Source organism: Diabrotica undecimpunctata, chromosome 2, assembly GCF_040954645.1.
Source record: "Diabrotica undecimpunctata isolate CICGRU chromosome 2, icDiaUnde3, whole genome shotgun sequence".
NCBI lineage: Eukaryota > Metazoa > Arthropoda > Insecta > Coleoptera > Chrysomelidae > Diabrotica > Diabrotica undecimpunctata.
Window position 1 is genome coordinate 88,963,414 of NC_092804.1, and position 72,089 is coordinate 89,035,502.

At 32.6% G+C, this 72,089-nt stretch overlaps 2 protein-coding genes across 2 annotated transcripts; one reads left to right on the forward strand and one right to left on the reverse strand.

Annotated features, from left to right (window-relative positions):
• Positions 1-33,923: 33,923 nt before the first annotated feature.
• Positions 33,924-35,909, forward strand: LOC140433777 (uncharacterized). The gene has a single exon (XM_072521754.1). The coding sequence runs from the start codon at positions 33,924-33,926 to the stop codon at positions 35,907-35,909; it is 1,986 nt and encodes a 661-aa protein (XP_072377855.1).
• Positions 35,910-36,677: 768 nt separating this feature from the next.
• On the reverse strand, positions 36,678-38,201 carry LOC140433778 (matrix metalloproteinase-16-like). The gene has a single exon (XM_072521755.1). It carries the CDS (start codon positions 38,199-38,201, stop codon positions 36,678-36,680), a length of 1,524 nt encoding a protein of 507 aa, XP_072377856.1.
• Between the last annotated feature and the right edge of the window lie 33,888 nt (positions 38,202-72,089).

Genomic DNA, 72,089 nt, shown 5'->3' on the forward strand with positions numbered 1-72,089 from the left:
AAATTGGCTCTTCTTGGTTAATTAACTGTGAATCAAAATTTACTTTTGATCGGGCGTTTGAAGTGGTGCGAAGGTGGCAGTTAGCGAAAGAAAATCCAATTAATGCATAGAATTTCCTTCACTTCAAGAAGTTAAATATTCTAAGTATAACCATAAAAATTTAATTAACGGTGTTTTCGGAAACTCGGGAAGTTGAAGTGAGATTTCTAGCACGGAATTGATTAGTTATCTGGTAAATAATAATTTTTTTATATTATAAAAACTAACTTTTGTTCCCACATCCTTAAGGTATTCAGAATGACTTTGGGTCACGAATTCAAGCATAATATGGCCGCTTACAATCATTCTGGCATGAATCTGATTAAAATTTTGAATTTTTTCGTATATCTCTAACATCTATTACAATTTCCACAGATATTTTAATGAACATTAGAGTATTTTATCTATATCCTATTATTCAGATTAATTATTTCATATTTTAATACAGTATTTTGTTCAAGGCCATTATATTTTTACTCTATGTGAAGCAAGGTCACGCTACATCCGATTGGATGGGTTTTTTTTATCTACCATAATTATCTTTTTGCTCCGGTTTCTTATGCTGAAAGAAACTTTCCTCATTTCTTCTTTGATTTCTTTTTATCAATGTTGAGATTAGAAGTAACGGGGAATTGTTTTCAGCCACCTACCATGGAATTATAAATTTCCCTCAGAACATCCGAGGAAGAGTACCACTTCAACTCTATTAGAATCAGGGTCATTGGGACAAGCCAGGGGGGGTATTGTCTACTCCACCCTCATTTTTTTTCCCTAGCCTGCACCTAGAGGTAGGGCAGGACCGTAATCATTGGAACTGAGCCAATTAGCACCAGCTCCGTGCTAATTTCGGACCTCAAGGAGGACTTCGCTGGGACACCGAAGCCATTCGGGAGTATTCTTCCAGACAACTGTTTCACCTAGGAGGACAGTTGGTTTTTGATTCAGAACTATATATATATATATATATATATATATATATATATATATATATATATATATATATCTTGTTTCACCAGTTCTAGTTTTTTTATAACATATATATATATATATATATATATATATATATATATATATATATATATATATATATATTAATTAATATAACTCCCCTTGATGTAAGGTATCGGTAAGTTTGAGCTCAAATTCTACCCAGAGATTATCTTCCATTGTTTTTTTGTATTAACCATTTATTTCATTATTAACTTTAATTATTTCATTATTTGTTTACTTAACTAATTTTTTTTTATATTTCATCTTGCGTTATTAACTCCGGTTATTATCCCTTCAGGATAATAGACCGTTTCAATTGTTTAACTTGGCTTGTTCCCATTTATATATATTACTTATTTATTATATTTGAATTTAGAGTTGTTTAACAATATTGTTGGTCATATTGTAGGTAAGTTTGATATATTTACTTGGCTATACGTTCTTCCAACGTTAGCATTATTTTGTTTAAGGTTGTTTTTTTAACCTAGATGTAGGTTGTACACTCTATATCAGAGTTATTCTGTCTAGTTTTCAACTTTTTATTATAGTTGTTTTCAACATTTTTTTTTAAATATTATATTGTGAAATTTTCATATACTTTTTGGTAACTTAGAGATTGTCAGAATCTAAGAAGTTATATTTAATAAACTTGAATTTGTTTTGCATATAATTTTTTTTTATTAATATTTCCTTACCTTTTTACATTTACAGCATTTTTGTTTATTACATCAACTTTAATTAATATTAGCAGTATACGATACCTGGAAGAGTGACCGTTACTCTTTTTAGAGTAGTATCCCTCTTCTGGTGCCCTCAATTTGTTTTCTTTGTTTATTTTTTATTATATCTATTTATTTTTCATATCTTCTTTTCTATCCATCATACATATTTTCCTGATTTACTGTCTTTAAAAGGCATGCAAATTGGCCGTATCCATCCTTGAGTTTCTAGTGGTCATTCTCTTGCCTACATTGCTAGCCTAGCTACATTACGTTCAATTTTTTTTCATACTTCTTTACTTAATTGTTATCTATTTTACTTCTATCAATTTTATCCCATATATATAGACCACTCTTCTTATACCTCTCTCCTCCTACACACCCAGTATTTTGCTACAAAGTCTTTATTATATAGAATACACTGTAACGATGTTATTTACATTTACAATACACAACATTACGGATAATTGTCTGCGACCTGCGAATTAAAATATCGAACACCCCCGTCGTTAATTGGTTTCGTCTTTCGTCTTTTTCGGTGTGCACGATAATTTAAGTCTACTCAGTTCGGGCGACAAACATCGAATCCCTCGGCTCAGGAGGAATGTGTGTTCTCGTCTACATATCTCCTGTCCCCCTTCGCCTCTGAATCCCGTCTCCCTTATAGCGACTTAAGCATATTGTTTAAGTGGTTCCTTGCAGTGGCGTAACTAATGAATAAAACTATGCTAAATACTTATAGTAAGAAATATTCCTACAGATATATATATATACATATATATATATATATATATATATATATAGATATATATATATATATATATATATATATATATATACATATATATATATATATACATATATATATATATATATATATATATATACATATATATACATATATATATATATATATATATATATATATATATATACATCTAGCGGTTAATGTAAGCTCCGTTCTAAAACGGTATTATACTAACTCCAGTAAAATATACACCGTGTATACTATTATCTGAGTAGCGCTTTATGTAGACTCCGACCAACATGTAGGATTAAGTGGACTCCACAACAGGATAAACCATTTTTGGGATCCGTATTTACCATTTTGTGTACATTTCTAAACTCCTGCGATGTTGCCAATAATTGTATTAGTAGTAGATTTTCAAATTTTACAGCAGGTACACTTTGGAACTTGAAATTTATTTAAATATCCATCAATTTAGTCATGGAGGAATGTCAGGACTATTTGGCTAATGAAGTTAAATATAAATTGTTAACCGACACATAACTTTATTTTACTTTTTACTTTTTAGTTTTAATAAACAAGGCGGTAATTTATATTACTTGCTTTATATATTTTCAAAAATAAGAAAGTGTCTATTATAAACTTGGAAAAGTTAAGTTTCCATTTTTATTAATTAGTATTTTTTATTAAAATGCATTGGCACTGAAACATTTACTCCATAAATGTACGTACATCGGATAGAGTAATCGTGTAACAGTTTATGAAAGTAGAAGCCCCTTCGGTAGGATTATAATGTTTGTTACCCTATTAATTAAAGAAAACTCTGTACAACAGGAAGGTCTTTGTAATTTTTCGATTACTGCAGTACTGTACTGTACATTACTTACTGTACTGACATACAATATTTGTTTCATAGCGTAGTTGAATTTAAACTACAATAATTTATAAATCAATCTTTAATGACATAATTTTTTACTGTCTAATTTCAATAGATATGTCGATTTTTAATTAAAATATTTAATGCATTAAAGTCGCGTAGAGATTTTCACTAAACATTTAATTTTAAAGCTATTATTATAAAAGTCCAAAAAAAGTATAAAAGTCTAGGGAATTTAATATCCCACTATAGATTTGTTTTATAGATTATCGTAAAGCGTTCGACAGAGTCAAATGGATACACTTATGACTGATACTAAAAGATTTAGGTGTACAACACCTAATTTTGCTTATAACTGAACTGTTCGAACACACTACTGGACCATTTAAACTAATATTAAAAGAAGATTGAACTTCAAATGGTAGATTAAGTAACGAAATATAAGTATCTGGGAAAAATTTCTCAAACGATATTAATATTGAAAGAAACTTTAAAGAGCATCTGACACAGCGTGCTAAACCGTAAGGCGCCTAAACCAAACAATATGGATATTCTAGATTAAGATTATCTAGATTAAGAAGAAAAGCTGAAGAAAAAAACAGTAGCGGTTAGCCTAAATAAAGAAAGGCAAAAACCGTATGAAAAACATGTCATAGTATGGACATCGTACGCGGCGATGCCTCTGCCGTCTGCCTATATCGGAAACTTTTACTACCGTTTGACTATTTGTGTACGATTTTGTGTAAGGTTAAGTGGCACACCACAAAAAGTGTTTTTATTTTCTCTTTTGTTTAACAATTAAAATGTATTGCTATACTTTTAGCTGTTCCAAAACAACAAAGGATAATAAACATAAATTATGAGGTACAAAATTCTATTATTTTCTATGCGCAAGTTATTATAGACACATAGGCTATCACACAGTTAAAAACTATGAAACCTATGAAAAAAATACAGTAGACTATGACTACATTTGTTTCTTAGCACTATAGTAAGAACAAGATAAAAATCTAAATACCTACATAATTATATTAACGAGAAGTTATTAAAACTTTTGTTAGTTATCAGTAAGAGAAAGCTCATTTCAGAATATATTATGAAAAATGTTGTTGGTATTACAATATCAGGTACATTTATATAATGATAGGAATACAAAAATAAAAAAACAACTTACTTTTTCAAAACAACAATCAATCACTTCATTTTATCACGAAAAATTTAAAAAATTGCAATGTAATTGAACTCATTTTGTGAGATATAGCACTCTTATGCGCTTTAGGAGCACAACTATCAGCTAAATGTTCTTCATGTGGGAGTCCTGAGTAATAGAACTCCAACATGGTTCTCCTGTAAATTGTCAAACTTAGTCTTAGATAACAACGACAACCTTCTTAGTATTTATGTACAAGATACCGTCCACAATTATGTGATTATGTGTATGTGCCAATATTCTTTTAAAAGAGATTAATAAAATTCGTGGGTAGACACCGCGACATCGGTATGTCCCGTAGCGATAAATTTACCATTTTATTGTAATTAGCATTTAAAAATGAAATTTTCATCTTTCATACAAACATCGATAGTTTTTAGCTTTGGATGTATTTGGGTCACACCGTCCTGTAGCAGATTTAGTGTAAAAAGTTTTATTTTACGCACAATTAGCACATTGGCTCTGGAAATGACCTATAAATATACATTATTAATTATTTCCAATCAAGATTTTTAAGCAGCTCTGCACCATTGGTTCATTTTTGTTGCTTTTTTTATTTGCCCTTTCTTTTTATCGTCATCATTACATAGCGCTACAACACTGGGTGAGTCTTGTGGGAAATATTAATTTTTTGAGATATCCGATTTTGTGTCCGATCTATCTTAGTCAATAAAATTAATTCTCCTGGACTTATAAGAGCTTTCTTCATTCAGTATCTGTTCTTAATCTATACGGATTTGTAGCAGTATAGTAATAAGACCTTATCTGTTTTAGTCATTCTTCATAATTCGCATCACTATATTAAAATAGGTCTGAAGTTTGTAATATGCTCTTTATTCCTTCAGTGGCTTTATTATTAACTGTGATTATTGATCCAATATATTTAAAGTCTTCCATACTTTAAAAAACGTAGTTGTTGACTTTAATGTTTTATCTAGATTTATTGAATTGGTCTCTTCTGTGTATTTGCTTGTATTTGGTTTTCACCTCGTTGATTTTAAGTGAAACTTTTTTCATGCTCTCTGGACTTTGTTGAAGATGTCGTTTACGAACGGGAGAGAGATTCTTATGAAATCTATATCATAAGCATTATGCTAGGAGCTGCTTTGTACCTTGGACCGTTAATGGATTACATGTTAAAAGGACGTTATTTCTATTTTGGTAAGCTGTTCGTTCATTTTTTATTTATTTGAATCGAGAATCTGTATTTTATTAGATCTCTGGTTTATTTATTTATATCTCTGGTGTTTTGTTTCCTGTATCGTTATTACAAGGAGTTTGCTGGATACCGAAATAGGGAATCCGGTGGTACGTACATGATCTTTTGATTACCAACATTAGAAAATTTGTCTTGAAAATCGTGATGATTTTACTAGAAAATATAATGTTGTTTAATAATAATGAAGTTGTTTCGCTTTGCCTTCTCCATCGAGGTCGCAGTGAGACTGCTACCGTTATACCTTCTGGTATTTAATATTTTGCCGGTCAAGCAACAATTCCAAGAGTTATTAACTTGGTACTGATATCTCTGCTCCCCGATTTTAGCAAGCCATTAAAACTGCTACATTCATGCTTTCTATTATCCAACGACTAGCCAGTCCAGGACTATATGCATTATTATGGTACTGATATTGCTGCTGCCCCTTATAAGTATATATAATATGCAAGGAAGGTTTTGGAAATTTAATAGGTTTTTTGTGTGTTAGAATATAATTTCTCCAAGAAAGTAAAGATTATATCTATCCCCTATCCGGATTTAATCCATCGATTAATTATTAGAATACTATAGAGTAATGCTATTATCAGCAAAAAAACGGTATAATAGTCAGTAACGAGAAAACCAGATAAATGTTCATTAAAAGACAAAAGAGACGATGTAGAATAGGGCATATAACGTATCAATAGACCCATATAATTTTGAAAGGTTTGAAAGTTTAAATCCAGAAGTGTAATACAAACTACTAAAATCAGGATAGATAAAACAATGTAATTAAAACTCACAAGAAAAGCCCCAGAAATGTTTTACGACCGGGAACTAATGCTAAGGTCAAACAGGAATATAAAGATTGGATTTAATTTTTTTGCTTAAAACTTAGCATTGCCAGCTTGTATTCTGTTATTCTCTTTTGTAGTGTTTTTGTTAAAAGTGCTCTTAAATCCCAAATATTTAGACTGATGAACCATTTCAAAGTTGTACTCTTCTTCTTCTTCTTAAAGTGCCTATCCGTTCCGGATGTTGGCAATCATCACGGCTATCTTTACTTTGTTTATTGCAGCGCGGAACAGTTCAGTGGTAGACGTGTTATACCACTTTCGTAAATTTTGAAGCCAGGAAATGCGTCTTCTTCCCGGTCCTCTCTTACCATTTACTTTCCCTTGGAGAATCAGCTGGAGAAGGCCGTAACGTTCTTGATTTCTCGTTACATGTCCTAGATATTCTAACTTTTTAGTTTTAACGGTCATGAGAATTTTACATTCTTTCCCCATTCTACGCAGGACCTCCACATTAGTAACTCTGTCAACCCAGGATATACGTAAGATGCGCCTAAAACACCACATTTCGAAAGCTTCTAGCCGATTCATAGATGCAACAGTCAGTGTCCATGCTTCCATTCCGTAGAGCAGAACTGTGAATATGTAGCAGTTCAATAGACGGCATTTTGTTTTTAATGATATGTCTCGACTGTTGAAAATGGTTCTCATTCGAACAAATGCTGCTTTTGCTTTTATTATTCACTGTTTAATTTCTGTTGAGTGGTCCCATTGGCTATTTAAATTGGTGCCTAGATATGTATATTGCTCGACTCTTTCGATATTCTGTTGGTTGATTGTAAGTTGAGCGTTTAGTATTGGTTTTTTACTAATTGTCATAAATTTGGTTTTCTTTATGTTAAGAGCTAGTCCGTATCTGTTGCTGACTTCTGTTATGCGATTTGTTAATATCTGTAAGTCATTCAGATTATCGGCAAAAACTATAGTGTCATCTGCATATCTAATGATATTCAACCATTCACCGTTTATTAGTATTCCTTTCGCACAACCGTCTAAAGCTTCCTTAAATACCCATTCAGAATAAATATTGAACAACAATGGAGACAAAATACAGCCCTGTCGTACTCCACGTTCAATTGCAATTTTATCAGTTAACTGGTCTTCTATTTTGATTTTGGCCGTTTGATTGTAGTAAATGTTTCTGATAATTCTAAGATCTTTGTTGTCAATTTCAATTTCTTGCATTAGAGTCATTAATTTGTCATGTTTTACTCTGTCAAATGCCTTCTGGTAATCTATAAAGCATACGTATATATCACAATTCATATCCCTGCATCTCTGAAATGGCACCTGTACAGCAAAAAGGGCCTCCCGTGTTCCCAGAACATCACGAAATCCGAATTGTGTTCTTGTTAGTTGTTCCTCACATTTTGTATATATTCTTTTGTGAATGACCTTTAGAAATGTTTTAAGTAAATGGCTCATAAGGCTTATAATTCTATAGTCTTCGCACTTTCTCGCATTGGGTTTTTTTGGAAGATTTATAAAAGTTGACACTAACCACTCTTGGGGAACCAAGCCCGTATCATATATACTGTTAAATATATTTGTCAACCATTTTATGCCATCATAGTCCATAAGTTTTAAGAATTCTGAGTGAAAATTATCAGGGCCTACTGCTTTACCATCTTTGGTGCTTTTGATGGCATATTTTACTTCTTCGACTGTAAATGGTGGTCCAGATTCGCAATTGGTGTTTGTTGTATAGTCGCCTCGTATTTCGGTGAGACTGTGTAAAAATATATTTATCTGTAATAAAAGCAGGCAATACAAATTAAAATAAAAGTACTTTACCAGGAGTAGTTATTAACTGCGAAATTATCAATGACTGAGATGTATAATAATACAAAGTTTTAATATTCTCTTCGATATTTACATTTAGATGAGCCTGGTAAAATATGTACAGTCGCTCAGATAAAGTTATCATCGATGCATTCTTTGCGTAAGATAAACAATATTTGCATGAGCGACCGAAACCATAAAGTAAGTTACCCCAATAAATTTTGTTTCGACCGTCCAGTGGTTTACACTTGGGTAGGTAGTATAATATTTTATATTATTTTAAACTTTATTTTTAAACGAAATATTGTTTATTTGGATGAAACCTGGTATGGTACTCATGATACCGTGAAAAAAAGTTGGACGAATAATAACAAAAAGTGTTCTAATTCAGTACCGCCCAATAAAGGACAGAATTATAATTTTATACTGCGGTGTAGAAAATGGATGCATCGACGATTTATTATTAATATCTGCAAAAAAAATGACGTGAATCTAGATTATCATGAGGATATGGAGGGTGGAGGGATTTTTTGTGAATCATGGATTGAAAAATCTCTTCTTCCAGAATTATATATATATATATATATATATATATATATATATATATATATATATATATATTGTGACGATTGGGGTTTATAGAAAATAATTTATAAGTTATATACTACATAATATTAGATATAAAAAAGTATTTGATTATTTTAAGAAGTTATATACTAGAGAATTTAATAAAAATATATTTATGTGAGGGCATTTTAATAAATTAGCATATAATAATTGTAAAAAGTTGTATTTTAGTAATTGTAATTTGTAGATATTTTTAAGTGAGCCATGTGACTAGGCAACACACTATACCCTCCATTCCTAAGTGTCATTTTAAGAATTTTACGAATATAAGTGGGGTTATATTGTTTGAAATGTGTATTTTATTAAATTAGAGTGTTAGTTACTAATTTGAATGTTTATTCTGATCTGAAAAGCCTAAATGTCAACAAAATTATTAATAGAAAAGAATGGAATTCTCTGGATCTCCGGAGATGGCCATGTTTGCGAAATGGTTTGTTCCAGAAAATTCAGACATGTATTAAATAGAACTAAATAGAACATGATTTCTTATCAGATGGTTCTGGAACATCCAAAAGATATAAATACCCGTGATTTGGATTCAAGATGGCAGTTTTTAGTAAGTCAGTCAGTCAGAGAAGTTTTTAGTCAGAAGTCAGGCCAGTTCATTATGAAAGTTAATAGACACATTTAGTTAGTGAATAGTGAAGTAAATTGTTCAGAATTTTCAAGAAGTCAGTCAGAAAAGTTTAGTAAGAAATATGAAAGTTAGTTGGAGTCAGTGAATCAGGTACAAATAGTCAAATTGTTTAATATAGTGAGTTAAATGAAGATTAAAAATTATGCATATAATTTAATGCACATTTATAATTATACACAAATAATTATTGAAGATTAAAAAAAGTATATTGGAAGAAATGAAATTATATTATGGTTGGAGATTAGTATAAATCAACTTATAATAATTGGATATTGGTATATTAAAAAGAAGAATAAATATAAATGGTGTTTACTTGGTGGTGTATAAATGCTGTTGAAGAAAACTATATCTTAAATTGGTAGAAGCTGATAATTGGAAAAAGAAATTTCACAAAAACAAGGATAACCGAAGTACGAAGACATTCAGTGGTGATTAGAATATATATAATGGAAAACAGTTCATTTAGGCATTCAGTGAAAGAAAGGTACAAAATTTTGTTAATATAATTTAGTTAATGTCATAACAATTTCAATTTTGAAGATAGTTTGTTTAAATTTTACATTGTCTATAGAATTTAATTAGTTTTATAAGAGTATCAATTTAAAGATAGTTTATTTTAAATTTACATTGGCTAGGTTAGTTATATATGTGTGTTCCATAATAGTTATAATAAAGATAATTTAAAAAAGTACTTACAAACTAATTCTTTGAGAACCGCGATAAAAACCCTATATTATTAAAATTACTCATTGCTCATCATTCAAACAAAAAACACATCATAACAATATATATATATATATATATACATATATATATATATATATATATATATATATATATATATATATATATATATATATATATGTAAAATCGAGAAAAATATTGGTTTGTTTAAAAATATTTCAAAATTCAATAACATTAAAATAATTCAGATAAGTAGGATAATATCCAACAAACATTTCGAAGAAGGAGAGTTATTAATTTCTTGAATTACCTGTACTAAACAAAATGTAAGCTTTGCATAAATTATTTCTTTGTTATACTTGAGTGACCCGCATAATTTTAAGTGAAATCCCAAAGACAATTGAAATACATTAATGCAGTGATTAAAGACAATAGAAGGGATTATAGAAAGAGGTTTTTGTTAGTTTTTAAGAATTATAGAAAAATATTATTTGTAAATAAGTTTTAGGAAATTTATAATTATAGGTAAAAATTTGTTTGTTATCGAAATGAAAAAATGGGGGAATTGTGACGAGTTTTGATTGGCGGAGATTGAAAAAGGTGGGATAAGTATGTAGGAAAAAGTTTAGCGAGATTGAGCAGAGAGAAGAGAGGATCAGTTGGTTTTCCAAATCTGTAAGAGGAACAGTGATTGTTCTCTGGCGGTTCCTGGAATGTAGCAAGCAGTAGTGTTTGAATGTTAGTGAGTTTTTGTGGAGTTAGTGTATCTGACAGAAGCTGAAGCAGCAAAATATTGTAAGTCATATTTCTCTACTTATATTCCAAGAGTCACTGTTCAGGCCAACGAGAGATTCAGTTTATCGTAAAGAGAAGATATTCCAAGAGTCATATTTCACTCGGGGCAACGAGAGATTCAGTTTATCGAGAGGAGAAAGGCTATCATAATTTGAATGATTGTTGCTTTTGAAGGAGATCATTAAGGACGATATACTTGCAACAATCTGTTGTAAGATTGCTGATTACATAGGGAGCGGTTGAGAGGAGATAATACAGTCTACAAGGAACAAGGATTTGGGACCACTCATCATCAGAGAGAGATATTTTTGTTTTCTGCAGTTTTTTTTCTTTTATTGATAACACAATTTTTACACGTAATTTAGAAAGGATATAAATATTTTTATTAGGAGAGTTAGAATAGTTTGGGATTTTGAGTTTTCAATTAATATTGTTTGTACCATAAATTTTGATTGTTCACGTACGGAGAACAAAATTTTGAGAATCCTTATATGAGATTTGTTTATTGAAAACTTTTGAGTGTGAATTATTTCATTATTTTTATTTCAATATATAGTGTTAGATCATATGTGTTTTTTATTATTCCGGTATTCTCTGGACCTTACCTTTCACATGTAATAGCATAGATATTGAAGCACGAATTTAACCCTGAGATAAAAGAATTAAGAATTGTGAGAGAGTCATAATCATATCATTTAAATAATTTTAATTAATCAAAAAAATTAATTAGCTAATTATTGCTTGGCGCACCAAGACTTTAAATATCACAATAATATATATATATATATATATATATATATATATATATATATATATATATATATATATATATATATTAAACTTAGAGCTAAGATTAATATTATTATAAAAATTAATATTAAACTCACCAGTCTTCCGGGTTGAACCGCGTCGATATCCATTTTGCCGAGCTTTCGACATCCTCTCTGATGTCTTCTTCAGGGCTTCCGAGGTCTCAGTCTCCCGAGCCCCCAGACACTACTACACTCACTAGTCACTTCTAGTTCACTCACTAGTTCACTACTACGACTGGGACCAGGGGACGGTTTATTTATACCGTCGATGGTGACGTGGCCTAGGTGGGGGTTAGGGTGGGGATTGGCGCGAGAGTTGGCGCGAACATTTTTGACAGTGGGATTTTGATTCGAAGATGGAGGGGGCGATGTTTTGTTTATGAGAGGTCTCCATGTAGAAGGTAACCGTATGGCGTCATCTCTTTTATTAAGGCAATTTGGTCTTATTTCTATTTCTATGGCTTCTCGGATAATTCTTGGTTTATAAAAGCGGATGGGGACTATGGTTCTGGAGTTTTCGAAATCAATTTTGTGACCTGTATGAAGATGGTGTTGAGCGAGAGCTGAAATTGAATCGGAATTGCGAACAGAAATGGAATGTTCATAAATCCTATTTTGAATTCTACGATTTGTTTGGCCTATATAGGATCGGGGACAGTCTGCACAAGGAATTTCATAAACTCCGTGATGTTCATTTGGAATATTGTCTTTGATTGATCGGACAAGAGATGAAAGTTTTTGTTGGGGGGTAAATAGTGTTTTTATTCCTCTTGGTTTAAGAATTTTGTCGATTTTATCAGTGACACCTTTGATGTAAGGAAGAAACGCTTTCGTATGATAAGGGTCTGAGTCTTTGGATCGAGATTGAGTGGGAGATTGATGTCTGTGGATGCTCCTATTGATGCGATTTTCGCGGTAGCCGAACTAGTGAGTGAACTAGAAGTGACTAGTGAGTGTAGTAGTGTCTGGGGGCTCGGGAGACTGAGACCTCGGAAGCCCTGAAGAAGACATCAGAGAGGATGTCGAAAGCTCGGCAAAATGGATATCGACGAGGTTCAACCCGGAAGACTGGTGAGTTTAATATTAATTTTTATAATAATATTAATCTTAGCTCTAAGTTTAACTGTACTAACCGCGGAAATCTTTCCGAACATATATATATATATATATATATATATATATATATATATATATATATAAACAACACAATTTATTAGGGTTGCAGTCAGAAAATTGGCCGGGATGTTAATGAAACACTCTTATGACTTTTTGTCTAGCTTTCGGAATGGTTTTATTCCTTTTTCAAGACACTGTAATAAGAAAAAAATGTAAATATTCAGTGCAACTTACTAGTCGTTGAGATTATTTATAAAATAGTCGAGCGTCAATTTTAATGCTTACAGTTATCAATATGATGGAAATGAAGTATAAAAAAAGTTCAACTCAGGAACCATAGATGTAAACGTTTAATGATTTTTTGAAAAAAAAACAGAAGTTAGTTTTTATAAAACTCACAAAGAACGGAAGTACATAAAAATATGTAAAAAAACAGTAAACTTTATAATTTTACTAAAATACTTTTGAAATGTGGCACCCGTGGTGTGATAATAATTCTGCAGCTGAAGAGCCAGTGGAACCCTGTAATCAATTGGAATATTTTTACAAAGCCGTGTAGTAAAATGTAAGCGACATTTTCAATACCTCTCTGATGATACCATCCAAACATATGCTGAAACATGTTTATGAAGGATTGTGTTCTAAATTGTCTAAATCAGAAGCAATTGTAGAAACGTATTTATCAGAGTGTCCAAAGCAATCTGCTACAAGACTATAGGAGAAACATCTTCTAGACAGAGGAGAAAGGATTGTGCAAATTCACACAAATAAAACCGCACCTAAAGAAACCTATAATCAGAACAATATACAAAATGGATGCGGCTAATATTTTTTCAACTATTGAAAGCCTTCGAAGTGAACTGGTTCGAAAGGATATTCTCTTATCTTCAGCAACAACACTTCGATTATTTCATAAAGCCAATAATTTTAAGTACAAAACTTTAGACAAGCGCCATAATGGAAAGTACTAGAATAATTATTTCTTTAAGAAACATTTCTATCAGATAGATAACTTAGTGTCAAAAAATGAAACGAAACGTTGTTTATTTAGATGAGACCTAGTGTGATACTCATGACAGGACAGAGAATTATAATTTTACACTGCGGTTGAGAAAATATATGGATCGATGATGTATTATTAATATCTGCAAAAAAATATTACAACGCGTCTCTGGGTTATCATGAGGATATGGAAAGTTTAATTTTTGAATCATGGTTTGAAGAACCTCTTCTTCCGAGATTACCTAAATATAGTGTGATTATCATGGACAATGTATCATATTATTCAAGATTAATGAGAAAATTTCAAATATTACCTGAAACAAATTACAAATTCAAGAATTTTTATTTAAGAAAGATTTGTACTTTGAGGCATCATATAGTAAAAAGCAATTGTTGGAGGTTGTTTACAGTAGACAGTACCAGAAGGAATATGTTGTTAATAACTGTACTCGCAGTAATGGGCATACCGTGCTTGGTGTGCCCAGTATTACAATTTACAATCGTACTTCCTCCTTACTATTGTAAATTGAACCCAATAGAGTTAATATGGACACAACTTAAAGGAAATAGAAGAAGAAGAAACGTGGCTCCTAAATTTTTGTCTACTGCTCTCCAGTTAATTAGAAGAGAAGTCACAAAGATCACAGCAACCAACTGGACAAGTGTAATCAAACATGTAATCGGAGTGGAAAATGACTATGTTAAATATTTACTAGCATTAACCAAATTAACTATAAATATAGAAGATACAACTGATACTAGTGATAACAGTGATTCTGAGTAGATTAGTAAGTTCTTCTTCTAAATCAAAGTACAGGTTAGGTTATTAGAAAATACCTGCTAGATATATAAAAAAAGATGTTCATACAAGTTTTAGACTTCTTACCCATTTTTAAATTATTGAGGTACTAAGTCTTCTCTCACACGGTGTCAAACCAAAGTTGTTAATAGAATACCCTGTATATAATTTAAAAAATGAATTCTCTATTTTTTTTATTACGATAACTAAGTTATCAGGGATAAAATGTGATCATAAGTTTTAAAACTTATGAGCAGTTGTGTTATTAAAACGTTTGTATACTTAAATACTTGTACATAAAACATTTGTTTAATTGTATGTGATAATTACTTTTATTAACAATTTTTTATAGGTATTGTTATTTTACAATAAGTTCTATTTAGCCGAGTCGATTAGTGTTATCTCTTCCTAGATATATCACAGAAGTTAACAACACCAATATTTTTTATTTAAACTTTATAGAAAATGAAACTTTTTCTTAAATAAAATTAAATAAAAATAAAAACTTTTATTTAATTAAAAATTAGATATCTACGCTACTGTTCAATAAAGTAGTGACCACCCTGACATTGTTGCCATTTTCTAGTATTTTACCCGTTCTGGTTCCTGTAAATTTTCTCACGAAATTACGTGTCGACCATAATACCAGTGTTACTCCGTGTTACTCCGTTACTATAAACCGAAGTTTTTTCCACGTATTTAATCCAAATATCTCTTTTATGCTCTATTCCCAGTACTATGTTTCCCTGATTATCTGTCAGGGATCCAGTGTTCTTGTGTTTATATAAGCCTGCCGCTTCTTTAATCTTTTTATGGAGGTTAAATGAATCATGTTTTTGTTGTAATGACTCTATCGCTGTACACTTCGAGCTAAACCAATTTTCTTTTGCTATTTTAATAGCCCTTTTTATTTCGTTATTTATGTTGTTGTAGTAATTCTTATTATCTTTAGCATTTCTTCTGTCTTCCATCATACATAGAATCTCCTCCGTCATCCATTCCTTTTTATTTGTTCTTTCAGGTTTTAAGTATTTCTCTGTTATTTCTTGACTTACTTGTGCAAATTTTCTAGTTCTACATCTGTGTTAACTGTTTCTGTACGGGCCCATGGTTTTTCTGTACGAGCCCACGTTTTTTCTTTTTGGCGTTTTTGTACCTTTTCCTTTACTGTTTTATTTTTCAGTTGGTTAATATCGTACTTCATAATTAATGGTATTTGAACTTTCTTTAAACTAAGTTTCATTTTGGCGATAAGTGGATTGTGGTCCGAATTTATGTCGGATCCCGGGTACGCTTTAACAGATGTTATAAGTTTCTGAATCTAAAGTTGTACTGGCCTATTAAAATATTATGTCCTATTCTGTTTCGTAGTGCTCTTCTTATGATATCCATATATATATTTTTTATTATCGTTGATTTGGAGGACCCTTTTCTGCGCTTTTCCTATTGAATCTATTAATATTTTTTTGTAACTAATAATTATACTCGCTACTATATTAAACTCATCGTCGAAAGTCCGTATATTCTGAGGACCTTGATTATTAAACTGTGAGATTTTCTGTATTAGCTTTCCGGGCGATGCTCTCCAAAACAATCGTAAACACGATTGAAGATACGGCATCTTCCTGTTTGAGGTAACTGTACATTTGAAAGTAAGTTGACAGTTATTTCCTTGGGTATGCCTAGTTCTTCCATAGCATTTTAGTTCTTCTTCTTCTTCAAGTGCCATCTTCGTTCCGAAGGTTGGCGATCATCAGGGCTATACGTATTTTCGAAACTGCTGACCGAAACAATTCGTTGCTGCTACAGCTATACCATTCCCGTAGATTCTTTAGCCAGGAGTTTCGTCTTCTTCCTATGGACCTTTTTCCTGCTATTTTCCCTTGCATAATTATTCGAAGCAGTTCATATCTTTCGCCTCTTGTAATGTGTCCCAAGTATTGCAGTTTTCGTTTTTTGATCGTAAATATGACTTCCTTTTCTTTATTCATTCTTCTCAAGACCTCGACATTTGTGACTCTCTCGGTCCATGATATTCTCAGGATTCTGCGATACATCCACAGTTCAAATGCCTCTAATTTTTTGGTATCAATCTTTTTCAACGTCCATGACTCCATTCCGTAGAACAACACAGAAAGTACGTACCATCTTATCAGGCGAAGTTTCATTTTAAGGCTCAAATCTCTTCCGCAGAACACTCTCTTCATTTTAGTGAATATTTTCTATTCTTTTTTATTCTTGAAGGCTTTTTCTATTCTTATTTTATTCTTTTCTTGTTCTTATATTTTAGTTACAATCTTATAATTATATCATATGTTTGTTTAAAATCTATAAATAACTAGCTTAATGTTTTTTTATTCCCATTTCATTTCCCATAACATTTTTCATTAAGTATATAATGTTCCTAACTTCACATTAATCTTTCCTGATTTCACATTTGTGGTTGCTGCATGTCAAAGAAGACACCATTTTCCATAGCGGGTGCTATGATTCCAATGGGGTAAAGTACAACCTACATATTTGTTGCCAAAATTACTTTGCTGCTGTATCGAGTACCGTTTACTGGTATATGAATTTTGTTACGAATTTATCTTGTGTGCTGAACTATATTAAATCTTTTACCGCGAATTGAAAAGCACCTTTATTTATAACATTTATTGTTAACGTTTAGTGGGATATTTTACGTTTATCTAAATAAGTATTTACTATAGTGTATAATAGTTGTAATTTTATTTTACTATTTGTATCTATATAGGTATAATTTATAATATATGAATTGTCTTATATTATACAAAATCATCCTATTTGCGTAAAGTGATATTTATATGGCAATTAGTTGTAAAGTCATTAATCTTTTCTGTCGTATCATATTTTCCTGATAATTTTTGTAGACAAGCGGTTTAGTTTATGTAATATAATATCCCCAATTGGTCTCATAATATTTAGGTTTCAAAACAGCTGTTACCTACGCTAATTCGTTCACCTTTTTTAAAGCACTTTGTCCAGTTTTCTGTGAAATCATATTTTACTTGTAGATTACTCCTTGTTAAATTAATTAATTTCTTAGGTAAGCCTTGTTCTGCCATAGTATTCTATAGTTTTATTCTTATGATTATATCATGTGTTTGTTTAAAATCTATAAATAACTAGTTTAATGTTTTCTCTGTATTCCCAACATTTCTCATTAACTGCTTAATAGTGAATAATTGATCAACGATTTATTAAGTTGTTCTAATTCCACACTATTGGTCTCCTATTTGATAGTTCACCTATCCACTCAATCGTTCCAGGTGTATTAGAAAAAATACTGTATATCCTAATTAGTAATATATAGCTTATATATAGCTTTTACCGCTACAGTTTGTGCAGTACATTTTATCATCACTTTTGTGTATGGGTATACTTTTCAGAAAGTTGGTACTTGCTCTTACTTCTAAATTGACAGATCAGCTGTTTAACCGCCTGTACTGAACTTTCTTCTCCATTTTGCAAATATATATAAAAATTAATAAAAGTCACTCTGAAATACAGTTGATTGAAATATTGGATACCCTATAATATTCAATCAACGGAAATATGTACTAAGATCACGGGGAGAATATTATGGGTTATTTCTGGTTTCGTCATAATTGACAATGGAATTACTAACAGGAAAGTGCTCTCGCTTCCACATGTTGAAATTGATATATAGTACCAATAGATGCTAGTCATATACCATCAGTACTAATAAAATGGAAACTATCAAATTAATAGCAATTTCATTAAAACACACCTGAAAAATATTGACAACAAATTAAAAATCGCTTATGCGTTAAAAAAATTAAAGAATTGTGAATAGAAATAGAGGAGACGTCCATAAAAGCAATAGAGTAGCAAAGCTCACAGCATGAGAATATTGCCTCGTACTTTTATATAGCAATTTGCTATCACATATTTTGAGATATAAAATCTTAAATTTAGATATTAGACATTCTTATTAAATGTATAATCCAATATGTAAGTCTGTTTATGTTTTATATACTTGGAAAACACTGAACAGCCAAATATTTATTATTTTATGTACTAGGTTCTAAAAAAAAGTGTACTCAAAACGAATAAAGATTATCTACCAAGTATTTTATTCCAGTTTAATATGAAAGCATCAGATATAAAATATTATAAAAATTTCATCATAGGGGCAAATTTGAGATAAAAACCAAATGATAGAATATTTAGTGAAATCTAAATATCTTAGAATAGCTGTATCGAGCGAGGATGAGGTTGATGATGAGGAAAAAAAAGACCTATCGCTGGGGAAGTGAGAAAGCAATTTTCAAAAGCAAAGAGCACTTTAATTACAATAAATGAAATATGCGTTACAACCTATCATGATACAAATATATTCGTACCGCAGAAACAAGACAATTAATAAACACGTTAAGAGAATCTTAATAATAACCAAAATTTAAGTTTCAATACACAGAAGAAATAAAAATATACAGAATATACACAGGATAAACAACATTAAAATAGCTGCAAGAAAGAGAAAATAATGAATCAATCATATTAATGTAGAATAGCAGAGGTAAAAGTGTTTGTCATAGCATTGGACAAGTGCCCAATTGAAAAAAGAACACAGTCGTTCAAAAAAGACTGTATTCTAGAAAGAAGATAGAATAGATTATAAAAAATAAAGGCATAAACATGTATTTTCTTACTTTTTTAATATTAAAAATACGTAAATAAAACCTTGAATTAAAATGTGACCTTTGATATCTGTGATAAACTTCATCACTTGAACAATGGCGCTGATGTATGTAGTTGAAATTTTGTACACTTATTTTAACTGTTTATTTTCTTATTATCTATATATGAGTTGTGACCGTTATCACAAACTTATTTATTTTCCACAAAGAGGCTCTTCAATGCCTAAAATTATTACTACACAAATCTGATTCGAAATATCGTCAAAAAGTAATACAGAGCATGTAAAATTTAAATTTTTAATAAAAAGTAAAAGATTAGGCATTACTTATGGGGTTCAAAGAAGGAGCCTTTACGAAGATTGAAGTACTAATAAGACTACCGCAATCGGGCATATCCCGGGTAATGATTACTTAATTAATCGGCTAATTCTTCAGTCACCCCTTTAATATGATTTTGTCAAATTGTGTCTATAACTGTTAAGGGCATATCTAGAGATAAAGAAACTTTATTTTACTTAAACTTATCAGACATATGCGCTAAACACGAATCTGGCGTGTTTCTAGTGCAGAAGACACATATAGGGCCTAACCTAGGGTATTTGGTATTAAGCTGATTGCTGAAAACTATATTATAGATATAGACATGCTATCTTTGTCGTAAAAGAAGCAAAGAAAAACTTAAGGCAAAACCAGTCAGCTGAGAGAACCTTTCAACGATATTGAGCTTGGATTCACCATCTACATATTAAATGAAAAATAATGCAACTACCGACATTGAGGATCTGAGCACAAAGCTAATTACGAAATCTGGAACAAAAACACTACAATGGATTATCCGGATGATGAACAACTATATTCAAATTATGCAGATACCCAAAGTCTATAGACAAGCCAAAGTTGTTACCTTGCTTAAACCTGGCAAAAACTCCAACGACCACAAAAATTATCGGCGAATATATTTATTTTGTCAGCTATTCAATATATTTTTACACAAGATCATTAATATTATTTCATCGATATTAGAAAAAAAACTTAAATTAAAAGACGAAAGTGGCTATAGATAGTAAAGATCATGTACATCACAAATATAAAATCTTACCCAACACAGCAAAGATGGGTACGAAAAATATCGGGTATCAGGGGTGGTATTTTTCAATATAAATGCCGCTTACGACACCTTAAATTACAGGATATATCTCCAAAAACTATATGATATCCCCTTAGATAACTAACACATTTGTATTATCTGCGTATGCCTACACAACAGAATATTTTTCATATCACTCAATGGTATTGTAAGACTAGCAGATGACGAACGGTCTCGCTTGGGGTAGCATAAAGACACCTACACTGTATAACATTTACACAAACGATCAACCCATACCACTAGATACCTGGACTTCTATTATATAGATGATACACCTATTATTGCACAATAAAAATAAACTATGAATCAATTTTCAGCCAAAACCCCTGAAAAACTCATATGTGCTCCTTCAATTTCCCTAACATAGAAGTTTCACAAAACCGAACATCCAGTAATGTCATGAAATCGTTGAACTATAGACTTCCTATAAATTCCTTGAAAATAGTTTGTATCGCACGTGGTCATTCACAGATCATTGTTTAAAACTAAAAGGTAAATTGAGGACCAGAATTAGTATTCTTCGCAAGCTTTTTAGCTAAAAAAGAGGCGCACGTCCTTCCGCCCTACAAATTAACCATTCTTTCTTGTTGTATACACTACTACCCATTTTAACACAAAAATATCTATTGTAGCACTTAACTATATTTATTTTGAGATAACCTTCTATCGAGATATCATATGTACTACACCAATAAGACCAGAACTAAAATAATAAAAAAACTTTATACAAGATATCGCAGAACATTGGATGAAACAAAAGCAGTTTTTATTAATCGGATGCTTACATAAAACGTACAAAGACACATTTACGTAAACAAAATATATTACGCAATTTCTGTAATTAGGAAAACATCGACTTCGGCATTGAACTAATAAAATTATATTAAATAAAAAAATAACGTTTTAAAAATACAGAGAAAATAAAATTTTCTATTCAAGTGACCATTCCATTAAATAATAAGCCCAAGTTCTTTTGTATCTGTATACCTGTTTTTTAAAGAACCAGTTCTGTTCTATTAGTCCGTAGTAATACCAGGTAATCGGATATCCTCTGTTACACAGTGTAATGCTTATGACATTACACTATCTACAAAGAGTAGATAAAAATAAGGAGCCCATATAAACCGTTTAGGGTATATGTTGAAAATATACGGTATAATCGCACAGTTGCCAAACTCTCAGAGCTTACTTAAACCGATAAACCTATGGTTCAAATATACAATAAAGAAGATCTGAACGACCCCTATAATATATACACACGAACTAAACGATATACATTTATTATATAGGGGTACTTATAAGCTCCAAAATTTTTTTATAAATTAATAAACTTTACATGTTGACGAATCGACAGAACCAATATTATGGAATGGTCAAGTGAGCTTCGTATATTGGTGTCCACTTGACCACTGAGCTCACTTGAACCTTAATTTTAACATGGGCGGAGTCCACTTTATGCCGTAGATATATATATATATATATATATATATATATATATATATATATATATATATATATATATATATATATATATATATATATGTATATATATATATATATATATATATATATATATATATAAATATATATATATATATATATATATATATATAAATATATATATATATATATAGGTATATATATATATATAAATATATATATATATATATATATATATATATATATACATCTAGCGGTTAATGTAAGCTCCGTTCTAAAACGGTATTAAACTCCAGGCGAATATACACCGTGTATATTATTATCTGGGTAGCGCTTTATGTGGACTCCGACCAAAACGTCGGATTAAGTGGACTCCGTAATAGGTCAAAATACTTTTGGGATCCGTATACATTTCTTTGCGTACACTACTAAACTCCTCCGATGTTGCCAATAATTTGATTAGTCGTAGATTTTTAAATTTTACAGCAGGTACGTTTTGGATCTTTAAATTTATTTAAATATCAATTAATTTAGTCATCGAGAAATTTCACAAATACGTACTTGGTTATTGTAGTTAAATATTTTATGTTGGTAATTTATATTACTTGCTTTAATTATAGATAAACTGAAATTAGTGTCTATTATAAACTTTGAAAAGGCAAGGGTCCATTTTTATGTACTAGTATGTTTTTTAATGCATTGGCACTGAAACATTTATTATATTATAAATGTACGTTCCGATGTTTCGATTGCTACAGTTTATGACGAATAAAATATTTGTTTTATGAAGTAGTAAAATTTGAATTATAACAATTTATAAATCATTCTTAAAATTCCAATTTTTTACTGTCTAATTTCAGTATTTCGATTTTTAAATGTAGGGAATTCAATATCCTATATACTATATTTTAGATACACATAAACACATAGATACACTTATGGCAGATACTAAAAGAAGAAATATTTCGGTACCTTAGTGTAACTTGATTCTTGGCAACATATCTATTACAATTACATATAATATGTTCGGTCTTATTGTTTTAAATGCTTTGTGCTTGTACAAGCTATCATTATTTCAACTTTAAATAATTGTGTTTTTGTATCTTTCACTGTCAGGCATATCAAAATTTAATATTTAATTTAGAAGTAAATGTATATATAATATTCTTTTTTTTTTGTCATTTGGTTTAAATATAGATCACTTATATTCTTCTTGCTTATTTATTTTTATTCGTAATACTTATTAACGTACTTAATAACGTACCCGTTTTTGCAAAAAGCAACAACGGGTAAAAAAGATATCGGGTATCAGGGGTGGTATTTGTCAATCTAAATGCCACTTACGACATATTAAATTAGAGGACATTTCTCCAAAACTGTATGATATCGCCTTAGATAAAAACATCACGTGTTTTATCCGCGTATATCTACAGAACAGAAAATTTTTCGTATCATTCAATGGTAAGATGAAGAACGCAGATGAATGGTCTCGCTTGGGGTAGCGTAATGGCACCTACACTGTATTACATTTACACAAATGATTAACTGATACCAGTAGATACTAGGACTTTCATGTAGACGATACATTGCACAACCAAAACTTTTGTTGCTGAAGTGAAAAAAAATCTAAATGATGCCTTAAATATAATAAAAATAAACTACGATTTAATTTTAAGCCAAACCCCGAAAAATCTTATGAGTGCTCCTTTAATTTGTCTAAGACAGGCGCTTTCACAAAACTGAATATCTAATCTAATATAAATCTAATATAATCTATAATCAAATAAAAATACCTTTTTTTTTAAACGCATCTACCACGCAGAGGCATTAGCGTATTTAGATTAATGTTACACTTGATACAAATAATGTATATATATTAGTTTACAATTAATAATAATAATATGAATGTGTATTACAATGTATGTTTTAAATCTTATGAAGAAGTTGACAGTCTTTAATATAAGAAATTATTCTTTGGGTATCTGTATTTTCTTCTAGGGCAGTTGGGTATGCTATATTTGAGTCGTTCACTGTTATATTTAGGACACTGTATTAAAAAATGTTTTACCGTTAGAACATGGTTGCACACTTCACAAACTGGTTTATTTTTGCGCTGTAGTAAATAGCCATGAGTAAGTCGTGTCTGGCCGATACGGAGACGGGTGTCATCAGGTGCCACCAATCACGCACCTCGATGTGCATCGCCCTTCCTTCTGGAACTTATAATTAAATTTAATTGGTTGAGAAATGAAAAAGTTTCATATAAAAGTTAATTTATCTTTAAATATGGGACATTTTCGGATCTCAAGTCAGTATGGTTTTACCCGTCTAGGGTAGCTCCCTAGAGCACTTTGCTCGAAGGGCTCTGCGAATTTTCCAAGACTCTGAAGCTGAGTTTTTTTCTTCTTAGAAAACCTGTGTTTTATTTCTACAAAAGTAAGTAAACCATAAAGGCATTGTCAAGACAATGCCACAATAAGGGGGTACCGGCTAACTACGCAATATTGCAACATATTGCGCAATAGTTTGAGACATTAATAAACATGGAAACTTGCACCAAGATGCTATCGACTTTTCATACGTTTATTAATTACACCGGAGACGACACGGGTAAGCATCACATGCTCTCTTCTGTCTTTTACTTTTGGTTTCCAAAGATATGGATGTTTGTTAACTTCGTATAGCCTTAATGGAGTGTTGTTCCAAGTTTGTTGTCATTTTTTAATTATTTTTTGTTTTAAGTATGGTTTGAAATCTTTTTTTACCATTATGTTACTTTCTTCGGACATCAGGTTAGTTGGTGCGTTTTTAGCTAGTTTATCTACAACTTCGTTACCTTCAATTCTGACATGAGAAGGCACCCATAAAAAACGAACTTAGATGTTCTTATTTGAAATGTTTTTAAGTTCTTTTTTAATAAGAAGTAGAAGGGGGTTGTCTTTTTAGAATTGCGAATAATTCAGCCGAAAAGATGGTTGTAATTGACGACAATTTGAAACTAACTGAGATAGGTTTGTTAGACTGATGTCGATAGCCGGAATAGATATTGTCTGTGGCGCAGGGTTGCGGATTGAGGAGGTATCATAAGTTTTTGGAAATTGAAAATTTAATTTGGATAAGTATGAGCGTATACGAAAGTAAAAAGGATGATCAATTTGATGTGTTTGAAAATTTATTTGTAGATCGATCAGCAAAAACGTTATGCAGAACTGGATTATTTCGGTTTCATGACACCGCTGCTGCATATGTTAGGCTTATTGGAAAATATGAATTTTACTACAACGAAATATAAACAATTTATAAAAATTTGATGATTTGAAGGAAAAAAATGTCAAATTAGGCTAGAGCAATAACTGAAACAAAAGAATCAAGTGGGAATAATGTCGAATTAATTTGAAAAATTATAATACCAACATAAAAACAAAAATAAAAGAGGCTCTTTGAGAAAGAAAAATAGACACACTTTATTAAAAGAGTTAAAAGTAAAATGCTAAGAAAAAAAAATGCTTATATAAAATAAAGACCTAAAAGTCCGCCGGAGGGTTTGAAACAGATGTGAAAGAGGACAAAAACCAAATCAAAGAATTGATTGAGATTAAGTACATCCCTAGAGAAGAATGAATAACATATCTCAGATAAATAAACGGAACAACAGAAACTGAGTATACACTTGTAACTCCAGAAATATCATTAAATTAATACTGAAATACAAGAATCCATCACACAGTTAAAAAATAGAACCCCCACGAAAAAATACAGTAGAGTACAACTACTTTTGTACTCTAGCATTATGGTAAGAAGTTAAAAATATAAATACCTACATAATTGTATTACCGAAAAGTTAATAAAAACTTCTGTTCGTTAGCGGCAAGAGAAAGCGTATATCAGAATGTATTATGAAAAATTTTGTTAATAATACAGTATGCAATATAATGACAAGAATACTTTTATATCTTTCCTTATGGCATATTTTTAAAACAAAGCTTCTATACTGGCATTGTATTACTTTTTCTCTCTACAGTAAAATGCAGAGGTGAGCGTCACGGAACTAGCGCCACAAGATGGCGTCGTGAAGGGTAGCTTCATAGAATAGCGGCTCTTGGCATCGATTCACTACTCTTGATCAATTCGTTTTTAGTCATCATATATTTACTCTCAAAATAACTAACAAAATATAGACATTCAATGAGAAGTAAAAATTAAAAGAATAATATGTCACTAAAAGACTTGATTTGTAACGATTATCAAAATTTAATAAAAGTCATAAATGTCATCCGGTTAATAACAACATTAAATCGTTTGTCAATAAAAAATGTGAAGAACAATTGGACAACACATAGTTTGGATTTAGAGGTGGATTGGGAACAAAAGAGGAATTGTGCGCAATGGTGGTACTATTACAAAAATGCAGAGATTATAATGAAAGCGTATTCTTATCTAATATAGATTTTCAAAAGTATTTGACACAGTTCAACCTGGTAAGCCCATACATGCATTAAAACACATAAACCTAGATACCAAGATATTAATTTAATAAAAAATCTACTAAAATCAAACAGCGGTCATGCGGGTGAAAGATGAGACAAATCAAGCAGAAATTCAAAAAGGAGTCAGCCAGAGATGTGTGTTGTGATGTGAAATGTCACCACAATTATTTAATGTGTACTCCCAACTAATATTTTAGGAGACACTATGGGAAAGACGTAATGAATGGAGTGAGCATCATTAATAACAAAAAATTTGCATACTAAACCCCAATTATGACAGAAAATATAGATCATTTACAAATTCTTATATAAATCATTAACAGATAAAGCAAAAAGATAGGACTAAACTAAACAGATAAAAGTCCATGTTTACAAATAAGAAATTGAGTATGGTTATTAGATTGAGATCGTCGAATGTTATGTATGGTCGCAACTGCTCTATGGGGTAGAAGCTTGGACCCTGAAAGCCAAATATGTAAACAAATTAAAGGCATTCGAAATGTGGCTATATAGGCGTATTCTTAAAATTCCTTGGACTGTAAAAGTCTCAAACGAAAAAGCGTTAAGACGAATTGTCTATCTGGACATCGTATCTGGGCCACATAGTTCCAAACGATAAATACTCTCTTCTACGCGTCATCATGCAAGGAAGAGTAGAGGGAAGAAAAGTCTTGGGAAGAAAGACAAAATCTTTAAATCTCAAAAAGAATATCTTAAGTCAAATTTAACACGCTTTCAAGCCTTGTAGTGAAATTTTGTTTCTTAGTACAATACCGGATCCTGGAAAATTTTAAATACATTAAATTAAATCTTTCGTAAATTATAAAGCCTATTCTTAGATTAAAATAACAGACTTCTTAGTATTATGATATGTAGTATTGTGATAATGTATAGGTGTCAGTATTCTTTTAAAAGAGATTTATAGATTGGTATATAAATTTCACGGTCATGTTTCATACGGTTTTATCTGTCATACAAACATTAAAAACCTTAAAAAGTTTCATTTTACATATAATTAGCACGTTGGCTCTGAAAATGACCTATAAATATGCATTGTTAAAAATCGTATAGATTTATCAATTTAAAATGTTTTTTGTCGTCTTGATTATTTATCTCAATTCGTTCCTAATTAAGCACATGTTGTCCACAAGGTACCTCTCTCATTTTTTAATTACTACTTTTTTTACCTTTTTGCCATAGTTTTCTTCATTTTCTTTATTCATATCGATTTCACTCATAACGAATATTGGGTAGTTTATTGTTTCATGAAACTTTCTCCTTATATGTCCGTATCATACAAGTTGTCTAGTTATTATAGCGTATATAATGTCGTATGTTAATTCCATTTTATTTAACAACAAAATACTAAAAACTTTGTTTTCAAAACTTTCACCAAATTAATTGTATCTTATCACTACAGCTATTTCGGTAGAGTGCCTTTCTCAAGTCTCAAGTTTCTCGAATCCATCAATCATCTATTGTATTTCTTATCAAGATTTTGAAGCAGCTGTGCTCCATTAGTCCATTTTTGTTGCTTTTTGTCACTGTTTTTTTTTTCTTTATTGTCATCATTACGTAGCGCTACAACACTGAGTGGGTCTTCGCTAACTACAACTGTTTTCCAAGTTGATCGATTTTCCACGAATCTTCAATGAAATGTTAATTTTCTAAGATATGATTGGATGTTTTCTCTCCATTGTACACTGAGACACCCAAGTGGCATTCTTCTGTGCTAAGTTTCTTCCATACCAGTTTTACAAGTTTGACATCTTGGCGTCTATGCATGTGTCCGATCTACCTTAAGCGATTTATTTTCCTGAACAATATCGTTATAAGAGCTTTCTTTATTCAGTATATGTTCTTATTCTATACGGATTTGTAGTGATATAATAATGAGGTTAAACATTTTTAGAAGAATTATGCTCTGTATTTCTTTAGTGACATTATTATTAACCGTGATTATTGATCTAAGATATTTTCCATTCTTTCGAAATTGAAGTTGTTGACTTTATTATTTTATCTAGATGTATTGAATTGCTCTCTTCTTTTGATTCTTCTTTTGCTTGTATTTGGTTTTCATTTTGTTGATTTTAAGTGAAACATTTTTCGTACTCTCTTCACTTTGTTAATGTCGTTTGCGGACGGGAGAGAGTTTCTTATGAAATCAATATCATTAGCATATGCTAGGAGTGCTTTGTACCTTGGTCCATTAATGGATTGCATCTTAAATATGCGTTATTTCTATTTTAGTAAGCTGTTCATAAATTTTTTGAATATTTAAATCGAGAATCTGTATTTATTCGATCGTTTTATAACACAGTTTCTTGGCGCCTATTTAAATCTCTGTTTTTTTGGTTCGGTTATCATTATTACAAAGATTTTTCGGGATATCGACATAGGGAACTCGGTGGTATGTCTTTATTTAACAACAAAATACTAAAAACTTTGTTTTCAAAACTTTCACCAAATTAATTGTATCTTATCACTACAGCTATTTCGGCAGAGTGCCTTTCTCAAGTCTCAAGTTTCTCGGATCCATCAATCATCTATTGTATTTCTTAGTAGAGAAAATATGGGAATTTCAAATAAAAGATGGCGGCCAGTTGGATGGCTGGTATGTGGCGTTGAGGCCGTAGAAGTAGCCTCTGGGGATGTAGGGGGTGATGTACTTTAAATATAAGTATGAAAGAAGTACACCCTATCGTGATAGGGTTGAAAAAAAGGGTGAGAAGTAGAAAATACGCAATATTGTTGTAATAATATTGTTGCAATGAATAATTTGCTGACAGAGTTGGTTAGGTGGCGTTGGGGCCTGTGTAGATGTACAAGAAAGCCTCCCCTGACGTCAGAGGGGGTGTGTGTTCGAAATGGTAAAGAAGAAGCGGTGAAAAGATAAGTAAAGGAAATTTTATGGTGTTATGTAGATATTTAGTAACAAAATATGATAAATGGGGAAATTAGGCAATGCAGATACGTCGTATATATTGGTCATTAGCAAGCTAAAAAGCAACGATTTAATTTTTTAGTATTAAATAAAATTTCATTTTATTCATATAAAGAAACGAATTTTTGCAATTTAAACCATCAACTAGATACGCCCACTTTCTGATAACGCGTAAAAGTATATACAGTTTTAGAATTAAGAGAAAATGATAATTTCATTTTATTTGAACGAATGTTTTGTAATTTAAAACCATCAACTGAATACACCCACATTCCGATAATACGTTAATGTATATACAGTTTAGAATTCATATAAAGAAACTAAGGTTTTGAAATTTAAACCATCAACCAGATACACCCACAGTCCAATGGTGTGTATTTGCAAATTACTAGTTAAAAGGGGCGTAAAATTCACAAGGGATTTCCGAATTAGCTGCTATTTAAGCAGAAATCGCGGATTGCCATTTCATAGAGTTTCCGTCATTGTGAGTGTGATCAATACAACTAAAAAAGTAAGTATATATTTTTTTAATTAAATATTTGCTACTTGTGTTCAGAAGTCTTTTGTCTTCTTCTTTTATGTTTAATATTATAATTTTACCTTAAAGGCCTGAAATCTACCCAACAACATAGCATTTGCTGGTAAATGCTTTTTTTCAAACCTTCTTGTGTATGTTCTTAAGTTATGAGTTTCGTTTGAGTCCTGGTCCACGTCTACCTGCTATTACAAGCTGTAGAAACTCGTAGGTAATGCTTGAGTCCTGGTCCACGTCTTTTGTCTTCTTCTTTTATGTTTAATCTTATAATTTTTTCCTTAAAGACCTGAGATCTACACAATAGCATAGCATTTGCTGGTAAATGCTTTTTTTCAGACCTTCTTCTGTATATTCTTAAGTTACGAGTTTCGTTTGAGTTTTGGTCCACGTTTATTACATATTCTTAAGTTATGAGTTTCGTTTGAGTCCTGGTCCACGTCTACCTGCTTTTACAAGCTGTAGAAACTCGTAGGTAATGCTTGAGCCTGGTCCACGTCTTTCATCTTCTTCTTTTATGTTTAATTTAATAATTTTACCTTAAAGACCTGAAATCTACACAATAGCATAGCATTTGCTGGTAAATGCTTTTTTCAGACCTTCTTCTGTATATTCTTAAGTTACGAGTTTCGTTTGAGTCTTGGTCCACGTTTATTACATATTCTTAAGTTATGAGTTTCGTTTGAGTCCTGGTCCACGTCTACCTGCTTTTACAAGCTGTAGAAACTCGTAGGTAATACTTGAGCCTGGTCCACGTCTTTCATCTTCTTCTTTTATGTTTAATTTAATAATTTTACCTTAAAGACCTGAAATCTACACAATAGCATAGCATTTGCTGGTAAATGCTTTTTTTCAGACCTTCTTGTGTATACTCTTAAGTTACGAGTTTCGTTCGAGTCCTGGTCCACGTTTATTACATATTCTTAAGTTATGAGTTTCGTTTGAGTCCTGGTCCACGTCTACCTGCTATTACAAGCTGTAGAAACTCGTAGGTAATGCATTCTATTGTATAACTATGATTTTGTAGTTTCTTCTTTTTCATCATCATATTAATGTTTTGTCATATTTTATGTTTTACTGTTACGATTTTACTTTAAAGACTTGAAATCTACACAATAGCATAGTATTTGCTGGTAAATGTTTTTTTATTATTTTAAGCCTTCTTGTGTATATTCTTAAGTTATGAGTTTTGTTTGCATCCTGGTCCACGTTAATCTTCTATTATAAGCTGTAGAAACTTGTACGTATATAACTATGAGTTTGTAGTTTCTGCTTGTTTGCCATTTTAATGTTTTATATTCTTTTATGTTTTACTGTTAGAATTTTAAGTTAGTTTTAGCTTTTTATCATCTTTTATGTTTTACTGTTGCAATTTTACCTCAGACCTGCAAGAGACACAGTAGCGTGGTATTTGTTGGTTTTTTTTGTGTACATTCTTAAGTTATGAGTGTCGTTTGTGTCCTAGTCCACGTCTAGCTTGTATTACGAGCTGTAAAACTCGTATGTAATGTATCCTATTATATATAGCTATGATTTTGTAGCCTCGACCTCGATTTTTTATCTTGTTATTGTCTTTTTTCATCTTTTTTAATGATAGAATCTACACTGTAGCAAATAAACTTATATTTAAAATTATTTCAGATGGATTTAAACAAACTTAACAAAGTTTCTGTTATCCAGAAGGAGGCAAAGCCGATTAGAAAGCTGCAGCAATTGCAAGTTGACAAACCATTTAAAATAGTAAATTCTAAAATTGTCACCACAAAATTTGGACAAACGGTGCTATTAGAACTAGAGGAAACTGTGGTGTTCCTACCGAAGCGGGTTACCGAGGACTATATCCCCTATATAGAACAGTTTAAGACTGAAAAGTACGCTGTCGTCTTCAGAGGCCTGGTGAGCACGGGCAAACCAAATCCAGCAGCGTCATTTGAAATAATTGAAATTTAAGAAAAAAAGAAAACTGTAAGTAGATTTTTTATATTCCAAATTTTGAAAAATGAATTCTGAGGAAATTACTATACTTAGTAGTGAGATAATTAAAAAATTTGATGAAGCTGAAAAACTACTTTTTTTAAAAAAGCGTTGTTCAGATAGAGAAAGAAAAAATTATATAAAGCAAGTTAAAAAACATATATGTTTATGCAATTTAGCTATTAAGGATGGTGATTTAAGTATAGGGACGCTACGAAAACTTCAAACTAATGTAGGGATCCTTAAAAGATTTCTAATTATACTTCAAAATTTAAATTCTGTTGCGGGTGGTGGGTTAAATATTAGACGTAAAAGTAAAGCAAAAGTTGTTTGGAGAAATATAGTATCAATTTTTCAAAGTAGAGTACAAACAGGAATAATTATTAATAAAGAGCATAAAGATATTTTACAGTTTTTTGCTGATGCTTTTAAACTATTTAAAAAAAAAATTGAATTCAACTTAAAAACAATGGGCATACTAAAAGTAAATACTACATTTTGCGGGGAATTTATCAAAAAAGCTGAAGATGTAGAAATTTTAGAAAGAAAATATTTTCAAACTAAAAATGAAATTATTGATGTTATTACCGATTTAAATTATTGGTTTGAAGTTTTTGTTAAAGATGTTGTTTTGAACGATTTATCTGAATTTGCGGAATCTCAAAGTGGTTGGGCACTGAATAAAATTATATCTTTAGAAATAAACATTAATAAATTTGAAATGGCTAAAGGAGCCTCATCGTATATTCAATTGCATCCGAAAGTTGCTAAAAAACGAGCTTGTATTAATGTTAAGAATAACGACCAGGCTTGTTTTGCTTGGGCTATTGTATCAGCATTATATTCAGGTAACGTAAACGCTAACCAAACTAATTCATACCCTCACTACACCAAAGTCCTTAATTTAAAAGGTCTTACATTTCCAGTAACTCTAAATCAAATTCCCCTCTTTGAAAAAAATAATGAAAATATTTCTGTTAACGTTTTCGAGCTAAATGTTAAAGACGAGCATTTCAACTTTTCAGTGCTTCCTGTAAGATTAACTAAACACAAACGAGAAAAACATGTCAATTTGTTGATAGTTCAAAATAAATATTATTTTAATAATGAAGTAGACAACGTCGGACCATGGAGTGGTGGACGTGATGAAGATATAATACATTTTCACTATATTTGGATAAAAGATTTAGGTAAACTTGTCAAATCACAACTTTCTAAACACCATGGAAAAAAATTTATATGTGATAGATGTCTTAATTATTTTTATACAAAAGAAAAGTTGGATGCTCATACCATCTACTGTGAAAAGATAGATGACTGCAAAATAAGTTTCACCAAGGAACCATATGTTAAATTTAAAAATTTTGTTTACAAAGAAAAATTGCCGTTCCTAGTATATGCAGATTTTGAATCACTGCTCGTTCCTCTGCGCGTATCCCACCCAATACCATCAACTACATCAACGTATCCATATGAAAGACACACAGCGTACAGTGCTGGATTATATTTTAAGTGTAATTATGACGATAATTTATCATTTTATAAAAGCCGTGTGGGTATGGATTGTATGTCATGGTTTTCACATGAAATTGATAACTTGGCTCAATTTATTTATTCAAAATTAATAGATATTCAACCCATGAACGTTGAAGTAAGTTTAAAAGATGCTACTGAGAGATGTCACATTTGCAATTGAAAATTTTTGAAAAAGGATCATATTGTAAAAGACCATTGTCATTTGACTGGCAATTTTAGAGGTTTTGCACATAGTGGGTGCAATTTAAATTATAAGAAATCATTTGTGGTTCCAATAGCCTTCCACAATATGAGTGGTTACGACTCACATTTCATAATAAAGGATTTAGCGAAAATGTACCACATTTCCATTTTACCCATCAACAAAGAAAAATATATTAGTTTCACAGTTTACCATAAAAAGACAAATATTAGTTTCCGTTTCATTGATACTTTTAGATTTATGGGGAGTTCATTAGATAGCCTAGTTTCAACTTTGAAGCCAGAAAACTTCGGAATTTTAAGAAAACAATTTCCAAATTTAGATGATGAAACGTTCAAGTTGTTAACTAAAAAAGGAGTGTTCTTTTATGATTATTTAGATAAAATTGAACGGTTGGATGAAACAAAGTTGCCAAATAAAGAAAAATTTTACAATAAACTGAACGATGAGCATATATCAGATTTAAATTATGCTCATGCTAAATTAGTTTGGAAGAAATTTAACATGAAAACTCTTTGGGATTACAGTAATTTATACATGAAGACAGATATACTTCTTTTGGCTGTAGTTTTCGAAACTTTTAGAGACACATGCTACAAGACATATGGGTTAGATCCAGGACACTATTATACCATCCCGGGTTTCACATGGGATGCAATGCTTAAGTATACAGGATGTCACTTGGAAACTATACAAGATGTTGATATGCTTTTATTCTATGAACGAGGTATACGTGGAGGTATCTCACAGTGTTGTAACCGTATGGGGGAGGCTAACAACAAATATATGATGAATTACGATCCAACTAAACCTTCTAAATATCTCATGTATCTTGATGTTAACAATTTATATGGTTGGGCGATGAGTGAACCACTCCCTTATGGAGGTTTCCATTGGGATGATACAAATATCGATGTTATGTCAATACCTGACGATGCAAAAGAGGGATACATTCTTGAAGTTGATCTCTCTTACCCAGAAAACTTACATGACCACCATAAAGATTTACCGTTTTGTGTAGAACATTGCAAACTTCCTGGTTCCAAACAATCTAAACTCTTGTCTACTCTGTACAATAAAACTAACTACGTTATTCACTACAGGAACCTAAAACAGGCTATATCACATGGATTAGTTCTTACTAGAATTCATAAGGTATTGAGATTTAAGCAGATGGCTTGGTTAAAAGGTTACATTGCTCTTAATACACAATTGAGGGCTCAAGCTAAAACAAGCTTTGAGAAAAACTTATACAAACTCATGAATAACGCTGTATTCGGAAAAACTATGGAAAACCAGAGGAAGCATAGGTTGGTGAAATTAGTCAATAAATCGCAGGGGCGAATAGGTGCTCGAAATTTGATTGCTAGCCCGAAGTTTCATAGTCGCGTTATTTTCGATGAATCATTAATGGCAGTAGAATTAAAGAAAACTGAAATTATTTTCAATAAACCATTGTATGTTGGAATGGCAATCTTAGAACTGTCTAAAATCTGCATATATGAATTTCATTATGACTATATGTTACAAAAATTCCCATTAAATCAAAATAAATTGCTTTATATTGATACTGATGGACTGATTTATGAAACTGAATGTAATGATATATATGAGGAAATGATTAAGACTGATATTCATAGATTTGATACAAGCGATTATCCTCCAAAGAATCCTTGGAATATTCCTTTAGTAAACAAAAAAGTGCCTGGTCTAATGAAAGATGAGAATAACTCAAAAATCATGACTCACTTCATAGGTCTTCGTTCAAAGCAATATACATATAAAGTGGCTGGAGAGAAAGATGCTAAAAAGTCAAAAGGGGTTAAGATGAATGTTGTAAAGACTAAAATTAACTTTGATGATTATTTGAATTGTTTAAAACATTTTTGTGAAACTGTCGAATCAAAATCATTTTTTTATGCAACACAGCGTTGTATACAATCCAAATTACATGAAGTTTACAGTATTGAGCAAACTAAAATAGCCTTAAACCCTTTTGATGATAAACGGTACTTACTGCCGAACACTTTTGATACTTTACCATGGGGTCACTATAGTATAACACATAGGTGAATTCATTTTTCAGATTTGGAGATGGAAAGTCTACAAAATTTATGCATAAGCACTATTATCAAAAACACACATGAAATTTCAAAATTTATTAGCAGATCGCCTTTACCATGGGTGTTAACGGAAAAAATAGTTCAAAAATTTAGTAAAATTAAATGGACGCAAATTAAAACTAACCCCGTTCCTTATGAACCTTTTCAAGTTTGTGACTTTGAGAATCATGATCTAGAACTAAATATTTTACCTGCACTTCGTCAGGCAATTATAGATTGTGAGGATTTTGAATCTTTTGCACTTAATGATTACTATTGCTTATGGTTTAGGTATTATAAAATATCAAAATATAATTTGCTACTCTGTCGCACATGTTACAGAGTATTTAAATTAATTTTCTCTGAAAAACAAAAATGTCTAAAAGCTGTATCTGATAATTTTCATGTTAGTTGCTTAGCGTCAGACTTGCATTTAATATTTAGAAAAAAATCATCCTGGTGTCAAAATGGTTTTTGTGAAGTACTCTTTGAACTAAAGGATAGATATGATTGTGAGGAGGATTTACACGGAAATCATAATAAAAGAGTAAGATTCTCCAACATTTAAGATGTTAATAAAATTTAACTTTTTGCTAAAGACGATCTGTATATTTGTATATCTGTAAAATGTAAATAATAAAAAAACTTTCTTGTAAAATAATTATTTACTTTTATTTACCTTTTCCCAATACAAACTCTCATTTAGACATTAATTATTTATAATATAAATTTACTTTAGCTATAAGGATTTCAGTTGTTTTAATAATCCATTATCTGGACAAGTTAACCCTAACATATTCCAATTAAAAGTACCTTTTTCAATGACACTTCTTGTAAATTCATTAAACTTGTAATAAATGTTTTGCTTTAAGAAATATATATGCCCATCAATATAATTAAATGCTGATGTAATATCATTTGGTATTCCTGGAAAAATATCACTAATACGTCCTCTTGAGATAACGCCTTTATCATTAAATTCAATAAATGAGCCATCAAAACAAACAAATTTTTTTCCTGAATTTGTTTGAAATAAACCGGTAATACTTCTTGCGTTATTTACTTCAGGTACCATGTTATCTGTATGAATTCTTAAGCTAGGAAATGCTGCTGCGTATATACGATTCCTACTTACACCAATTAAATCTCCATCGGTACTTTGAAAAACATGTGTTACGTTCGTAATTCCCCTTGGCAAATATCCTATAAATTGTTCAGCATTGGCGGGTATCTTTTTATTATTTAAGTCATATTTCCATATCAGATCCTTACTTACTATATACATTCGGTATGTTGGAAATGATGGAGCGTATGCTAAAAATATTAAATCTGGATATTCTAATTCACATACATTCGTTATGGCATTTTGCATCGATTTATTACTCCTAGCTATTGTGGTTGCCTTACTCCTAGATCTTTCTGTTGTGGTTGTCTTTAAAGTTGGTGAACTGACCCTAGTAACAACAGGTTGAGTTGGAATAGATGCAGATTTAGTTTTAGGTCCATATAACTCTTCTAAGCCGATTTTATCATCTTCAGATATGTTGGTAGGTAAATCTTGATAAAACGGATACATTACAGCTTTCCTATCGCTACTATGTGATAAACCTAAAGCGTGACCAACTTCATGAAGAAGGACAGCAAAGAAATTTGTTCGACCCTCTGCTGTAGAATTCAAACTGAAATCCCATGTTAGATTGCTATTCATATGAATTTCTATGCATCCAGTTACTGGTGGAAAATAAGAATGTGCTAATACACCACTTGTAAATGTATAAGGACATGCGCTGTTACCCTGACAATTATATCGAAAATAGTGCTGCTTTGGAACGACTGTTATAGTTATATCCGGATTTGGATTTGGGACTTGCAGATAAGTAAACTTAAATTTTGATGCTTCTTCCCATATTTTAAATACTCTTTTAGCGACTTCCAAAGCTGTAGGAGTAAATTGGGGAAAATACCATTTTATATCAAATTTTTTACATGCTGATTTTACAGCGTACGCATTGTCTCCTTGTGTACATCTTGGTTTCTGCATTAACTCCACAGTTTCTCTATTTAATTTTCCATCCACAGGTAAATTATATTTTTCTTGAAACTTTTGTAGTATTTCAGCAATATCAGTGTGTGCAGTTTCACTTGTGGTGATATAACCATATTGTTCTAACCATGATACCGCATTTGTCTCGTTAAAATTTTCACCTAAGCAAAAACTTACGATGCCAGTTACGATGAGCAGAACAACTTTATTGGTTTGCATCTCGAATGATACTGATTCAAATAAAAAGAATCAGTTTAATACAAGTAAAAGTTGACTCTTTGACCACTCACTCTTTGACCCCACCAACTTGACTAATCTTATTTTTAATTTTAAATAAATAAAACAATAGATACATATTTTACAAGCTTTATTAAATTCTTTCAAGATCATTAGCGATCCTATGTTTACAGAAAAATATAAGTTGTCCTAACGCCACATGTTGTAAAGTATATCCTTCACGTGCAAATCTATACAACTTTTGAATGGCGTCAAAACACGTATAATTTTGATTACTAAAACTATCTCGAACAATATTAAGCGTATTATAATAAAAATTTGGAAATTCAATAGTCTCTAACATTGTCACATATGGTGTTAAAAGTTCGTTGTTTGCTTCTAAAAGGGTGTTCACTTGCATTTCTGAGAGACAAAAGTTAATGTCATGCTTGGTTATTTCGAGGAATTTGATGTTGTCGTAGATTATTTGTCGAATTCTGCAATGGTCACCGCACTGAATTTCAGCAGGATCATCAGAAAAAGTTACGTTCTCATAGAAAAAACTATTCTCATTGAGTTGGGTAATTAATTGTTCCCATTTATATGTACTGAAAGATATTTTCTGCCATGGTGATTTCCACATAATTATCGCAGGAGTGTATGTTCTGGCTGGACTTAGACCACATCCAATTTGGTATGATTCATTTAAAAACTATGTGTACAGCAGGTAATGGGTCTCGTTCTTGGCCGCTTCTTCGTACTTCTCTAGGAGTACATCCAGCTCACGGTCATAGCCTTCAAATACGATTGATGTTTCGGATGATGGTGAAAGGGTGACATCATACTCGCTGCCGCTTGAGTATCCAGTATCTTGGGAATACATTTTGACTATCTAACTGACTGCAACAAACTGAGAAAAGAAAAACGTGTTTCTACGTGTTTATCCTCAATTTTTCATACTTCTGTTCCCCCACCTTTTAGATGACGGCGTCATTATCAATCCAACTATTATATTTTGCATTAAGGCCAAGCCATTTGACGTACATTTTTTTATCTTTGCGACGTAAAACTTTTTCAACTAAGTAAATATCAGGATTGGCTGTTTTCTGTAATTCTTCATTGTAAAAGGCTCCTTTTATCGGTGTGCCTTGCATGTCTTCGAGCATGTATGTTGCAGGGTTGGTAATATTAAATTTAGTAACTTTGAATAATTCTGTTGTCCAACTTGGAACGTACCCCTTGTCGAATAACATTTTGGTTTTGCTGATGCGTACAATGTCAACAACTTTAAATTTTCGTGGACCTGCGATTTTTAAATACCTAAACTTGTTATTTAAAATCTTCTTTTCATTGGATTTGTTCACTTGTGATGGTTTATATCCCGTTTTTGAATGCTTTGTATTGTTGTATTCAGACGTAACTTTGGGTAATATGTCAATCCACTTGTATGTACCGTGTAAGCTGAAATACTTGTATAGTTTGGATTTCAACGTTCTAATGACGCGTTCAGCTATGGCTGCTTTCATGGTAGTGAAAACAGAGTAGTGATTTATTTTATGTTTTTTCATTAAATTTTGAAACTTGTTGTTGTAAAATTCAGTCCCCTGATCCGACTGCAGATTTTTCGGTGTTCGTTTACTGTGTTTGAGTATATCCGAAAATGCTTAAGTTAGCTCTTCACCCGTTTTTGTCCTTAATGGACGAGTCCAAAGGTATTTCGAGAAACAATCGATAACAACTAAAATTAATTCAAAATTTCTATTGTTATGAGAATCAGATCGCATTTCAGCCAAGTCCATCTGCCATAAATCGTCTAAGCCTTTAATGATTGTACGTCGTCTCGGATATTTTTTTCGTGCTTGCTTATGGAGCTCGTTAACCAGTTCTATCTTCTCTTTGGAATTGGCCATGCCTACCTTCTAACGCTTTACCTCTTTGGACTAAAGGGTTTAAACATGTGTTTAATATAGCAAGTGAGTCTTGTATTTATTTTACTGCTGCAGATAAACGTTCATCCAGCTCGAACAAAGTCTTTGACAGATCTGATACTTTATTATCTAATAAAGATCTCATATCCGATTCATCTCGAATACTTTTCTGCCATTGCTCAATATTATGAATCCTATTATCATTTATTGTTTGCATATCTAACTGTAACTCGCTTCGTAATGTATTATGGTTTTACGTTTCATCTTTTTTACATCGGACATCACTCTTCCAAAACTTTTAATCTTCAACGCTTTAAGTCATTGTTTTCAATGAATTCTTCTATTACCTTAATACGAATTTTCAAATCTTGCGAATTAAGATCCATTGTTTTAATCTTTTTTTCTATTTCCAGAGCTTTCATCATATTTTGTGTAGTTTGGTAGGCAGCATCCGTAAGACTCTTCTCCATTTCATGTTTAAATATATTTAGATCATTTTTAAAATTATGTATGTCTTTTGATAAATCAGATATTTTCAAACCAACCAATTTATTGTCATCAGCTAACCCATTAATCGATTTATTAAAACTGCTTTCAATTTTGTTAATTGAGTTCGAGATTTTTTGTTCAAGTTGAGCATCTTTTGCATTATATTCATTGCGTATCAAATTAAATTTTTTTCTTAAAAAAGTTTTGACATTAACAATTTGATCATCTACGTATTTCTTATTGGAAAGATGTATACCTGCTACAGGAGGATCTCGTTTAATATCCTTATTGACTGCATGTATCTGGTTTTGTAAATCCAAAATGGATTGCTTTAAACCATCACGTAGCTTTTTAACAACTTGTTCATTAGAACGATAATGATGACGACCAAACTTGTCAACACTCATATTGAAAATGATATCCAATAATCCAACCTAACATTAATATATAATATCTGCTTCACGTAATTCGGTGATAATGGCAACAATTTCGTTATTGTGGGATGTGTTTCCTGCTTCTTGGGAAGCAATCAGCAATTTTAATCTGTCACATAGTTCGTTTGGATCATCCCAATACACATATTCAATAGGATTATCATTGTAGATCAATTGAGAATCACCGACGAGCCCAGATCCTTTGGAGCTAGATGGTGAAGATAACGATGTTCGAGGAGACGTTGACGATGAACAAGTCGCTTTTGCTAAACGGGCGAGACCTTCGAAAGGTGGTCTCTTTAATGCAGTAGATCGAGTTTTTGGTGGTGATTTCTTCGTTGTTGCATCGATAGGTTTAAATAGTGGCTTAATAATATGATGATATTTTTCTCCAGTTGCACCTTTAAGACGACCTATAGCATCCAGATGAGCCCCTGTACTATTTAATAAACTTTTATAGTGTTTTAAATCATTATCATCATAATATTCTGGACTATTATAAAAAATTAGTTGGTATAAACCTGGCGTTCCCGGTACCCATCCTCCTCCCTCACTACCATCACTGATGACTTCTACACTACCTTTGTTTTTGTTAAAGTTTATTCGCCGTTTACCTAACATCCAACCAATTTCGTCATTATATATAGGTCCATAGTTTTTATCAATTTTATCGTCTTTCATCCAAAACTCTTTTATATATTTATGACTCATTGGAGGATATTGCTCGATATATTCATCAATAACCTCTTTCGAAACATTATTAGGATCAAAAATTTCATGTTCGTTAGCTCGATCAGTTAATACTACATCCGAAAATACATCGTCATCGTCGGCTTCTTTTTTCATCTCTTCCTCCGTTTTCACCTCTTCCTTTTTGACATGATTAAGTTTGTTATTAATAGCATGATGCAACGTTTTTGAGGATTGCGCAATATCTTTTAAAGGTTTAGCAATGGGTTTAAAGAGTTTATTTAGCGACTCATCTTGTTCTGTTCTACGTTACTTTAGTGCCAAATACTTTTTGCGAATAACCCGAGCTAGTTCAACAACTTTACGCTTGCGTGCAGCTACCTCTTTGTCTGACATATTGTTATACAATGCGTGTGTTTCGATCATACCTACAATTTTATAAATTTGTCAAAGCCTTTACGATATCGTCCGTTAGAAATATCGAACTCCTTAACAATGACGAACGTACCATATTTGTCTTTCCAACATTCAGAACAAAATTGTTTAAATTGGTCAAATGTCATGTCAGGTGAGACGTGATCATCAAAGACGTGTTTTAAATTGAGCTCATCCTGTTTAAACAATACAATAAGGTTTGCATTATCACGTAGGAGTTGTTTACCTGCTCGATTGTATGATTGACATAGGTATGCACAATCAATATCTTTATGTCTGCCCATACAGTAATATTCACGTATTGTTTGTTGTGGATCCGTTGATACATCATCAAAAATGAAAATAGAATTTGGTTTAGCTTCACTGGGACTTATTACATCATCATTATCTTTAAATGGAAAATAGCCCACTTCTTTTATAGAGTCCAACACTTCTTTCAAAAATTGATACTTAGGTTGAAACAACGACTTTGAATAAACGTAAACATTTTTGAATTTAGCGCCATTCAGATCAAACAATAATGCCAACATAACATTAGTTTTTCCACATCCACTTGGACCACATATGATAGCACGAAAAGAATGTGGTAGCAATGCGCCATGTTTACTGGTTCTTGTCATGTTATCGACAAAATCCAAGTTTTCCACTACTAGTGTCTTATCTTGCTGAACTACATTCATCTTGTGATTGATATGTATTTTATACACTTGGTTATATAAAGAAATTTTTGTAAGAAACAATCCATTTCAATGTTGGTCGTTCAAGGTGAAGGAATTTTGAATTCTCTGATTAATAGTCTACCATTTGAATTGCACGCTCCTGGCTACCAATATCTAGGGCCTGGAACAAAATTACAGAACCGTCTAGCTCGTGGAGATCCTGGGATAAATCCATTAGATCGAGCTGCGAGAGATCACGATATCGCATATTCCCAAAGTAATTCATTGAAAGATCGACATAAAGCAGATTGGGTGTTGGAAAACAAAGCGTGGGAACGAGTTAAAGCAAAAGACGCATCTTTGGGTGAAAAAGCTACTGCCTGGTTGACTACTACAGCGATGAAAGCTAAACGAAAACTGGGTATGGGTATGAAACATGGTAAAGGTGTTGGTTCATTTAGGCGACATGTTCTGCAACCAATTATCAGAAAATTGAAACGATCTCCTCCGTTACCAAATCTGCGCAAATCAACCCTTCTTGCACTTGCAGCAGCTAGAGCAGCTGTTAAGAACGTAGGTGGGAAAAAGAATATACGGGTTCCAAGAATCATTCCATTGGAACCAAAATCAGATGGTATTTTACCTTTAATCCCCATCTTTGCAGGCTTATCAGCTCTTGGTAGTTTGGCGGGGGGCGCAAGCGCAATCGCCAAGACTGTAATTGATTCAAAGAATGCTCAAAAGAAACTAGAAGAGGATAAACGTCACAATAAAACTATGGAACATCTAGGCAAAGGATTATACCTTCGAAAAAACGCTAAAGGTGGCTTTGGATTATATTTAAAGAAGTCAAAAAACTCCCGCTGAAGCTACCTAATAGACCTTTAACTAATGTGGACTTGATTAAATTTGCTAAAATACTTAAAATTACAAATTTTCGTGGTGTGTTTATGAGAGATAATTTACCGCGTAACCCTCGTAAACATGAATGTGCTATAATTAATCTCGACATTTCAACGAACCCAGGTACACATTGGGTAGCTTACAAGAAGATAAACAACAATATAGAGTACTTTGATTCATATGGTTGCTTGAAGCCACCGCGAGAACTAGTATCATATTTGAACGGTGGAAGAATTTTTTACAATAACGATCAATATCAAAGTTATAAACAAATAAACTGTGGACATTTGTGCTTAAAGTTTCTCTACAATGCAACCATCTAACGAAATCTTAAGACGTGCCATTCGCGTTTTTATGGAAAATATAACGAGCGGTGTTTGGTATGAACTACCTCAAGATATTCGTCATGCACTAGAAGAGTATTTACCTTGCAAGAAAGATTATGATAAACATGAATGGAGTGATGTTTGTGGAATGTATATGAAAAGTAAATGTGTATTTTGTAAAGTGTCATATTATAAGAAAAATGAAACAAAAAAAACATGTAACAGTATAAGAAGAATAAAGAAATTTTTAACATATTTTGTTATTTAACTTACTACATCTTTTACAGCATATCAGTCATGTCTCGATTGTTGACCCTAACGAGTACTACAAACGAGTTTTCGTTTACTCCTCAAGTGCCTCTTATGCTTAATCCGTTTCGACAGTATTATGTAGCAGTGTTGGGATTTCATACATTTAATTCAATTCCAAACATTGATGGTGAAAAGTTTTATTTCTATGAGCAAAATGATCATACAAAGCTGCGTAGCATTGAAATTCCATCCTGATGCTATGAAATTACTGATATCGAAGCGTACATTCAAAATGAATTATTGCATAAATACAATTCGGTTCGGGAGTTTACTTTAAGACCGAACAACAATACGCTTAAATGTGAAATTTTCTGTCAGGATCACACCATTACTTTCGATAAAGATGATAGTCTTGGAAAATTATTGGGTTTCTCTTCAAATAGAGTTTTGGCACCAGGAGAAACGCATTCTTCAGATCAACCTGTCAACATTATAAAAGTATCGAGTATATTCTCTTTGAATGCAACATTACCGAAGCCTTCTACGAGGACAAACCTGCGCTCACCATTCTACATTTTCCGATAAGTGTTGATCCTGGTTTTTCTATAGACGAACGTCCTCATAACGTCCTCATACCAGTAAGCAACAGCATACGTGAAATTACCAAAATTACCGTTAGTGTAGTCGATCAAGAATTAAGACCTGTCAACTTTAGAGGAGAGAAAAGTACGCTGCATTTGGATTTTAAGGAAACGATATAGATGGGTTTAATTATAAAACAAAACTCTACACATCAATATCCATTAGTCTCACGGAAATCCTACAAGCGGCGTGACGTGTCTGCTGCAAATAAAGCTTTTCTTGTTTCCATTGGATTGAAGTTGAAGGATGCCAAAACGTCAATATATTCGACGACAGGTTCAGGAACCTCAGCCACCTATTTTCGACATTTACCAAAAACCTCTGTTCGACGATACTATTAGAAAAGAAGAATTTCATACATACACACCTTACATCAAGTCATTTAACAATAGCGACGTTGTTGAATTTATCATAAATCAATCAGATGCATTTTTTGCTATACACGAAACACTTTTGGAAATTAAAGGAAGTGTAAAGAAAGCGGGTAATGGAACTGTTTCTCTTGCACCGAATGCTGGAGCCTTCTTGTTTGATACATGTACATATATCCAAAGTTCACATGATATAGAAATAGTTCGAGATCCAGGTGTAGTTAGCACTATTCGCAGTTTGTTGTGTTATACTCCTGAAGATTCTTAGTTTCTCAGTACCGCAGGATGGAACTATCCAAATAATCCACATTTATCAGGAGACAGCTTTAGTTTACTGATTCCGATAAAACATATTTTTAACATTTTCAATGATTACAATAAATTAACCTATGGCCGTCAAGTGTTTCGATTTGTTCGAGCACGTAATGATAGGGACTGTATTTTAGTGGAAGAACCTAACGCCACAACGACAACGGCAGTATCTTTAATTGTTACAAGCATGGAACTCAAGGTCAAACATGTCTTTCCGAATGATAATGTGAAAATTGAATTAATGACTCCGATTAAGAATAATACGCCGATAACTATACCTTTCCGTAAATGGGAGCTCAATGAACTACTTTCACTTACGGCAGGATCTCGACGTGAGATATGGAGTGTAAAGACAACTTCAGCTGTTGAACGTCCACGCTATGTCATTGTAGCTTTTCAAACTTCTAAACGAGATGACATTCACGTCAATCCAACGTTATTCGATCACATTAGAATGTCAAGCATACGAGTGGTTATTAATGGGGAATATTGGCCTAACGAGAAAATGCAATTAGATTTTGATAAAAATGACTATGCTATAGCTCACTACAACTATACCGAATTCTTTCCCAGTTATGCTCATTCGTCAACAAAACATCCCATCTTGGATTATCAGGCTTTTAAAAAATATGCCTCATTTACGTTCGACTGTTCCAAACAGGATGATACTTCATTCAGATCAGGAACTGTTGATGTTAAGTTGGAAATCGAAGCAGATGAAGGTTTTCCAGCAGGCACTCGAGCGTATTGTTTAATTATTCACGACAGCCTACTCGAATACTTTCCTCTAACTGAAGTTATCAAAAATATCATTTAAAAAGATTAGATAAGTTGAATGAAGTGTTAGTAGCAGACAAGCCGTCATCATGAGAGTAGCGTTCGTAGACATTCAGGGATTCACCGCAGATGGGTGGTTCGTACCTAAAGAGCTTACCATTGAAGTTGGATATAAACGATGTCATTATATATTTACGTCTCCACAACCGTTTGCTACATTGAGTAATCAAGATAAGAAGACTGCTGCATACTTGGAGAAAAACATTCATGGTCTTCGGTATTCTCATGGGGATGTTGAATATTCCAAAATAAATCAAATACTAGAATCCAAGTTATTGTATGCTGCCGATTACATTTACGTTCGAGGAGAACAAAAAATAGATTTTTTAAGGCAGAAATGTCAAATGATTGGAGTTTTTCCTACAATTATTGATGTCTGCAAATTTGGTGATACACCTTACGCTACGGGGAATTTTATTCATAATGCTAACAATTGCCACGCCACTGGATTATTTTCCTGCACTGAGAGAAATGTGGATCACCTCCGCCAATGGTTTTGTGAAAAGATATTACCTATGTAAATTAGACTTTTTTAAATAAAAGATTAAACGTATTATTTTAGTTTTATTAAAAAAGACTGTCTTCCTTTTTTACATATTTACTTTAATGCAACATGACTTACATTTGCGATTTACAAAAAATTTTATAATAATATTAATCGTTAGAAATACATTTATTACTAACACGATAGTTAAAAGTATAATCGATGAACCATATTTCCCGACATCATTATTAGTTTTGTACCATTCTGAATCACTTTCGGTGTTATTTGGAGATATTAGGATGATCTTGTAGAATGTTCCTCCTGACTTTGGTATCTTTTTAAAAAATACTGGAAGCTGTCCATAATTTACCACATTATGATTCATTAGAGCCCATTCAGTTCGATTGCAATCAGTTTTTACATCGTTAAAACATATCGCCAGGTTCTTAACATTGTTTGGAACGTTTGTATAAAGGACATTGTTAACAATAGCTGTGAGGATGATGAATGAGGTTGTTAATTGAGGCATCTTGTCGGTTGAATTCTGTTTAACGGGTATTGTGTTGTTTTTGGTAATTTCCTTTCTGACAAATGTAGGTCTGCAAATCGTTTTTCAATTGCAGTTCTATCTTCGTACCACTGTATATCGCCTTTTAACATTTGTATTTTTTCGTAAAACTTTTCTAATCTACACCGTATGGAAGACATTGATGAAATGACACACGTTTAACATAACGAATAAATATATAGTAATTTTATATTTGTTTGAAATTTTCGTTAGTCCTGACCTGTTTCTAATAATAAAATACTTATGTGTTAAATAGTATGTACGTATTAATTTAAATTTCGTGTAAGCAAGGATCATAATAATTTTCTCCAAATTCTAAAACTCTATATACATTAACGCATTATCGGAATGTGGGTGTATTCAGTTGATGGTTTTAAATTACAAAACATTCGTTCGAATAAAATGAAATTATCATTTTCTCTTAATTTTAAAACTGTATATACTTTTACGCGTTATCAGAAAGTGGGCGTATCTAGTTGATGGTTTAAATTGCAAAAATTCGTTTCTTTATATGAATAAAATGAAATTTTATTTAATACTAAAAAATTAAATCGTTGCTTTTTAGCTTGCTAATGACCAATATATACGACGTATCTGCATTGCCTAATTTCCCCATTTATCATATTTTGTTACTAAATATCTACATAACACCATAAAATTTCCTTTACTCATCTTTTCACCGCTTCTTCTTTACCATTTCGAACACACACCCCCTCTGACGTCAGGGGAGGCTTTCTTGTACATCTACACAGGCCCCAACGCCACCTAACCAACTCTATCAGCAAATTATTCATTGCAACAATATTATTACAACAATATTGCGTATTTTCTACTTCTCACCCTTTTTTTCAACCCTATCACGATAGGGTGTACTTCTTTTATACTTATATTTCTTGTACATCACCCCCTACATCCCCAGAGGCTACTTCTACGGCCTCAACGCCACATACCAGCCATCCAACTGGCCGCCATCTTTTATTTGAAATTCCCATATTTTCTCTACTTTTCTTATCAAGATTTTGAAGCAGCTGTGCTCCATTAGTCCATTCTTGTTGCTTTTTGTCACTGTTTCTTTTTTTCTTTATTGTCATCATTACGTAGCGCTACAACACTGAGTGGGTCTTCGCTAACTACAACTTTTTTCCAAGTTGATCGATTTTCCACGAATCTTCAATGAAATGTTAATTTTCTAAGATATGATTGGATGTTTTCTCTCCATTGTATACTGAGACACCCACCAGTTTTACAAGTTTGACATCTTGGCGTGTATGCATGTGTCCGATCTACCTTAAGCGATTTATTTTCCTGAACAATATCGTTATAAGATCTTTCTTTATTCAGTATATGTTCTTATTCTATACGGATTTGTAGTGATATAATAATGAGGTTAAACATTTTTAGAAGAATTATGCTCTGTATTTCTTTAGTGACATTATTATTAACCGTGATTATTGATCTAAGATATTTAAAGTATTCCATACTTTCGAAATTGAAGTTGTTGACTTTATTATTTTATCTAGATGTATTGAATTGCTCTCTTCTTTTGATTCTTCTTTTGCTTGTATTTGGTTTTCATTTTGTTGATTTTAAGTTTTTTTTTTTTTTTACTAAAGACACAGAAGTATACTTACATTAAAATCTGGTCAGTAAGACCAATTATCAATTTGTTTCTAACTTAAATTACTAATGAAATCTTAAAATTAGGTGTCTACTCACTAGTATCTTTCCTATTATTTCTAATAACTAGCATTAAATTTAGCATGCATACTCGCACAACACTTTACTCTGCTTTTCACTCACTCATTATACCAGTTCAAAAGGCTTTGTTCTTTTGAGCCTTCTCTCTAGGTTCGTATTGTCGAGGAGCTGGATAGCCTCGACGTTTACATGATGATGGAGTCGTTGTTCATGGCTCCCTGCAAATTTCTTGATTATTTGATTGACGTCTTCCATCTTGAGATCCCGGTGAAGGTCGTTGTTCCTAACGTACCAAGGCGCATCTACGATGTTCCTCAGTACTTTGTTCTGGAATGTCTGGATTACTTTGATGTTACTAGGCTTGGCACAGCCCCAGAGTTGGCAGCCATAGGTCCATACTGGTCTCAGTATTTGTTTATAGATTAGAAGTTTATTATTTATGGATAGAGAGGATTGTCTTCCCATTAACCAATACATTTTCTTGTAGCGGATGCCTAGTTCTTCTCTTTTCTTCTTTACGTGAGCTTTCCAGCGAAGTTTCGCATCAAGAGTGATCCCCAAGTACTTTGCTGATGTTGCAATAGGCACTTGGACATCATTTATTCTAATAGGAAAATTATTAATTCTCTTATTGGTAAAATTTATATGGACTGATTTATTCTCATTCAGCTTAATTTTCCATTTTTTGGTCCATTCATGGATTTTATTTATTGAATTTTGTAGTTTTTCTGTAGATTCTTCGACGGTGTCACTTACCGCTAAGACAGCAGTGTCATCTGCGAAGGTAGCTATGGTGTCGTCTTCTAGTTCAGGTATATCACACGTGTATATTAGATATAGGACTGGACCCAATACACTTCCTTGTGGAACACCTGCTTCAATATCCTTGAGATCAGTGTATGCATCTTCTTGTTTAACTCTAAAATGTCTGTTCGCTAGATATGATTGTAATATATTTGAATATTGTTTAGGCATGAATGATTTAAGTTTATGTATCAAACCCTTATGCCAGACTTTATCAAACGCCTGTGCCACATCTAGGAAGGTTGCAGAACAGACTTTTCTTTTCTCTAATGATCTTTCAATTATAGCAGTTATTCTATGCACTTGGTCAATTGTCGAATGCTTATTTCTAAATCCAAATTGATGATCTGGAATTATTTTCTTTTCTTCAATTATTGGCAGGATTCTTTGCAGGAGGAGTTTTTCAAACACCTTGGACATCACAGGTAGGAGTGATATTGGTCTATATGATGTCACCTCATTGGGGGGTTTCCCAGGCTTTGGTATCATGATCACCTCAGCTATCTTCCATAAATCTGGAACATATTGTAGTCTAAAGGCAGCATTTATTAAATTTGTTAATTTTACGATAGCTTTTCTTGGTAGATTTTTTAGCAGTCTTCCGGTAATGAGGTCATAACCTGGTGCTTTATTTGGGTCGATTTGTTCTTTAATTAACTCAGCTACTTCTTTTGGGGAAGTTGGCTTGATATTCTCATCTATTTGCTTTGGTTCAGGCCAATCCTGGTCATCGTCTGGGTCATCTTGCAACTTAAATGTGTTCTCTAGATGAGTGGCAAATCTCTCTGCCTTCTGCGGATTATTTCTGGCCCAACTACCGTCTTCCAGTTTTATTGGAGGAGAATGTAATATTGGCCTTTTAATTCTTTTTGTAGCTTTCCAAAGCGAATACTCTGTGCTGCTGTCGTTTGTTAACTCTTCCAGACAAGATTTAATAGATTCATTCTTAATTTTCTGGATTTCTCTTTTAAGTTGCTGGCTGGCATTGTTTAGGTTAGTTTTGTCTCGAGGGGCTCTCGTTTGCTGCCATTTTCTTCTTAGTTTTCTTTTTTCTTTTATTAATTCACGAATTTCTTTAGGGTAGTTATTCCCTTTAACTGAAACATTTTTCGTACTCTCTTCACTTTGTTAATGTCGTTTGCGGACGGGAGAGAGTTTCTTATGAAATCAATATCATTAGCATATGCTAGGAGTGCTTTGTACCTTGGTCCATTAATGGATTGCATCTTAAATATGCGTTATTTCTATTTTAGTAAGCTGTTCATAAATTTTTTGAATATTTAAATCGAGAATCTGTATTTATTCGATCGTTTTATAACACAGTTTCTTGGCGCCTATTTAAATCTCTGTTTTTTGGTTCGGTTATCATTATTACAAATATTTTGCGGGATATCGACATAGGGAACTCGGTGGTATGTCTTTAACGTTTCCATAACCAACGTTCGAATATTTGTCTTACTGTAAAGTCATGACGATTTTACTAGGAAATATAGTGCTATTTAATAATATTAAAGTTCAAGCAACAATTCCTACATGCCTTAACTTGGTACTGATATCCCTGCTCCCCGATCCCAGGTAGCAGTCAAGAAAACATTAAAACTGCTACACTCATGTTTCCTATTATCCAACGATTAGCCAATCCAGGACTATACGCCTTATTATAGTACTGATATTGCTTCTGCCCCTCATAAGTGAATCCCCCTCATCCATTGTATTTCTTATACTTTCATTTCAATCCCTTCCAATCAAGATTTTGAAGCAGCTTTGCTCCATTAGTTCATTTTTGTTGCTTTTTGTCACTGTTTCTCCTTTCTCTTTATCATCATCGTTACGTAGCGCTATAACATTGGGTGAGTCTTCGCTAACTTTTCTCCAAGTTGGTCGATTTTCCACGAATCTGTAATCAAACGAAATGTTAATTTTTTGAGATATGATTGGAAGTTTTCTCTCCATTGCATACTGAGACGCCCAAGTGGCATTCTTCTGTGCTAACTTCCTTCCATACCAGTTTTACAAGTTTGACATCTTGACGTCTATGCATGTGTCCGATCTACCTTAAGCGATTTATTTTGCTGAACAATCTCGGTATAAGAGCTTTCTTTATTCAGTATATGTTCTTATTCTATACGGATTGGTAAGCGATATGATAATGAGGTTAAAACATTTTTTTTATTATTTTTCTTTCATATATTGGTAGTTCTTTCCTATTTTGTCCATGATTCGCATCCATGTATTAAAATAGGTCTAAAGTTTGAATTATGCTCTGTGATTCTTTAGTGGCATTATTGAAGTTATACTTCTATACGCACGGTCGGCGTTGGAAATTTGCACGGGAGTGAATCTGTGAAACCATTACATATGTAAGATAATGAGTAAGAGAGAGACATAAGATATATTTTCTCTCTCTTTCTACTTCGGGAATAAAAATGTTCCTTTTGTATATATATTTAATATTATAAATATATTATATTATATTATATAATGTTATATACTTATATAATATAATATATATTAATATTATTATTTATGTGATATGTTTTGTATTATTTATTAAATGTTCATAATTATTTTAGGCTTTTGCATTTCAAAATAATCACTGTATGACATACAACTGTCAATTTTGAAATCCGTTAGTGTCATGTCTAATTGGCAAATCTTTTACGTGTTTGGTTCATACGCTGGTGTACGTGAGTTCGAATCCCAATATGAATTTCCTTTTTTATTTTTGAAATATTTAAAAACCTCACGTTAATGTTATTAAATATATGTAATATACGCAAAAATGCTAAATTTTAAAATTAAATGAAAATTTAGAACATAATTCGAGTTGTTGGTTTTTTATTTTTATCTTCGTAAAGTAAGTTATGTATATTGGCAGTTTTAAATACTTATGAATATTGCATTTTAATTTGTATTGTATTATTATATTGAATTATGTTACAGTGTATTGTATTGTATTTTTATATTAATAACAAAATAAACAATGCATTTTACTGCAGAGTATGCGTAAAAAAATTTTTTTGCATTCAACTCCTTTTATACATATTATATGAAAATAAAAATATATATTTTCATTAAAATATTAATACAATCCTTCATTTACTATACTCCTATTACAGGTCAAATGTTTATATACAGCAAACGATGCACCATATACCTATATACCTAATTATTTTTCTCTTTCTGCTCTCTCTTACCTATAGCATTAAATATGTAATGATTGTGCAGATTGACTTCCATATAAACTTGTAACGGCGAACGCGTGTATATAAGTATAACTTCTACGGGCAGTCCCACTGGACTGCCACACCCGTTTTTTTTATTAACCACGGTTATTTATCTAAGATATTTAAAGTGTTCCATATTTTCAAAATTGTAGTTATTAACTTTAATATTTTATCGAGATTTATTGAATTGGTCTCTTTTGTTGATTCGCTTGTATTTGCTTTTCATTTCGTTGATTTTAAGTGAAACATTTTTCGTGCTGTCTTCACTTTATTGAAGTTTTTGGACGGGAGAGTCTCTTATTAGAGTTATGAGATATATATCATTAGCATATGCTAGGAGTGCTTTGTGCCTTGGGCCGTTAATGGAGTACTTCTTAAATGGGCGTTATTTCTATTTTAGTAAGCTGTTCATTAATTTTTTGACTATTTGAATTGAGAATCTGTATTTTATTCGACTGTTTTATAACACAGAGTTTCTTGGAGCATATTTTCATCTTTGGTTTCCCGTATCATTATTACAGGGATTTTGCTGGATATCGACATAGTGAACCCGGTGGTATGTACATGATGTTTTCATAACCAACGTTCAAAAATTTTTCTTACTGTAAATTCATGATTATTTTACTAGGGAATATATTGTTGTTTAATAATAATAAAGTTCAGGAAATAATTCCTATATTCTCGGTATATAACTCGGTAATGATAATTCTGCTCCCCGATACCAGGTAGCAGTCCCGAAAACATTAAAACTGCTACACTCATGCTTCTCATTATCCAACAATTAGCCAGTCCAGAACTATACGCATTATTATGGTACTGATATTGCTGCTGCTCCTCATAAGTGAATAGAATATGCAAGGAAGGTTTTGACAATTTAATAGGATTTTGTATGTTAGAATATCTGAGAAAGTAAAGAATATCTATTTGCTATCCGGATTTAATCCATAAATTAAATAATAGAATGCTATAAAATAATGCTAGTAGCAGCAAAAAAAGCGGTCTAATAGTCACTAATGAGAAAATCAAATAAATGTTCTTTAACATACAAAAGAGAGGATTTAGATTAGGGCATAACGGAACAATAAAGCCATATAATTTTGAAAGATTGCAGCGTCTTAGATATCGTAGGTAACGTTGTTACATAAGAAATAAAACGAAATATTCAGGTAGCTAACTGATGTATATGTATATATAACCCTCTTTTAAATCCAGAAGTCTAATTCGAATCCATAAAATTAGGGTATATAAAATAGTGAGCAAACCAGTGCTAATATGTGGAGACGTGACGAGAACGTATTAATTAGACCAGGATTGCTAGAAAAGCCATCAGAGGTATTTTCCGACTTACAGAGGTCCAAGTACTAACCAATACCGAACAGAACTAATTCCAAGATCAAACACATATATAAAGATAGCAACGTCGTACAAGAAACTAAATCTCAATGCTAAAGTTGCGCTGGCTTTATCCAAAGACTCTATAATAACTGCATTTCTAAGTTAAATTGGGAGGATGCCCCAAGAGAAAAAATGTCCTTAGGACTTTCACAAATGAAGGGGGAGGTAACATATGGTCAGATTTAGGAATAATGAGACTATCTACCGACTCATCATATTTATCAACACCTGCTATCCTACCTGCAATCAATACTTATCTGTTGTGGACTATCAAATCAATTACATATAATCAAACGAACTAGGCTTAAAAAAATTATCCTAGAAAAGGCACTTCAAAAATATTGACATAAATTTTAAAAACGCCATTTACGTGGCTGTATTTTCAAAAAGGCAATAGAATCTTGTGGCGTTCTGACTATACGATGACAATGATCTTTATATAGAAAATATAGAAAATACAAGCAAGAGAACTATAATTATGAAACCAAAAGATTACGAAATGAAAAGATAAATCCCTTATATTTACACAGACTGGTTTACAAAAGGTGAACGAATGAGCATAAAAACACAGCTGTTTTAAAAACTTAATATTATTAGACGAATTTAGGATCAATTTCACTCAAAATATGATATGCTAAAATATGATACGACAGAAAAAAAGGCAATGACTTTTACAGCTGATTGCCACATAAATATCAATGTAAATATGATAATTGAAATAAGAAACCCAAATATGATGATTTTGTCACAGCATATGAATATTGTCTCGTACTGTTATATAGCAATTTGTTGTCACATTTTAACCTGTTTATTTTCTTATTATCCATATATGAGTTGTAAACCGATATTACAAGCTCATTTACTTTTCACAAAGAGACTATATAAGAACAGTTATTACTAAACAAATCTGACTCGAAATATCGTCTATAAGTAACAGTATGCAAAATTTAAATTTTTATGGAGTTCAAAGTAGAAGCCTTCACGAAATTTGAAGTTACAATAAGACCACCGCAATCGAGCGTACTCTTACTCTGGATAGTGAATAATTATTTAATCGGTTAATTCTTTAATCACCCGTTCAATATGATGTTTGTCAAATCGGCTATTTTTATGACCAACTATTCTACTTATGTCTATAAATAGTAAGGACATATCTACAGATACACACACTCTACTTTACTTAAGCTTATCAGACATATACGCTTAACACAAATGTGACGTATTTCTACTGCAGGAAGCAAATAGAGGGCTAAACCTAGGGTATTTGGTATTAAGCTAATCGCTGAAAATAACGAAATAAACATAATAAATGCCGGCAAAGAAGCAAAGAAAAACTTAAAATAAGAGAGGACAAAACCAGTTAGCTGAGGAAACCTTTCAACGATGTTGAGTTTGGATCCAGTATCCACGTATATTATGAACAATATTACGGCTCCTTAAATTTGGACAAAAAAATACAACAGTAGCTAATATCCAAAGTCTGTAGACAAGCAAAGTAAAGACAAAGTTGTTGCCTTGCTTAAACCTGACAAAAACCCCAACGACCACAAAAGCTATCGGCCAATATGTCTATTTATTTCTTCAGCTATACACAATACTTCTGCATATGATCCTTAATATAAACCGATAATAGAAGGAAAACTTAAATTTAAAGATAAAAGTGGCTATATATGACAGGGTAGATCATGTTCGTCACACATACTAAATCTTGCCCAACACAACGAAGACGGATATAAAAAATATCAGACATGAGGAGTGGTACTTGTCAATCTAAATTCTGCTTACGACACCTTAAATTAAAGGACATTTCTCCAAAATCTATGTGATATCCCCTTAGGTAATAGAACAACAGAAGATTTTCCGTATCACTCAATGGTAAGAAAAGATGAAGATTGAGAACGTAGAAGAACGGTCTCCTTTGGGGTACCGTAATGGCACCTACACTGTATACACGTAGATTTAGCTATAAATTAGTCAGCCAAATTAAGCGGATATGAAGACTCTCATCCATACATAAGGTCTACAATATCGTAGTTATCAATCCACCTAATATCCGAAGATAAGTAGCTAGAGAACAAAAGAAACAAAGTCTAGATTCGTAACATTCACTCCACGAATAACAACCCATTTTATGACTAGAATCGAGGAAAAACTGGCTAGATCAACACATCTGCAAGATATACAAAAAAAAAGCTGCTTCTCGCCATCTGAACCCTCAAAAGGAACTTCCTTATGGTAGTTATCTTCCTTAAATCTGCCAGGAAGACTCTTGCCTGCAAACAGCGGTTAACCTGTGTGAATCTGGGGTGATAAAAGATTCATTACACTTTCTTCGTTGACTTTGCCATTCAAATCGCTCTTTTCTGAAGGGACAAGGTTTATTTATTTGAACTCAACATGTAAAGTACAGTCAGTAAGCTATTACTTATAAAGATCATTGCAAATTTGACACTAGCTACACTTATATTGACTACATATTACCCCTAAATAGGAGATAAAACATTCAGAAGTATGTAATATGGGTGAAGTGGTATAATTCTTGTTAGATAAATTAAGCATTCTTCCCTTTTTTGTGCACTTCTATCCATTTTTACACAAAAATATCTATTTAAGCAAATAAATATTTATTTTGAGATAACCTTCTATCCAGAATTATATGTAGTACACAGATAAAACCAGAAATAAAATAATAAAAATCTGTATACAAGATATCATAAAACATTGGATGAAATAAAAAAAGTTCTTATTTATCGAATTCTTAAATAAAACGTATGAAGACATACTCACGTTAACAAAATACATTAGGAAATTTCCGCATATGAAAAAAATCCAATTTGGTAACGAAATCCTTTTGTATCTATAAAGCTATTTTTAGAAAAGCACGTACCTACCAAAAACAGGTAGTTAATAGTATACATATCTGTTACACACTGTAATGCGTATGAACGATAACAAAAATAAGGAGTCCATATCAACCGTTCAGACTATACACGAGAAGTATATAGCTTAATGGCAGAGTTGCCAAACTATCAGAGCTTACTTAAACCGATATACCTATGGTTCCAATATACAGTGAAAAAGATCTGAACGACCCCTATAAGATATACACGTGAACTATGCAATATACATTCATGATACAGGGGTACTTAAGGGCTCCACAAAATTTTTAAAAATTATGAAACTATACATGTTGACGAATCGACAGAGCCAATATTATGGAATGGTCAAGTGAGCTCCGTATATCGGTGTCCAGTTGACCACGCAGCTCACTTGAACCTGAATTTTAACATGGGCAGAGTCCACTTTATGCCGTAGATATATATATATATATACAGGGTTTTTATCGCGGTTCTCAAAGAATTAGTTTGTAAGCACTTTTTGGAATTATCTTTATTGTATCTATTATGAAACACACATATATATCTAACATAACCAATGCAAAATTTAAACTTCTAAATTATTAATTCTTATGAAACTAATTAAATTATATAGACAATGTAAAATTTAAACAAACTATCTTTAAAATTGAAATAATTATGACACTACCTAAATTATATTAACAAAATTTTGTACCTTTCAGTCACTGAATGCCTAAATAAACTGTTTTCCACTATATAGATTTTAATCACCACTCAATGTCTTCGTTCTCAGCCTCGGTTATCCTTGTTTTTGTGAAATTCCTTTTTCCTATTATCAGCTTCCACCAATTTAAAATATTTTTCTTCTTAATAGCATTTATATTTATTCTTCTTTTTAATATACCAATATCCAATCATCAAATATATTATATAATTTTAATTTTCAATTAATACTTCTTTCATTATCCAATCACCATTTATACATAACATAATTTTTAATCTTCAATAATATTTTCTTTATACTGTTTCTTAATCTTCATTTAACTCACTATATTGAACATCTGTACCTTCTGACTGACTATCTTGAAACTTACTGAACAACTAACTGTAACTAACTTTCTTACTAACTCTAACTAACTTTCTTACTAACTGGACTCGCATCTTGAATCCAAATCACCGAGTATTTATACTCTTTCAATGTTCCAGAACCATCTGGCAAGAAATCATATTCGATTTGCTCTATTTCCTACATATCTGAATTTTCTGGAATAGTCCATTTCGCAAACAGGCCATCTTCTGTGATCTAGAGAATTCTTTATGCAAACTAAACATTTTAAACTAACACATAACCCTATTTCACATTCTCAATTATTATTTTTCTGTCTGTCACTTAAATGTATAGTTGGTTGCCTATGCACATGGCTCACTTAAATATATTTACAATATTATAATTATTAAAATAAAACTTTTTACACTTATTATATGCTAATTTCTTAAGAATACCCTCATATAAATAATTTTTATAAAATTCTCTAGAATATAACTTATTAAAATAACCAAATACTTTTAATATCTAATATTATCTAGTATATAACTTATAAATTATTTTCTTTAAACACCATCTTTCTTTCTCCTATGTCAATATCATTTCAATATACACTCGCGATCATAAAATCCGGGTCACTTTGAAAATCACCGATATTTCATTTTTAACGAGCTTTATCGTAAATAATAAGAACACAAATACAAACGAATGCATGTTTCTGAGAATTGTTGCGGTTTTCTTTGTAACAAAGAATTCCAATAGTACCAATTTCGCGGTAAAGTGCACACTTCCCAAAATGAACGCTACCTGTAACTCCGCTTGTTTTAAATGTCTCGTTTGTGCTTCGACTTTCTGTTCAAATGCAACGGACAAACGTTTATTATTGCCACCATTAGTGTTTATTAGTGCCATTATAAATGTTTATTTTTTGACCAAAATGCCTTTGACTGTTGAAACGGCACAAATTGTTGCACTTGTGGAAGACGGTCACTCTCAACGGCAAGTCGCAAGAACTGTTGGCGTAAGCCCTTCTACGGTTCAATGAGTGCGTCAACACTTTCAGTAGGCAAGTTTGCTAACTAGGCGACCTGGCTCTGGACGAAGAACAACGACCACGGCACTAGATGACCGTTTCCTTGTGTTTCAGTCTTTACGAAACCGGACCTCAACAGCGGTTATGCATCAAAATCGTCTAGAGGAAGTACGAAATCGCAATTTTAGTATTGCAACAGTCAGAAGAAGACTTCGTTCTTCTTGACTATCTTCTCAGGTAATGGCTAGAGGACCGCCACGTTGCCGGGTGCCTCGAGTTGCACGACTAGCTTTTGCTCGACAATACGCGCGTTGGGGAATTAACGATTGTAGCAAAGTGTTATTCTCAGATGAATCCCGTTTTTATCTAACTGGATCCGATGGACGTGTAAGAGTTTGGAGGAGAACCGGTGAACGATTTTCACAAGCTTGCATTGCTCCAAGAATGCCATTTGGTGGAGGCTCGGTCATGGCTTGGGGAGGTATATCTTCCGACTTCCACACAGAATTACCCTTTATCGAAAATGGGTCCCTAACTGCACGAATGTACATTACGGAGATTCCGGAAGAACATGTTATGCCCAACTGGTTGGAGAAAACGCCGTTTTTATGCAGGACAACGTGCGATCGCACGTTGCCAGGATCAGTATGTAATACTTGGACGAAGTTGGAATTACGAGGGTAGCTTGGCCAGCTAGGTCTCCGGACCTGAATCCCATCGAACGTCTCTGGGACGATTTGAAAAAATCGTATTCAAACCCATACACCTCCTCCTAACAACGCACAGGAGCTTAAGGATCTGTTAGTGAGTGAGTGGAATAACATACCACAACATGTAATCCGAAGAAAAATGGAGAGTATACCCCGTCGTCTGCAAGAGGTTATTAGAGCAAGGGGAGGCAATACACGATATTGGTCATTGAAATTTCACTGATTTTTTACCACATTCTGTATTTTCCATATTTTTTCGTATGTCTGTTTTATCAACAATTTGATTTGTTTTCTGTTTTTTTCAATAAAAACAATAAAAAACCATTTTTTTTTCTTTCAAACCAAACATTGATGACAAATAAAAAATACATTAGCCAAAAAAAAGGTTATTACTGCACCAGAGGCAAAAATATTGAAGAAACTTGAAATTTTCAAGATGACCCGGATTTTATGATCGCGAGTGTATATATATATATATATATATATATATATATATATATATATATATATATATATATATATATATATATATATAGGGGAAATGTGCCTATGATGGACCCCTTAAGGAAAAAGCTCTATAATAATTTTACTTCTTTATTTAGCAGGCTTTAAATATGACCGCATAACGTCTTGATATTTGTATAATATGCAAATGTTTCAAATTTTGATAAAAATTAAGATGACACAAGTTATTCATAGTTTACTAAAATCCTGTTAAGGGTCCATCATGGGCATATATGCACTCATGATTGACCCTTTGATACGCCCATGATAAACCCGTTGCATTTTGTATAAAATAAGTAAATAAGTGTACAAATAAGTATTTTTAAGAAAAAAGTTACATGCACAATTCACACAAATTGTTTACGTCCAGGATTTACATCTGCACATTTATTGCGAAAATGATTCGTTACAGTAAATGCAAGCTGTATCGTCCGAGTCGTCTTCTTCAAAAGAAGATTCAAAATCGTCTTCAGAACTGTTTGTAGTTGAAATACGAACTTGCCTTTTCACTTTTCTTGCGTCTTGTTTTTTTTTGCTTCTTTTTCTGCAATGTTTTGTTGTATATCATCAATTTCTGGCGTTGAATTTAAATATCCCGTTTTATCCCGTTTTCTACCCCTTCTCTGAGTTGCTTTAGATACTCCAGCTAAAGGAGAAGGACAAATATCTTCGACCGAGATGTTTAGGACTGACGATGATGTTGATTTCTGATCAGTGATTTTTGATTAACCTTCAATTGAAGAAACATTTTGGTTCCGATGTTCCGGTAGTGAGTTCTCGTCAGAACATACTGGTTTTGTTCATAATTTGCTCGATCTGTTGTTATAGACGGCAAAATTGTCAATCCTCGAAGATATCTGGATTGAACTGTTCTATTCCTGTCTTTTTAAATGCATTTGTTGCGTTTGATGGAAGAGCACTTTTTAAATATGCTCTATTAAAGATACTGGCTATTTTAAATTGGGTAACTGTTTTACCTGGATACTGTTGTAGCCATAATTGAATTTCTTGGCCTTAATAAGTTTGAAGTGGTCTAAAAAATCCTACGTCCAAGGGTTGAACGTGATGAGAGCAGTGAGCAGGAAAACAAAACATAATATTACCGTTTTATTTTGCAAACTTGAGAGCTTCAAAACTTTTATGACTACCATGACCATCGAGTAACAACAAAACTAGGTTGGTTTTAGAAGCCTTTGAATACCTTAAAAAATGTTGCAGCCAGAGACAGAAAATTTTGGAAGTCATCCATCCTTTTTCTTGAGCGAAGTAGGTGCATCGATCATAAGTTCGTCTTTCTTTCTCTGTCGAGGAAAAATCAAAGCATGTTTCAATTGCATTCATTGCACATACGACCATAACATGTAGACCGCGCTCTGCACTACTTAAGGCCAACTGCCAACTTGTTTGCGACCTTTACTATCATAAATCTTCTGCGATCTCTTTTGCACAGTTGTCAAACCGGACTCGTCCATGCTATAAATGTTTTCCAGTGAAAATTGAAACTCGTCTAATATATGTGCTAATACTGTAAAATAGGCACATATATTTGGTTTATTAAAAACTTGAGCCCTTGCCAACGAAGTATTTTCTGGAGCTCGTAATGATATACGAGGATTTCGCTTTAAAAAGCCTCTGGCCCATTTCCAGCCTGCCATCTTGGCTTCCTTATTAAATCTGTGCAATCTGTCAGCAATTTTCTTTTCAATAGCAGTGGAAAATATTGGTCTTCGTCCTCCTAAATCACCTTTGGTACTTCCTTGTTGCTTATTAAAGCGCATTTTCAAAGTCATTTTTGGAACGTTAAATGTTTTTGCTGCCAGCTTAAGCCCCATAGTTTTTTCTTGTATACTTTTTAAAGCTTGCTGCATATTACTCTCATTCGACTGTTGCCCTTTATGAGAATCCATCCCTGTAAAATGTATTATGTTAATCGTTAAGTAGTAACTTATTTCCTTTTTCCTATGATGGACCTCTAGTCCGTCATAGGTAACGACAAAGGGGTCCATCATAGGCAAATAGACAAGGCAGTAAATTTAATTCTGTTGCAAAGCACGTGGTGTTCGTGTGTATTAAGGTATAAAAAAAATTGCTTATTACAAGCTTAAATTTTTATTTTAAGAAGATCTTTTCGGAATTAAATCATTCCATCATCAGTTAACTAAAAGAGAGAGTAAAAATACCAATATTAAAAAACACAAGTTAAAATTTAAATATATAGAAATAACACGTTGGTTTTTTACTACTTACATAAAAAGTTGTTAAAAAACATTGTATGGCCACTTAAAAAAAAACTTTCGAAGGACATCCGTATTAAAATATAATCCTCATGGTTTTATCAAGGTAAATGCAATAGACTTAACTTATTGATTATTAAAACTGAAGATGAGGGCATCTTACATGACCCCCTGTAGCTTCATTAGCTTAACCATAAAGACAATCTAGGAACTGCTCAGGACGCCGTAGATGAGTTTGTTACAAATAAGCAAAGAAACAAAAGGCAGCACGCTATAAGAGATATCTACTCCGAGGAAGGAAAAACCAAAAAATCGAAAGAAATGGAAGATAATGCAATGGCACAGTCGATTAAAACGCTAACAAAAGAAATAGAACAACTAAGAAAAGAAATACAATATCTCCACACATCCTACGGAGACCAAATACGGGGATTAAGTGGTCAGATAAATCAGTTACAAAAAACCATTGACTTCAAAGACAAACAAAATAGCGAATTAACAACGCAGATACTAAAAATATCTAGCGACATAAACTCCAAACACGATAAAAAACAGCCAAGCTAAAAGCAAACAGCCATCCGTAGTAAGGAGCCTGAAGACCAGGGAAAAGACTCTGAAATAGAGACAATAATGGACATAGAAGAAAACCAACCAAGCTCAGATTGGAAAATACAACAAATCAGAAAATCAAAAAAGGTAAAAAAAGCCGATAAACCTGTCGAAAAGACAGACGAAACCGTAAAAACAAAAACAGTGAAGAACAACAGCACTAAAAAAGTAGAAAAAACTGACAAAGTCAATCCAAAAAACAACTGCGAACAAGCAGAAATAACAAAAGAAAATAAGTCAACTGAAACAGGGACAAAACCAAAACCAAAGCCCAAAAAAATCGAAAAGCCGGAAACTGTTTCTGAAACAGAAACAGTACAAGAGGCTGAAATAACAAAAAAAGCAGAGCCTAAACCTCCAGCTATAATCCTTAAGTCTGTGGATTACAGCCAGCAAATCTTGAAAATAGCAGCAAACAGAGGTATCGGTTCCTCAAACAAATTTGCGAAATCAGGAAGAAGCATTATTATGCAAACGAAGGATAGAGTTAACTACCTGAAAATGGTCAAAATTCTGGAAGAATTTGACGAAGAACTAAAAAGAAAAGAAAATAAAAATATAGAATACATCGCGTATCCTATAGACCTGGAAAGGACAAAAGGGTAGTGCTCAGAGGTTTAGGAGCCAAAACTGACGTCGAAACCATCCACCAAGCATTGGAGGATGAAGACATAGACGTCATAAGAGTGACTAGCATGATCTCGAAAAAAAACAAAAAGCCAATGCCGATGTTCTACGTCACGATCAAAGAATCAGATGACCAGAAAATAAAGAACATAAACAACCTATGTTACATGAAAGTGTACATAGAAGACGAGTATAAAAACAAAAAAGAGATCATGAAGTGCTACAACTGCCAGGGTTTCTTCCATGGTTCGAAGGCTTGTCACTGCGGTTCGAAATGTGTAAAATGTGGAGAAAACCACAAGTCAGGAGACTGCGAAAAGGATAAAAACACTCCCCCAAAGTGCGCTAATTGCGACGAGGCTCACACGGCAAACTACAGAGGGTGCAAAAAAGTACCTAAAAGAAAGCCAACACAACAACAACAGGCAACAAATAGGAATACACAAAGTATTCCCACAAAACAAAACGTAAGTTACGCCCAAAAGGCCAAAAAGAACAATAATGTGGAACAGGAGGCAAATATAAACACAAACGTGCTGAATGAAAAACTAATTGCTACCTTCCAGGAGCAAATAAACCACGTCTCAACAATGTTTGAGAAATTAACAACCGTTATGAGCGCCTTGAGCAGTTTCGGGACAAACCAATAATGCCAGTACAATTGGACGATCTACAAATAGGATCATGGAATTCTGGCAGATTGAGACAAAAAATTAACGATCTGGATGAGTTTACCAACAGGCTCAATCTAGACGTTGTAGCCTTACAAGAGACTCATCTTACGGAAAGGGTGAAAAGCAAATTTCCGGGTTACAGCGTCTACAGGAATGACCATAGATCACGTTCTGGAGGCACGGCCATTATGTTGAAAAAAGGAATAGAACACCAATCAATTCCTACACCAGGTGGTCTGGTCACTATGGAAGCCACCATAGTTCGGATCATTACGGCCAACGACACGCTGAAGATTGTCTCAGCTTATGTCCGACCGAATAAGCCGATCCAGGGCGAGGATCTGGACGCCATTCTTGATACAGACGAACCAACCGTCATAATTGGTGACCTAAATGCGAGATCACCCAATTGGTTTGACAGAACTAGTAATAGAAACGGGAGATTCTTGTGTGAATATCTGGAAAACCAAATAAATACAGTTGTCACAGGTCCTATGGAGCCCACATGCTTCCATGGAGGGGACAGACTACCTACCTATTTGGACATTCTTCACAACGTGGGACAACAACACGATATAATCTCACTCAATGAAGGAGACTCCAACGACAACCTAATCGTGCTAACTCTAGGCGCCGTAGGAACAAACTACGTGCAGCCATACAAGAAAAAGAGGACAAGCTGGCCCAACTTCAAACGTATCGTCTCTGAAACAATAGGAATAGTTCCTGACATCAACAACAAACGGGAACTAGAAGAGTATGTGTTGAAATTCGAAAGAACCATACAAAATGCGCTGGAAACCAGCACAAAAGAAGAAACCTCAACAACACCCAGAGGAAGATTCAGAGACATCAGCAACGAATTAAAAACTCTCATAAGAGAGAAAAACAGACAGCGAAGAAGGGCAAACCTGACTAGGAACATAGAAGATAAAAGAATTGCCAATGAACTAAATAGGGAGGTTAAAAGACAGCTGGAAATGTACAGAAATAACAGCTGGGACGGCTTCATCTAACAGCTAGACCCTAATAAATCAGGTTTTTGGAAGCTTTTTAAAGTCTTGCGAAAGGATAAAAAGCCAATACCCACCTTACATGGGAAAACGGCCGAGTTTATTCTGAAGAAGACAAAGCGGAGGTCATGAAAGATACACTAGAAAGAGGATGCAGAAACAACTACCATCCCGACGAAGATCCAGACTTCGAAGACGAAGTAGAAAGAATTAGCAGACGTCTAAAGAGAAGTAGAGGCGACATAGCTCTCAGGCATACCACCCCCGAGGAAATCCAGCAGTTTATCAAAATGACCAACGCTAAGAAGGCTCCAGGCCCAGATAATATCACAAACAAGGCCTTAAAAAATCTGCCAGTGAAAGCAATCGTTCATCTAACGAACATAATCAATCATATCATAAGATTAAGATACTTTCCTGACAGGTGGAAGGAGGCCCATGTTATAATGATAGAGAAACCGGGTAAAGACGGAACTTTTCCACAGAACTACCGACACATTAGCCTACTATCATCAGTAAGCAAAATTGCTGAGCGAGTCATCTTGGCAAGATTAAGAGAAGAATCTGAGGCAATGGATGCAATCCCTGAAGCGCAGTTCGGATTCAGGAGCAATCACTCCTGCGAACTGCAAATACTAAGATTGACAGAGTACATCACTAAGGGGTATAATGAAAGAAAATATACAGCAACCGCCTTCTTAGATGTCAGTAAAGCCTTTGACAGAGTATGGCACGACGGATTGCTGTATAAAATGAACGAAATGGGGTACAGTGAAGCGATGACATGTCTCCTCTCCTCGTACCTAGCCAACAGAAGATTCAGAGTTCGAATAGGGCCCACCCTATCCGAAGTCGGAATCATGGAGGCTGGAGTGCCACAGGGAGCCGTGCTGTCGCCTTACCTGTACACCATATACACTTCAGATACCCCTGGTGGTGATCAACATACTATGCTCAGCCTTTACGCCGATGACACTGCTATAGCTGCTAGCAGCATAAATCCTGATCTGGCCACTAGATACTTGCAAACGGCACTAGACCATTTGCAATCTTGGTGTGTTACGTGGAAAAATGCCGTCAACCCGGACAAAACTCAGGCAGTCATGTACAAAAGACGGCACGGAATCCCCAAGAGGGAACTATCTATCTTCGATACTCCGGTCGAATGGCAAGACGACGCCAAATATCTCGGAGTAACGCTAGATAAACGTCTCACCTTTACTAAACACATAAGCAGAACAGTTCAAAAGGCAAAAATCCTTAAAAGTCAACTCTCCTCGCTTATAGGGAGGAAAAGTAATCTGAGGTTCAAAACGAAAATAAGAATGGCAAATGCCATCATTCTGCCAACCCTCACATACGCCTCAGCAGCGTGGGGGCATGCATGTGAAACAAACAGAAAGAAAATCCAAACTGTACAGAACTACATGATCAGAGGGGCTCTTAAAATTCCTAAATATGTGCCACTAAGGTACGTATATAGGGATTCGCAGCAAAAGAGCGTCCTGAACATGATGGTCGAACATGCATATGAGCTTTTTGAAAACCTCAGAAACCATCCGAACCGTTCGCTAAGAGAGTTGACAAACCACGATCCTAATATAAGGACAGTACATAGACGGCCAAAACAACAGCTGGCTGGATACAGGGGAAACCCTAATTGAACGTAAAGAAAGATATTCACATGAGAAGCCCTAATCTATGGCTTAGCAGATTTGGCCCACAAAAACACAAAAAAAAATCAAAAAACAAAAAAGAGCTTAGCTCACCAAAAAAACCCCTAAATCCCAACCCAATCCCCCAAATTTTTCTTTTATGTTTTTTTATTATTTCAGTTATATTTATTTCACTAACCAGTTAAAAACAAAACCAAAAAACCCAAAAACATATACACGGGATGTGTGAGAGCATTATACACTTGGGAATGCACATCCCACCCTCCCATTAAAACCCCTACCCCTATTATTATTTCACCCAAAAACCCACTAACAAAAATCTGTATAGGCCAATAAAGTAAAATCAATAAACAGGACAAAATCCTAATAAGTAAAGCCACAGCCTGAGGCCCCTCAGGCACGTCCCTAAGGAAAAAAACCTTCAGGAATAGCCCTTCAGGACTAAGTTGCCACAGGCAACTCGCGAAAACTGAGAATCGAGGTCGTGTGCGACAAGCACGGGCTCGATATCCAGGCCTATCGATCGTCCAGTCGGCAAGGAGAGCAAAACTTGTTTTGCCAAATTGACGACTGTGTGACCGAGCACACAACAACCGAACAGGGGGCCGACAGTTTGCTGTCGACCCCCTGATCGGACACACATTTTTTTAGTGTCACAGAGCCCAAAGTAAAGCCATAGTAAACTCAGTAAAGTAACTAGGGAGAAAAGCTACACTAAGCTACCCCTACAGATAGGTGGCCTAACCACAAGTCATGGAAAACGGAGGGTGTTTCTTTTCCCAAATCGCCCGACGTAACAGTTCAAGCCTCCTCTGCGTATGTCAGACGTAGAGGAGGGGTGGTGGACCTGGGGGTCAGATAGGTACCGAGCCAAAATGACTTGCTCTTTTGGAACGAGACCGGTCTGATTTTCGGACACGGGGGTCCCACTGTCTAGGAGTGGTACACTCATGTTCCATAGGGGTTGGGATGAAATCATGTGTGTGTGTGTGTGTGTGTGTGTGTGTGTGTGTGTGATCACTAAAGAAGAAGCCTCAACTCTCACTATATATAACTCTGTCACACCACGCTTTTATGCCCAACCAAAAGTACATAAACCTAACTTAACAATGAGACCAATTGTATCTTCAATTAATTCACCAAACAGTAAATTAGCAAAATTTTTGAATGATATTCTTACAAGGTCATATAACTTAGATAATAGTTTCTCTATACAAGATTCCTTTAAACTAAGTAATTTTATCAATAACTATCAACTACCAAATAATTATATAATAATACAACATGAGGTTAATCCATTAAATTTTCAAATTTACAAAATATTAAAATTTAACTTATCTAGTTATGTAAGTACAATATTTTAACTTTATTTAATTTTGTACAAATTCATTATGACATTGATTATGTTGATGTTTGATTTATGTCAGAAAGACACTCGTTTCTGTTTATTATATTTTTTGTTGTTGATAACTAGCTCTTGATTATTATTATGGTTACGTACAAAGTGGCGCCAAATATGAATATTTAAATTTTTTGACATTATAGTATTTATAGTTAGAAAATCTAATATTAGAAAATTATAGTATTAATTTTCGTAAGACAGAATGTAATTATAGATATTGCTTAGTTTATCAATATCAGTTTTTTTATTAACACATTGATATTTATTTATGCATACCATTTCTAAGAATTCTCTTTTATTTAATTGGTTTTCACGTCTTAATATATTAGTTTCATTAAAATTAAATTAATGATTTTTATTAATTGCATGATCTATTAATGCACACGTATTTTTATTATTTCTAAGGTCACTTTTATGTGATGTTAGTCTGCCTATTAGATTTCTAGATGTGTGTCCGATGTATGACTTATCACAATTTTCGCATGGTATTATATAAACTACATTTGAGCTTTCCATAATGTTAATAGGTGATTTAGTTTTTGTATACAATGATGCTAATGTTTTAACATTTTTAGTTGCAATTTTAATATCAGAATAGTTAGCAAAGACTTTAGTTAGTTTCGGTGTTAATGTTGGTATGTAAGGTAGTGATGTTAAAGTAAATTGAGATTGCACGATTTGTTGATTTGGTTCTCTTGTTTGATTCATGTCAATCATTCTATTATTAGGATTGTTAAATAAAAATTTGTTAATTATTTTAATTGGGTATGAATTCTCTAATAAAATGTCTTTAAGTTCTAATAACCCTTTGTTGATGTGTGACAATTTGACTATTCTGTTTTTTAAAGCCAATATCAAATTTATTTTCATATGAGGTGTATGTTGTGAATGATAATTAATAAATCTGTTACTAAATATAGGTTTTCTGTACCATTCAGTGCTTAATACATTTTGTGCATTACGTTTGATTTTTATGTCAAGATATGGGATGCTATTTTCTATCTCTTTTTCACATGTAAATTCTAAATGTTCACTATAATTATTAAAAGTTTGTAAAGTTTCATTTATTTTGTCTGCAGGTAAAGCAAGTATTAAGTCATCCACAAATCGTTTGATAAATGCGATATGAAAAGGCAATTTATTTAAAGAATCTCTTATTAAATCGTCTAGTACATAATTACATAATATACACGATATACTTGAGCCCATAGGTGTGCCAAAAATTTGTTTATAGAATGCATTATCAAAAATCAATACATTAGAATCAAAAATGAATTCTAAAGTGCTTAAGAACGTTTTTTTTTTTTGTTAATTTTGCAATTTATTTTGATTTCATCCCAATGTCTGTTTATACTATCATTAATAATATGTAGTAGTAAATTACTAAATAAAGATATAACGTCAAAGCTTACTATTATATAATTATTTGGTAGTTGATAGTTATTGATAAAATTACTCAGTTCAAAGGGATCTTGTATAGAGAAACTATTATCTAAGTTATATGACCTTGTAAGAATATCATTCAAAAATTTTGCTAATTTACTGTTTGGTGAATTAATTGAAGATACAATTGGTCTCATTGTTAAGTTAGGTTTATGTACTTTTGGTTGGGCATAAAAGCGTGGTGTCACAGAGTTATATATAGTGAGAGTTGAGGCTTCTTCTTTAGTGATCATTTTTTTATTTTTCAATTCGGTAACTATTTTGTTAGCTTTCTGTTGCAAGGTATTTGTGGGATTGTTCTGTAATTTTTTATAATGTAGAAAACACCACTTACACCCTAACCACATCGTACATGGCATTGCTAATACCAATAACCTACTACACCATCGAGGAGGAAGAACAGGAAAACAAGTACAATGTTTTAATTTAAAGTTAAAAACACAAGTTATTAATTTAGAGATAAAAGCTACATTTTCAGACATAAACTTTTTAGAAAAAAATATGTTAGAAATTAAAGATAAATTGCAGCGCATATTACCACAACATATTATAACTGAATTTTTTCGTAGACAAAAAATAACTTACAACAGAATATTTCATAATATAAAACAAAATAACATACATAAATTTGAAAATCTAAAATGAAAGCTTATAACTCTATCACTTTTAAAGAAAAATGGTTTAAAAATTTAACGAACATTGAATTCCCTTATAATGTAAGAAAGATACTCGCATTATTTCCAAAATTCTGTTTATTAAGTACCAACACTTAAAGATTTTAAAATTTCAAATATACTGGCTGATATCGAAAGTACAATAACCAGATTTTCTGAAAATAATAAAAACTTACTCAGAGCTCAATGCACTAACATCATAACTAACTATTTACACAAAAATAAAAATAATAATCATTTTTTAAATAGTTTATATCATGAATGTAAAAATGTATCAAAGAACACCCTGAGATATACATCGTGAGAAGTGATAAAGGAAATGTGACTGTTGCAATGTACAAAGATGATTACTATAATAAAAGTTATAAACTTTTAAATGATCCTAAATATTATAAAAAATTACAGAACAATCCCACAAGTACCTTGCAACAGAAAGCTAACAAAATAGTTACCGAATTGAAAAATAAAAAAATGATCACTAAAGAAGAAGCCTCAACTCTGACTATATATAACTCTGTCACACCACGCTTTTATGCCCAACCAAAAGTACATAAACCTAACTTAACAATGAGACCAATTATATCTTCAATTAATTCGCCAAACAGTAAATTAGCAAAATTTTTGAATGATATTCTTACAAGGTCATATAACTTAGATAATAGTTTCTCTATACAAGATTCCTTTGAAATAAGTAATTTTATCAATAACTATCAACTACCAAATAATTATATAATAGTAAGCTTTGACGTTATATCTTTATTTAGTAATTTACTACTACATATTATTAATGATAGTATAAACAGACATTGGGATGAAATCAAAATAAATTGCAAAATTAACAAAAAAAAAACATTCTTAAGCACTTTAGAATTCATTTTTGATTCTAATGTATTGATTTTTGATAATGCATTCTATAAACAAATTTTTGGCACACC

Coding starts and splice junctions, on each gene's coding strand:
- LOC140433777 (XM_072521754.1), top strand. CDS start 33,924: ATGAGTGGTTACGACTCACATTTCATAATAAAGGATTTAGCGAAAATG.
- LOC140433778 (XM_072521755.1), bottom strand. CDS start 38,201: ATGCAAACCAATAAAGTTGTTCTGCTCATCGTAACTGGCATCGTAAGT.